The sequence below is a fragment of the Neolamprologus brichardi genome, chromosome 17, assembly GCF_056152115.1.
Source record: "Neolamprologus brichardi isolate AB-2024 chromosome 17, ASM5615211v1, whole genome shotgun sequence".
NCBI lineage: Eukaryota > Metazoa > Chordata > Actinopteri > Cichliformes > Cichlidae > Neolamprologus > Neolamprologus brichardi.
In genome coordinates, this window is record NC_142120.1 from 9,850,288 (window position 1) to 9,911,235 (window position 60,948).

At 40.4% G+C, this 60,948-nt stretch overlaps 3 protein-coding genes across 7 annotated transcripts in view; 1 reads left to right on the forward strand and 2 right to left on the reverse strand.

Annotated features, from left to right (window-relative positions):
- LOC102799824 (hyaluronidase PH-20-like) overlaps positions 1–2,122 on the reverse strand; it is a 5,285-nt gene extending 3,163 nt beyond the window's left edge. The window contains exons 1-5 of the mRNA XM_035907718.2: positions 1,116–2,122; positions 811–977; positions 555–723; positions 224–442; positions 1–145 (exon numbers count right to left, since the gene is read on the reverse strand). The exon at positions 1–145 is cut by the window's left edge and continues 14 nt beyond it. Coding sequence (XP_035763611.2) covers positions 1–145; positions 224–442; positions 555–723; positions 811–977; positions 1,116–2,087 — 1,672 coding nt within the window. The 5' untranslated portion in view covers positions 2,088–2,122. The remainder of the gene's footprint in view (positions 146–223; positions 443–554; positions 724–810; positions 978–1,115) is intronic.
- A 21,929-nt stretch (positions 2,123–24,051) lies between these two features.
- waslb (WASP like actin nucleation promoting factor b) lies at positions 24,052–49,192 on the forward strand. Of its 3 annotated transcripts, XM_035907162.2 has the most exons (12): positions 24,052–24,460; positions 32,323–32,457; positions 32,606–32,692; positions 33,622–33,718; positions 35,432–35,455; positions 40,888–41,074; positions 41,995–42,037; positions 43,143–43,296; positions 43,519–43,536; positions 44,307–44,848; positions 44,940–45,048; positions 46,416–49,192. In XM_035907162.2, the coding sequence occupies exons 1-12, from the start codon at positions 24,356–24,358 to the stop codon at positions 46,475–46,477; spliced, it is 1,563 nt and encodes a 520-aa protein (XP_035763055.2). In that variant the 5' UTR covers positions 24,052–24,355; the 3' UTR covers positions 46,478–49,192. The 3 variants fall into 3 exon arrangements, with proteins under 3 accessions (XP_035763055.2, XP_006780718.2, XP_035763062.2); XM_006780655.3 differs by lacking the exon at positions 43,519–43,536; XM_035907169.2 differs by lacking the exon at positions 35,432–35,455.
- A 4,023-nt stretch (positions 49,193–53,215) lies between these two features.
- lmod2b (leiomodin 2 (cardiac) b) lies at positions 53,216–60,215 on the reverse strand. Of its 3 annotated transcripts, none has more exons than XM_006780660.3 (6): positions 59,575–60,214; positions 58,614–59,084; positions 57,369–57,629; positions 57,066–57,281; positions 55,852–56,316; positions 53,216–54,259 (listed from the first exon to the last, which is right to left on the reverse strand). In XM_006780660.3, the coding sequence occupies exons 1-6, from the start codon at positions 59,848–59,850 to the stop codon at positions 54,233–54,235; spliced, it is 1,716 nt and encodes a 571-aa protein (XP_006780723.2). In that variant the 5' UTR covers positions 59,851–60,214; the 3' UTR covers positions 53,216–54,232. The 3 variants fall into 3 exon arrangements, with proteins under 3 accessions (XP_006780723.2, XP_035765016.2, XP_087686756.1); XM_035909123.2 differs by having other exon boundaries at positions 55,852–56,313; positions 59,575–60,213; XM_087830630.1 differs by lacking the exon at positions 53,216–54,259 and having other exon boundaries at positions 55,804–56,316; positions 59,575–60,215.
- Between the last annotated feature and the right edge of the window lie 733 nt (positions 60,216–60,948).

The window sequence follows — 60,948 nt, forward strand, 5'->3', positions numbered from 1 at the left end:
GTTTGTTGTCATCAACAAAAACAGGACGCATGTAAACGAACACGGGTGCAGTAGCACTCCATCCAGGAAGGGCAGACACCCTCAAAGCCTCCTGGACGCGGTTTCTCACCATCAGAGCGGCTTTTGGATTGTCTGCTAGAGAGGTCTGAAACAGATTCAGGGAAAATTACCGCTTAAAATAATAATATTAGAAGTATGTCATCCATATAGGAGAATCACCAACCTGCAAGTAAACAGAGGGGTAAAGGGCCGTGCTTGACTCCCATAGCCAGAGCAGCTCATCATTTTGCCTCCTCACCTCCTTGGAGCACTGGCCTGTGTAGTGCTGGTCCTTCCAGCCATAATTATAGCAGTTGGGGAACAAGTAGAAGCCCCATAGATAGTTGGGTCTCATAGCTCTGCCCAAGGCCAACATCCCTGACATAAGATTCCTTGCAGCCTCCTAAGAGGAAGGAAGCCAGGAGTGAAGGAACGATGGCATGAATAATTAATAGGTGCTCTGAGCTCTGTATTGTATATAATTTATCATTAAGCCTCAAGCAAAGCACTCTGACCTGAAACTGCTGTTTGGCTTTTACTGTGGCCTGTTGTACTGGGAGGGAGAGATTAGCCTGCATTACATGGGCCACTGACAAAGTCTGGTAGATTCTTTTGGTTCCCCAATTTCTGTCCCATAGGGGGCGCCATTCCTCCCAGTCTATCACAGCCAGGCCTCGGTTTGTCCTGGAAGGAATGAGGAGGGTGATGGAGGTCAATATCAGCATTTAATGTGTCACTAGGGGCAACGACAGTATACTCTGGCCTACTTACCTGGATGGGATGTAGTAGTTAATATCTGCTCTGGCCTTTTCCAAGCTGGCTTTCAGGTTAGCTCTCTGAGGGATGCCACCGTAGAATTCTTTCCTACTTTTGAGGTCTATGTGTGGATAAAGACCCAGTCGATCTGTGTAGAACAGAGACAGAAACTGCCCAGGAACCTGCAGCAGGTACAAGACCCAATAAACTTATCTCCACTACTCATAAATAAGTTTGCCTTTTAAGACAGTTTTATAACCTCCTTAAGGTTGTATAAAAACACAACAGCTGCTAATTATCCATCATCTTTTCACTCTTACCTTGGCAGGTGTGGCCACTCCTTTAAAGGCTGAGGTGTCCAGTGAGACGTTATACCTTTTACACACTAGATCAGGGATATTCCAAGTAACAATGAATGGCTGGTGTTTAAACAGCGGGCCTACGGTGTGGGGAAGATGGGCAGGTGCAAGGTGAGGGGTTGTTGCTTCCAGAGAAGATGACGTGGTGTTGTAGGGAAGGAGGGGTGATGTTTTAGAAAGGGCAGGCAGTGTTGTTTTGGTTAATGCTGCGGAAAGGGGTGACACTGGAAGAGGAGACAGACTTTGAGGTGAGGTTGAGTTGGAAAGGGGAGACAGTGAGGCTGGCAGCAAAGGAGATTGAGTTTTAGAAGTTTTCGCAAGTTGAAGATGAACTTTTCCAGTAGAAAGAGGATACAGGCAGCTCTTGGTGTGAGGTGATTGAGAGTGTTTGTGCGAAAAAGGTGCTGTAGCTTTGTGGGACAAATTCAGATGTTTGCAGGGGTTAGATGGCAACCATGAAATTTGTTTTAGGGGTTGAACAGGATAGAAAAATGTATGGCGACAATGGCCTGAATAAGGACTAGGAGAGACCTCTTTGCCAAACAGATGGATATTTTTAGAAGTTATAGGTGAGTTTGCAACATCTTTGTGGGGTCCTGGGTTGATGAGTTGAACTGATGTTTCAGAGGTAGAGGACTTGGCATTTGAGTCAGTCTTGAATGGGAGTTTTGACAAAGTTTGTGGGGTACGTGCAGGAGAAGAGAAGGTTGAGTAGGACAGTGATACGCTGGAAGATTTTTCCACTGAAAGAGTGGAAATGGTAGCAGGCAGGATTAAGATTGATTTGTTAATGTCAGCAGCAGGAAGTGCCACGTTTTTTGGCGCCGTCAGGGCTGCTAACGCTAATGTGAAGAAAGAGATGGGAAAGATTGACCGGGTACGAAAGAGAAGCAGCAGCACACATCTTCTGCTGCTTTGTGCAACCGAAACCATCCTTTAACCTGCCTTAAAAACAGAACATAAACAAAAGAAACACTCATACCCCACAATATTAATATATAATCAGTATAGTGCATATTTCACTAAGATGCCCAGAGCACAGTTCTGTGCATAATGTCTACTTTTTTCTGAGTGGCTACTACACTTTCTTTAGTTACTGTACTGTATTCGTGAATATGTCAAGGCTGTTTTTAATTCTGCACATCTATCAATGTCAGTTCTAGCATGGATCACATTTTTTCTCTAATAACTCCAGCATAGAAGTCTCCCAAATGTTAATCCAACCTGACAAACCTGGCCTGATTTTAATCCCCTTGCTTTGCTAAAAATAACCTCAAGCTGCAAAGCATGTTACTTCTATGCATGATGATTTCTGTTACATATATAAATAGACTAGTAATCACAAAATACAAGCTCAAGACTGACTTAGACTATGTAAAAAGAAGCACAGTACCTGGACATGCCTTTATCCAAATGTCCCAGCTTTGCATGTGTCTCACAGAGTGAGAACGTCCTTACAAGAAGGGCACCGATGTTATGAAGGTGGAAGAGATAAACAGAAGTATGAAGGAGGCGGCGTAACATGATGAGTATCACTGTGTACTGGGATAGACTCAGGAAAGACAAGAAAATGTGTTGATCGCCCAGTGCCAAGTTTGACCTGGAGCAGAAAGGGGGAACACCTGGGTGTGAGGTCATGGAGCGTGCCATGTTTCCTAGTGCACGCATAGTGTTTCAATGCACAGCTTAGGCTGCTTATGACCTTCAGTTAGTTATAATGAAACAATTAAAACAACAGAAACAAAGGTACATAACTCAAATATACATTTAAAACAAAAAAAAAGAAAATACGTTGTCATCTCGTTTGATTTGGGGGTTTCGTCATGTGTTTTTCAGTGTGAGCTTTGTTGGTTGCACACTGTAAAGATACAGTAAAAAACTGATCCAACGCTGAGAACAGAATTGAGGCAAAGTAAAAAAGTGTTTACTGGCTTTACTTTTATTTTTACTTGTAAATATATAAGCAAGCTTGTTTAAAAAAAAAAAACAACTAAAAAAGCATAACACACTAATGCTATCATGACCAGCAGCTCATTCTGTCCCTGCAGTGAGGAGACACAAAAGTTTGACACCCAAGTGCCAAGGGAAGAGTAATAAATAAATATTAAGACACATTTCTCCTAATAGGAAACACAGGCAAAAATATATATATATATATATATATATATATGGGCACAATCATTGAAGTTTACAGGAACAAATAACAAAAAATGTAACTGACGCCTGCACTGTTTTGCCTCCATGTTACAAATGTTAACTCTGTTTACTCTGTATGTGCTCTATGTATTTATGTGTCTAGACAGACATGTGCAATACACCATTTGGTGGTAGTTATTTCACACATTAGTGGCACAGTGTAAACACAGGTACTTCTTTGACACACATACAGATGCTATACACGCACAACGTGTGTTTTTGTTAAAGCTGTGACTTCCTTAGAGCCACGTAGAGCTGAATTTGATATGACGTGGGCCTGGTCATGTTATATATATATTAGGGGTGCAACAATACTCGTATCGATATTGAACCGTTCGATACAGTGCTTTCGGTTCGGTATGCATATGTATCGAACAATACAAAATGTTTTATTTATTTTATCAACTTTTCTTCTGACGATGCTGTCTGTGGTGAGCGCTCAGTGGATCTGCGTTCGACTACTCCGCCTAGGCTGCACTGTGGAGTGCAGATCCACTGAGAGCAGTGCAAGCTAGCAAGACAGAAGCTAAGCTCGTTGCAACATGGCAACTGCCTCAACGCTACCCGAAAATGAACCTCCCCCACCCTCATTCAGATCTGGCGTTTGGAACTATTTTGGTATTCATGTGAAGTATGACCCTGATGGTAAGCGCATCATGGACAAAACTAAAACAGTATGTTGGATGTGCCACACAATGCTCAATTGGTGGGAACTAGTGCGTTAGCGCAGTTAGCTTGTTAACGTGTTGACGCCGTGCAGCCCCACACACGGGGCAATCCACGGTAACTCGTTAACGGAGATTTGCCACCTTATGGCGTTAATGTCATTTTAATATCACATACACATATACACATGATGTCCCTCAAGAAGACACTGAGAAAAAATAAAGAATAACATTGAGACTGTAACTTTGCCTTAAGTCATTATTGATTTTGTTTCTTGACCTTGAGTCCATCCTCTGCCAAGCTGCACCTGTGATTCTGCGGCTGTTCAGTGATGAGCTGACAGATAAGTGAATCTTTTCTTGGATCTTATCCTCTGCATCCTTACCCTATCACCTCTGCCTCCCACAGGGCGCCAGCCTGCACTGTTGAAACACTATTTTTTTTCAGTGTTTCAACTGAAAAAATAGAATGCCATTGATCAAAACTAGAATGTCTTTGATCCAAAGTAGAATGCCTTTGATCCTTTGTGATGTCATCATCTTGCTGAGAGAAAAAGCCCTTAAGTAGGAGCTTTGCTCTGTTAAACTTTACTGCTTAACGGACCTTGACCTGACAGCAAGCAAATCCTTTTGTAGAGTTTTGAGAGAATTTCACGTTTCTCAGCAATTCACCGACCAAGCCGATACATTTCACCATGTCAGCTAACCCATCCTTCTGCTCAAATGAACTTGAAATAGTTGAAGGGAGCATTTTGGGAAACCACTACAAGGTAGAGGCTTTCCTCAGAGAAGGGGGCTTTGGTATTGTAGCCAAATGTCGTGATACCAAAACTAACCGAGCTGTGGCTATTAAAGTCAACAAGACCCGCCCTGATATTCTGCAACATGCAAAACTGGAAATTTTCATTCTGGAGCAGCTGCGAAGGTTGGATCCAGATGCTGCCAACATTGTTCAATGGAATGGCTTTTTCCACGACGGAGAGCGGGTTTGCCTAAAGTTTGAACTCCTTAATCAATGCCTGTGGGACTACATACGGAACCGGAAAAACCAGGGTCTCCCCATAAGCGAAGTCAGGCCAATTTTAGGTCAACTCACAAATGCTTTGTCCCACCTGGGTTCTGTGGGAATAGTGCACGCTGACCTCAAACCTGGAAACATCATGGTTGTGAACTGCCATGAGTCTCCCATCAAAGTCAAACTTATAGACTTTGGCCTCGCATGTCCTGCGTCTGCAGTGATGCCTGGTGACCGTGTGGGGACGGTTGGTTATAGTGCACCTGAGGTTATGCTTGGCCTTCCTTACAATGAAGCAAATGACATACAATACAATACAATACAATTTTATTTATATAGCACATTTAAAAAAACCACAGGTATGCCAAAGTGCTTCACAGAATGAGTTAAGAGCAATAATAAATACAAATATAAAGCACAAAATACAAATAAAATATACTGACAGGCGGGTGACATAACTAATCAATAATACACCAGGCATAGTAGGCACCAGTGAAGTCCACACACAATGCTGAAGGTTAAAACATTATAAACATTAACAAAATGATAAAGATAAGTTCCAGTACACTAAAAATGTGGGCTCTAGGAGGAGGGGAAAGCAAGGTTAAACAAATAAGTTTTTAATTGAGATTTAAAAGATTGAATTGAATCAGACGCCCGAATAGCTAGGGGGAGGTTATTCCAGAGGTAGGGTGCGACAGCAGCGAATGCGCGGTCACCTCTGGTCTTGAGCCGAGATCTAGGTCGCACCAGGAGCATTTGACCTGCTGATCTAAGTGCTGTCCCAGGGATATAAAAGCTGAGGAGATCCGTAAGATAGCTGGGCGCGGTGTTATTTATGATTTTAAAAGTGAGCAATAAGATTTTAAAATCAATACGAAATTTAATAGGGAGCCAGTGGAGGTCGGAAAGAACTGGAGTAATAGACTCAAACCTGCCAGTTCCAGTTAAAAGACGCGCAGCCGCATTTTGAACAAGTTGCAGTTTGTGAACAAGAGCAGATTGGAGACCAGTATAAAGGGAATTACAATAATCTAACCTTGATGTAAAAAGGCATGGATAAGTTTCTCCAGGTCCTTATGTGGTATGTAGGGTTTGGCTTTAGAGATTAGACGTAGTTGATTGAAACTCGATTTAACTACGGAGGACACATGTTTGTCCAACTTGAAGGAACTGTCCAAGACAACACCCAGGTTCCTCACAGTGTCAGAAAGGGAGTCAGCAAAGGGCCCAAAAATACCAGTTAGTTCAGACCGAGAGAAGGGAGTATCAAAGATTACAATTTCAGTCTTCTTATCATTTAGAATGAGAGAATTGCTCAGTAGCCAGTTTTTAACTTCATTCATACAATCAAAGAAGTGTTGCAATGATGACGTGACATCCTCAGCTAGTTCAAAATAGATTGGAATGTCATCCGCATAAAAGTGAAAAGAAAAGTTGTATTTATCAAAGATTCGGGCCAAGAGTAACAAGTATAAAGAGAATAGCATGGGACCCAGCACAGACCCCTGGGGGACACCAGAGGTAACGGGGCAATGGAGGAGGCATAGGTACCCATGGTGACAGAAAAGGACCTTTCTGATAGATAGGATTTAAACCAGCTAAGGGCACTGCCTGTGATGCCCACCAGATGCTCAAGCCTCATTAAAAGGACATTATGGTCCACCAAATCAAAAGCAGAGGACAAATCAAGCAAAATTAACACCACAGGGCGCCCTGAATCAGCAATTGAGAGAAGATCATTAAAGACTCTCAGTAATGCAGTTTCCGTGCTATGGCGTGGCTCAAACCCCGACTGAAATTTTCCCCCGATATTATTTGCATCCAAATAGGTTTGAAGTTGGGAATGAACAATCTTCTCTAGGATTTTAGACAGAAATGGGAGTTTGGAAATAGGTCTAAAGTTAGCGAGGTCATTCTGATCAAGGGAGCTCTTTTTGAGTATAGCTTGCACTACAGTGTGTTTAAAAGCAGCCGGAACACAACCCGATAACAATGACAGGTTAATTCATGATAAAATACAGGGCCCGATAATGTTAAACCCATCTTTAATAATGCGAGATGGAAGGATGTCATGAGCAGCGTTTGAGTTTTTTAGGTGATCAATTATACCCTTAAGAGTAGGGAGCGAAACTGGATCAAACTGATTGAGGTTAGTAGAGCATCGTAATGCTGGGGCCTGACTCATCACAGGGGGGTGTGAGACTCTTAGAGATAAGATTCTGCCTGTAAAATGAGTTAAAAAAATTTCACAAAGGGCTAAGGAAGCCAATCTAGGCGTTTCAGGACAAGGATTGATCAATGAGTTAAAAGTCTTAAATAAAATACGAGGGTGATGACTGTTATCCGCAATGACACACGACAGAAAAGCCGCTTTAGCCAACTTAACAGATTTCTGAAATTCCAGGCGGGTCCTACAAAGGATATCAAAAGACACCTGGAGCCTATCTTTTTTCCACCGCCTTTCAGCCTGCCGGCAAACGCATCGTAAAGTGCGTAAAGAGTCATTTAGCCACGGCTGAGAGCAGCTTCTAGGCCTTTTTACTTTCATAGGAGCCACAACGTCCAGTAAAGAGGAGCAGGTAGAGAGAAAGGAGTTGGCAAAATCATCAACTGAAGAGGGTGTAGAACGATCAATGTCAGGGAGAACAGATTTAGAGAAAGCAGCTGAAAATTCAGCCACAGTCCCAGGATTGATAATGCGCACAAGACGTCGAGGACCCTCAAAGCTCTGGTCCAATTTGCATAGCTCAGCATCAAAGATGACTGGGAAATGATCGGAAATTCCAATGTTGCTGATGTCCCTGATACAAATGTCCAGTCCATAAGAAAAAATCAAATCAAGGGTATGACCTTTAAGGTGGGTAGGTGCATTAACCCACTGGATAAGATTAAAAGAGTCAACTAAGGCTAGAAAATCCTTGGCAAACACATCATCTTTGCAACAAATGTGAATGTTAAAATCGCCAGTGATAAGAACACGATCATAATTTAGGTAAATGATGCTAAAAAGTCACCAAAGTCGTTAATGAAAGTCTTATTATATTTCGGGGGACAGTAAATCACAACACAGAGAGTCAAGGGGGTTACAGCAAGTTCCAGCAGCTGGGCTTCAAAGCTAGGGAACATAGGGGAAGGCAGGTGCCGTACTCAGAATTTATTCCTAAAGACCACTGCCAGTCCTCCACCCCTGCCCAAAGGTCTCGGTGAGCTAAAAAAGGCACAATTCGGAGGAAGGAGCTCTGAGAAAGGGAAGGACTCACCGGGACGAATCCAAGTTTCCGTCATGAATAGTAAATCCAGTCCTGTAGCAGTAAAAAAATCGCTCACAATAAAAGTCTTATTAGTCAGCGACCTAACATTTAATAGCGCCATCCGAGTCGAAGACGCCGAGTCGCAGTTGGAAGCACGTCTCGGGCGACATAGGTTGCCATAGCACACGCCCCCTTTCGGAGGCTTAATCCAACATCGAGCCGGCGAGTAAACCACTGGGGCGGCAGGGCGGGCCTGGAACTCAGCATAGCGAATCCATCGATGCCTAAACAATCTAAAGGTAAAGTGCTCCCATAAAGTCGGGGGAAGGCGGAGAGCATCCACATCGACGTCGAAGCCAGCCACATACCGTGCCTTTAGGTAAGCGTTAATGCGGACATGGACACCACTCCGTTTACCCCTTTTCCTGTTGCGTCTCCTGCGCGAAGGAAGCGGAGATTAGCGGTACGTTCCTGAGAGGTGATCCGTCCGCGGCAGACTGGTATCTCCTAAATTCCACCACGGGTCCGATCCATGGAAGTATGACCCGTAAATATAGGGTGGCCGGAGACTTAGAAGAGTAAGCCGGTCATAGGTTAGCAATGTAGAGCCACCCGAATAGCATATTAGCAGAAAGGTAAGAAGCAGCAGAGAGCAGTGGAGACGGCCTGCCGAACACACTGGCACCATCTTGCACAAGATGACATGTGGTCTCTGGGGCTGGTAGCTGTGGAGCTTGGTACAGGCGTGCCACTCTACCCTGGAAATGAAGACTATGATGTTTTGAAATTCATCATAGAGACTCAGGGTCAGCCACCAGATCATGTTCAAGACTCTGGCGTGTACACTGAAGACTATTTCATTGAAGACAACGACAACCGACAGCGCTGGACATTTAAGACTGACCAACAATTTCAGTATGAGACAGGATATGAGTCCCTGGAGACAAGATACATAAAACTGACGCGTCTCGATGACCTCGAACAAGTAATGATGTTTAGACGAGGACCTGAAAATGGCCAACGTTTGTTTGTCAGCTTAATTAAACAGATGTTGGCCTTGGATGCACACCAGCGCATAACACCCTCGGAGGTTCTCCGGCATCCCTTTTTCAACCCTAAGAGTTCCCCTTGCATTGACATGAGTGCTGAAAGATCACAAAACCCTGTGGTCTTTCAGCACCCTTCAAACTTGAAATGCAAGAGATCACAGAAAATCAACTGCAGTTTCCAAGACTCGGTTGAATTTATTCAGCAAGTATTCGTCCCCACGTCAGCTAACCCATCCTTCAGCTCAGATGAGCTCAAAATAGTTAAAGGGAGCATTTTGGGAAACCACTACAAGGTAGAGGCTTTCCTCGGAGAAGGGGGCTTTGGTATTGTAGCCAAATGCCGTAATACCAATACCAACCGAGCTGTGGCTGTTAAAGTTAATAAGAACCGCACCGATGTTCTGCAACAGGCAAAACTGGAAATTTTCATTCTGGAGCAGCTGCGAAGGTTGGATCCAGATGCGGCCAACATTGTTCAATGGAACGGCTTTTTCCACGACGGAGAGCGGGTTTGCCTAAAGTTTGAGCTCCTAGATCAATGCCTGTGGGACTACATACGGGACCCGAATAACCGGCGTCTCCCCATAAGCGAAGTCAGGCCAATTTTAGGTCAACTCACAAATGCTCTGTCCCACCTGGGTTCTTTGGGAATAGTGCACGCTGACCTCAAACCTGGAAACATCATGGTTGTAAACCGCTATGAGTCTCCAGTCAAAGTCAGACTTATAGACTTTGGCCTCGCATGTCCTGCGTCTGCAGTGATGCCTGGTGACCGTGTGGGGACAGTTGCTTATAGTGCACCTGAGGTTATGCTTGGCCTTCCTTACAATGAAGCAAGTGACATGTGATCTCTGGGGCTGGTGGCTGTTGAGCTTGTTACAAGGGTGCCACTCTACCCTGGAAATGAAGACTGTGATGTTTTGAAATTCATCATAGAGACTCAGGGTCAGCCACCAGATCATGTTCTAGACACTGGCGTGTACACTGAAGATTATTTCACAAAAGACAACTACAACTACAGCCAACAGCGCTGGACATTTAAGACCGCCCAACAATTTAAATACGAGACAGGATATGAATCTTTGGAGACAAGATACATAAAACTTACACGTCTGGATGACCTCGAACAAATAATGATGTTTAGACGAGGACCAGAAGATGGCCAACGCTTATTTGTCAGCCTAATTAAAGAGATGTTGGCCTTGGATGCACAACAACGGATAACACCCTCAGAGGTTCTCCAGCATCCCTTTTTCAGCCCTGCTCTCTCCGACAGGTTCCCATGTATCAACATTGAAAAACCATACAGAGTCAATCTCCAGCATTGCATCTTCCACCCTGGACAAAAGTGATAAAGACTCAGACTGGGGTTGGAAAAGGATATTAACAGCAAATTACACTGCAAAAGATAATTAACCTGCTCCAATAATGATCACTTTGGCTGCCGCGACCCCAACCAGTCGCGGCAGATGGCTGTCCCTTCCTGAGCCTGGTTCTGTCAAAGGTTTCTTCCTTTTTAAAGGGAGTTTTTCCTTCCCACTGTCGCTAAATGCTTGCTCATAGGGAATCGTCTGATTGTTGGGGTGGCCAAAACTCCAGGGGAACTAGCAATTCTTGTGAAAATTAAAATAAAGAAAAAGAAAAAAAAGCCTACCAATATTGAAAAGCAGAGCAGCGGACACCTTACTATCACATCAGTGATAATAAAATAAATTGCGTAATAATTGTTTTTGATTGTTTATAAATATATAGTGCTACCCTTCAGCCTCCTAGTAGACATACCTGTGCTATAAATGTGAAACTCCTCTGATTTTCAGAAAAGTTGACCTCTGACCTTGAAGTCAAGGTCACTGAGATTTAAGCTTCACAGAGATTTTCAGTAGATGCAACCATGGTATTGATTTGAAAAATCTACACAATCACAAACTTGGATGTCCACAGCGCTTCGCCATATACAAAAGATTAAGAGGTGTTTTTTCTAGGTTTTTATAAAGATTACAAAACACAAATAACAAAAATGCCAACGCTATTGTCATTTTTGACAACGCTATTTTGATGTTGTCTAATGTAGTGCAAAAAATGAAACAAACCCGAAATTTAATAAATAAAGTAAATAAGGTATATACTACATAGTATACAAAATTTTAGTGGTCCACAATGGGGTCAATGAACAGAATGAAGGAAGGAAGTAATTTTTATATGACAATGGTGTGAAAAGCGTTTTCCCATTTATTTGTATGTTTGTCACACTTAAACATTTCAGATCCTCAAACATTTTTTTCTTTTTTATGTAAAAAGAAAAATCCTTTAACTGTCCAGTTTTCTTGATGTTATGATGCTTCTACCACTGGTTTGTCATTAATAAATCAGACTTTGGCAGAAAAAGACAGAGAAAATTTAATCACACAAATCAGAGGTGCAGATTTACACTTTACCTGAAACAGAGCAAAAGTGCTTTTTAAATAGGTTAATGAATATTAAGTAATATAGGCCAGATGTCTGGACATTACTAGTTTCATTTGGGCCTTCTGAGCCATTAGTCCTCTGGCTTATTGCCAGTTACCAGCCAAATAGCTTTTGTATTTTATTATCTTAGTGCGTTAAAGATTCTAGTTCTTATTCTGGTCAAACTGTGCTTCATTTTACGTTTACAGCACAGCTACAGTTCCAGGTGACTTCAAGTCAAAAGGATACTACATGTCAATGGCCAGCAGCAGCCTGTATTCAGTTTGAATATTGCAGTAAATGTACCTGGAACTATTTCTATTGGGTTGTAAATTTGGTCTCACTGTTACATCCAACTTTAACAGTGGGATAAAGACAAAAAGAAACAAGAGAGAGTGGATTTGTAGTTATAAATCCAAAGTTGCTTCTATTTTGCCCACACACATTGATGATGATTTCACATCACTAAGCAGGTTATCAAATGTGGACAGAATGTTAGCAGAACCTTATAATTCTCATAAGATTCTGTTTTTGTGTCATTGAATACAATGTGTTTATGTGTGACATACTGATATGAATCATAGTATTTTATGGAATTAAAAAAGTGGCTGCCAGGACAGCTGCCACCACACTGATGTGACACACTACAAATCAACTCAAAATCAACTGCAGTGTTTTGTGTTGTTTCACTTTAAATTTGTAAAAGGAAAAAGCTGAAAATTTAAATAGTTAAAAATTGAAACGTGAATAGTTAATTTTTGTATTATATGATTTATTTATTACATTTTATGTGGAGTGAATAAATAAAAGTATATTTATGGTGGCCCCTACAGACAAAGCACATACAAACTTCAAATCACGTACGAACTCTGAAGCACGTACAAACCCTGAAGCACGTACAAACTCCAAAACACGTAAAAACACGTACAAACTCTGAAGCACGTACAAACTCCAAAACACGTAAAAACACGTAAAAACACGTACAAACTCCGAAGCACGTACAAACTCCAAAACACGTAAAAACTCCAAAACACGTAAAAACACATACAAACTCTGAAGCACGTACAAACTCCGAAGCACGTACAAACTCCAAAACACGTAAAAACACGTAAAAACACGTACAAACTCCGAAGCACGTACAAACTCCAAAACACGTACAAACTCCAAAACACGTAAAAACTCCAAAACACGTACAAACTCTGAAGCACGTACAAACTCCAAAACACGTAAAAACACGTACAAACTCCGAAGCACGTACAAACTCCAAAACACGTACAAACACGTTAGTGATGGGATTTCCGGCTCTTTTTAGAGAACCGGCTCTTCAGGTTGTTTTGTTGCTTTAATTAATTTATTATTAACAATAATATAAAATTATGCACAAAAGGAATTACTAATGTAAAAAAAAAGTGGTTTTATTTATATATGTTTATATATAAATATATGCGGTGGCCCCTAGAGACAAAACACGTACAAACTCCAAAAAGCACATACAAACTCCAAAACACATTTCTAGCATGAACTGAACTTCCAAAACAGAGCTACCTAGATCACTTAAATTACACAATTGAAAGCATGAAAGCATATGTGTATTGTTTGTGTATTTATACACAAGCATTCATATATAGTCAAATAATTTTTTTTAAAAAAGTTCATTTACCCTGTTATTACCACACACCAGATCCGGTCGTTACTTGCTGGCTTGTGTAGCCACTAGGTAACAAAAGTCAACACTGCCCCTAGCATCCTGGAGCACTCCTGTTGTCTTTTTTACGTGTTTTGGAGTTTGTACGTGCTTCGGAGTTTGTACGTCTTTTTACGTGTTTTGGAGTTTTTACGTGTTTTGGAGTTTGTACGTGTTTTTACGTGTTTTGGAGTTTGTACGTGCTTCAGGGTTTGTACGTGCTTCAGAGTTTGTACGTGATTTGAAGTTTGTATGTGCACAAACACACACAATTAAATATAAATTATAATATGAAAACAAAAAGAAGATGCATATTCTCTGTCATATGGACCTGCATGATTGAACTTTCTGAATCCTTTATCATCCGCAACTGAAAATACTTGTGGATGATTACTATACCTTTCTAATGTGACGTTGTTGTCCCTGGCTCTTTCTCTGTCTCTTCCCCCTGCTCTGTTCCTGTGCTACTGAGTGTAACTACCGCCCCTCCCCCCTCTTCCCAGCGTAAAGCACAAGGCTGCATGCTGAGTGAAGCGAAAAAAAGTGCAAGAGAGAGGGTGAGAGAAAGAAAAAAATAATAATAAGGAGCTGTCTCGCGTCGTTCACGTCAAAGACCCGGCTCTAAGAGCCATTTCATTCCCGACCGACCCATCACTAAAACACGTACAAACTCCAAAACACGTACAAACTCAGAAGCACACAAAAACTCAAAACACGTACAAAAGACAACAGGAGTGCTCCAGGATGCTAAGGGCAGTGTTGACTTTTGTTACCTAGTGGCTACACAAGCCAGCAAGCAGTGTTGCCAACTCCTCAGTAAGGAAAATCGCTATTGGCTGTCCTAAAAGTCGCTAGAAGTCGCTAAGTGACGTCATCGCCTAATTTGCATAATTGGTCATGCTAATGTAATTGTAATCTATGTTGTTGGAGAGAGAAATAACATCGTGGAAGAGACATAAAGTGACAAAAAAACGTCCTAAATGCATTTAGAATTTATTTAGAACTACAAATTCAATTTATTTTAGCAATTATTGTTTTTTTAATGTCACAATTCCAACCCTGCTTCTTTACCCGGGCTTGGACCGGCAAAAGTGACCCGAAATAGGCACTCTGGTGGAGTTACTGTGTGTGTGTGTTTATAAGTAGTTTTAAACCTTGTGATCCACAAAACAGCATAAGAGTAAAACGAGTCAGTGACTGCGTTACAGCACCCGCTGCTTGTTGAGAGTAAAAGCGATATGCGCTTTCACATCTTTTTTTAGCGACTTTTTTTAGAAAAAAAGTCGCTAGGGGGTCTGAAAACTCGCTAAATATAGCGACAAAGTCGCTAAGTTGGCAACACTGCCAGCAAGTAATGACCGGATTTGGTGTGTGGTAATAACAGGGTAAATGAACTTTTTTTTTAAATTATTTTACTGTATATGAATGCTTGTGTGTAAATACACAAACAATACACATATGCTTTCATGCTTTCAATTGTGTAATTTAAGTGATCTAGGTAGCTCTGTTTTGGAAGTTCAGTTCATGCTAGAAATGTGTTTTGGATTAATAAATTAATAAATTAATTAAAGCAACAAAACAACCTGAAGAGCCGGTTCAGAGCTGAAAGAGCCGGCTCTTTTTAGTGTGCCTAGCCGAAAGAGACGGTTCTCTAAAAAGAGCCGGAAATCCCATCGCTATTTGTTTTACAAAAAAAATGTTCGCGCCCCCACACACACACACACACACACGCACGCACAAACACATCCTCCAACCACACACACCCGTATTTTGCTCCATCGCGGTTTATTTCACACCTCAAACATTTAGTAAACAATTAAGCAAATACAAGTAATCTGCAATAAATTACAGGTAGTAAGGAAATACACTACTAACTCTTTTACACTACATGGGTATTTTTGAAAATGCAGCTGTTTCGTCCACACATAAACGGCGTTTCGAACCACCGAAAACTGAGATTTTTTAAAACTCCTTTTTTTGCGTTTACCTGTGGACAAGGAATACAGAGTTGATCAGGCAACGTCACGCTGTGCGCCATGTTATTGTTTACATGAGATGAATTGCAGAATGGCAGATTAACAGTATTTTGTCTCTATCTTCAGGTTTTACACGCTCTATTTAGAAAGGCAGAGGCGTCATGGTGTAATTATATGTAGTTGTTTTTTTCCTGTGTAATAATATTCAACATTGCTATCAATACATTTTTCAAAAAATGCCTCTGTTGAGCTCGAAGAGTTTTCTTCTTCTTCGGCCATGAGTACTTTCTCCTCACGTTCCCCTCTTTCCTCCTCTCTCTCTCTTTGGACTGACAATCATACACAAATATATTGTATTCAATTGGACGAAAAAATTACATTAATATGAAAAAAAAAATACTATTAAGATCACTAATAAAAAGTCCTCTCTCAGTGTACTTTCAAACAAAAGGCAAATAACCAAACCACATGTACATCTAATAAAAGATATAGATATTGAAACACTGATCCAACATTATCCTTTATTGACGGATCATTTCTTACACTTTTACCTAAATGTGGCTCCAGGGTTAAATATTGGCATATGCACATATGACAAAATAATCAGCTTCTCTCATTCCATTTCAAACAGGACAGTGGTAACAACAGCAGGCTACGGACAAATTTAAGTTTTAGATTTTAAATAGGCTGTATAAATGTCAATGGGAGCAACAGGAAGGTCAAATGTCGCTGATTTTACTACACAAGGACGAATTGCAGGGTAACAAACATCGTCGGAAAACACGTTTCCCACACTGCAGGTTACCTGGGTGTAATGTTTTTCAGCTAAAAAGAAACATGGTGTGACTCCTACCTAACTATATAAAGGGTAACTGAAGGTTAAATGCAGCTAATATGTCCTGTTTTAAACCAGGTACTCATACCACCGCTCAGCCACCATCGCTCTGGCAGAAAGGGAGCTAGAGCCAGAGCAGGGGAGAGGCGAGCTGGAATAAACCATTTTTAAAACCCTTGGTGTGGTGTGAAAAGCCAGGAGTGAAAAGGAGGCTGTAAAAGGCTGTGATCCATTAATAACTTGCAGCACAATGCTTCCTACAGTGAAATGGTCAAATATCATACTTTCCTTTTCTGTGATTTCTACTCTCTTTAAACCCATCCTGTGGGCCAGAAAGGATCTTTAGGAAAGCTATTTTATGTCCCACAGGCCACTTTCACATCCCCATTACATCATAACATTTTACTTGATAAATTATATTAAGGAAAATGGCATTACATGAATTTCTTCACAATAAGAAACCAGCTGGTCTATAGAAAGGTTGAACAGCATGAGTACATGCTTACCACTATTTTTATTTCACACTGTAATCCTTGAAGTGGATGCCGTGGGCAGTCAGCCAATAGGTTTACACAATGGCAGCTACAGGAGAGCTCCTTATTCCAAGGTATGTGCAGCTGGTCATTGTCAAGAACAGCCCAGCAGTTTAAAGGAGCTCCAAACCGTAAGATCGATGTCTACCAAAGGCTTTGAGCAGTTGCATAAGCTGCATTGTTTCCTTCCAGACAAAGCAACTGCATCACTGCATCTCATCCACTTGTCAGCCTCCCATGACGATGCATGTATGCAGAATAGCATGGAATGCATCCTGACATGCATGTTTGGTTAATGTACTGTGTCATGATTCAATAACCAATGTGCAGCTTAAGTAACATAATAGCTAGTTGAGTGCTGCCATCTTGTGGCGTAGCTGTAAAAGCTCTCATCTGTCTCTTAACAGTGTTAACAGTAATTATTGATGAGCACCAGTCCTCACTATATGGGTTAAAACAGACACGGTAGAGGTGGGCCATTGAGGAGACTACAGCTTTACCAAGTGCGTATTTGTTTTCATTTTTCATATTGATTTTTGCATACATAGCCGCAGAGACATGGAGTCTCAGACAGGTAACATGGGCTTTACACACAACAGTTTACATTCTTCTTGCCCAGTCTGGAAGTGATGAAGCTATGCATCCAATTTCATGCCAGAACTCTGGACAGTGGGGTCCATGCAGGCTGCAAAATAAACGATCTTCCATTTATTTCTATTCTTTAATTAAATTTCCTACTCAATTAAGTTGCCATGCGAAAGAGTCTTGGCTTTCACATTGACGTGGATTTCGTTTTGTTAAAAGCAGGCTGGCTTTATGGCGTCATTCTTGTAAATCAGTGTCTATGGAACACCAGTAATGTATAGCTGCATGAGTTCTTCTTTTGATTACTTAAAGATGAAAGCAGTTTGAGAGCTTGTTTGCATCATCTTGAGCATCCTGATGGCAGCAACTATTTGGTAGTTTTTTTTAGAGCATTGCTGCTACTGCTTAAAGATTCTTTGGCTTTACAAGAAGCTCCACCTCTATATCACTTTCACACAGCCCAACAAAGCTGCCTGCGGTTTGACATTCAAGTTTCTCCTTCAATGGATTGTTTGGATTCTGAGTGACTCATTAGTCGGTTTGCTTGGCACCACACCAGCATCTACCAAATTCTTCCAACAGATGACGCACTCATTACTTCCTAATTCCCACATCCAGACCTGTGTGAATGGAATGGCGTTTCCTTTGATGCTTGTTTTTAAAGGACTTCTTGGACAGAGTTTGGCCCAGTATAAGAAATGTATGACACAAAGTACTGACACAGTAAATTCTTTTGATTGGTCATGTTTTGTGCAGTTGTATTTTGTAATAAAAGTGCATGGTTTACCCAAAATCTCACAGTGTACTTGGTTAATAAACTATAAATGTCTGATTCTTAATGATTCTAATATTTACTAAAAGGTGGTGCAGTGGTTAGCAGTGTTGCCTCGAAGAAGGTCTTGGGTTTGAACTCACTGGCCAGGCTGGGCCTTTCTGTGTGGAGTCTGCACGATCCCCGAGTACTCATGCTTGACATAGATTGGTGACACATCCATGGTGTACCCTGCCTAACGCCCTGTTTCAGCAGGGATAGGCTCTGGCACCCTCGTTACCCTGAATTGGAGAAGTAGAAGAAAATAGATGGGCCTTACTAATGGTTAGGGCTGGTAACTAGAGATGCCACAACAATTTTCCAAACACAAAGTTGTTGTTTTGGGGGGGGGGGGGGGGTTATTGTTAATCTAGTAATAATTAAATTGTCAAATTGTTGTTTTTTAATAAGTTAAAAAACAACAATTTAGCTGCAGACAAAACAAGAAATTCTGAGAGTTTTCTAACATTTTATATGCAAATAATTCATTTATTAGGTCACTGCAGGACCTACAAACATGGGTAAGGCCAAGTATGATGAGTGCTTGGTTTGCATACGAGTTCTCACTTAACTTTGAGCACAGAGTACTGATGAATAACAGCTCTGCCTGCCAATTAACTGTGAGCATTTTAACATAATTGTTTTATTTAAATAGTTTTTATAGGCCTGGAGTCATATCAGACCCATAAAACTGCTCTAAGAGTGTGTGTATATATGTGTGTGCATGCATGAGTTTGTGTGTGTGCTGCCATGCCTAATTTGCGGAGCCCTGGGCAGAACACACCTGCCAGTTTGAATAAATATTTTTGTTTAGCTGACCCCGTTGTGATATTTCCAAACTAAAACTGCATTTTAAAGATTCTGTAGGGATGTTGAAAGGCCATCTCTGTTAAATATTCATAAAAAGGCCTGTGGGGAACGCCTTCCTCCAGAATCCAAAATATAATATTGATGCCGTCCTCTCCCCCTCTTTCTCTCATAACCTCGATTCCCAGCTTACTGTAAAAAGTGGGTCAAAAAAAATGTTGGGAGGGCAGCCCTAGAAGGTTTACTAGCAGTACTAGAAATACCCCTCAACAAAAAAAACCCAAAGCAAAATAAACAAAATAGAGCACTTTCAGCATAATAAAGTTGAACTGCACCTACGTAATGAAGGGTTTCTCTCTTTAAATTCAATTCAATTTAAATAGCGCCAAATCACAACAATAGTCGCGTTAAAATGATAACGTGAAAGCCCAATAATCAAACCATCCCCTTTGAGCAAGCACTTGGCAACACTGGGAAGGAAAAACTCACTTTAAACAGGAAGGAACCTTTGGCAGAAGCGGGCTCAGGAAAGGGAGCCATCTGCTACAATCGGTTGGGGGTGATGGGAGAAAATACACATTTAAATATAAGTCCACGTGAAACCCGCATATAAACCTGATTTCTTGTGCATTGCTCATGCTTGTGTTTCACACATTCCTGTTTGCATTGCTCAGAAATGTCCCAAAGGTGTCTCACACAAGCAGCAGCAGGATCTGCCCAATTCAATTGTCTTATTGAGCGAGTTCATACCAACCAATATTAGCTGTCAGTTTCTGTAAAATTAACTGGGCAGTGCATGTCTATTCATTCTGACGTGTTCATAGATGCAGAATGCACTTCCTTGTGTTTGACTGTACTGACTTATGTTATCTCTTACTCAGTCTTTAGATTTTAGATTATTTTTTTTGCACTTGACTGAAAGTGTAAAACACGAGTTTAAAAGCAGAAGTCTCACAAACCAAAAGGAACCGAAGAACTCTGAGTTCTCTTTTATTAACAATAAAGTAAGCAAGACTGCGGTTGCTTTTTATACTATTGAAGATTACCATATTGGCATATTGGCAAAAGCATCACACACATCTTCAAAGTGATTCCAGATAGCAATGTAATCAGTCATCTTGAAACACCTTGTGTCTTCCTGGAAGACACAAGGTGTTTGTTTAAGTCCGCTGTGTGGCCACATAGATAACATACCTCTTACTCAATGTATGAATTCATTCTCAAAACCTCAGCTTGAGCACACTCAACCTGTCCTGCATGGGCTCTGACCTGCATTTGCTTCTACATGGATAAAACAAACTCCTTGCTTTCCACCAGTCTCTTGTTGAACTTGAAAAACCTGACTGACAGCCACAGAAACACCTAAGGAAACTCAGCACTGCTCCACTTTGTCTCTGGTTAATGCGCAATAGAGGTGTTATATGTGACTCACCCTCAGTTGATAGGTCACTTATGCAGACACGTTTTTAAAAAATAGAGGGGAAAAAAGGATTTTGGAGCAGTGATTGAGAAAGAAGGGTGGGAAATGGAAACCAGGAGAAGCAGTTATACCTGAGGGTGTGTTTTATGCTGAGAAACAGCTCCTTCGCTGTTCTTATCATGTGGCGCTATATTACTGCAGTTTATGGTAAATGGACTGGTTCTTATATAGCGCTTTTCTACTCTTCTGAGCACTCAAAGCGCTTTATACAACTTGTGCATTCACCCATTCACACCCATTCGCATTTTTCCTGGGTGCTTTCTAACTGACTCCAATGGATGTGTGTGAATGAGCAATTTGGGGTTAGTATCTATATTTGGCATGCAGACTAGGGGAAGCCAGGAATAGAACCACCAACCTTCCGATCAGTAGATGACCTGCTCTACCACCTGAGCTACAGCCACCCCAAGTTTACTGGGACGCTATCACTTCTGCTTTATTTACAAAGTGAAATAACTGACGAAACATATTCTTTTAACTCTATAATATATAGTCGTACCTCAGACAGCAAGCCAAAGGCAGATTTTTGGTTTTTTGCTTTACAATGCAGATGTCAACAGTGATAATTGAGCCTGTCATTGACCCAGACAGAGGATGATTGATCTGAAAGGCATACTCGTTCACCTGTGCACACACACACACAGTCACATGTACGCACAAAGAATCACATGTTCTTGTATGCAGTAAAACAAGCAGACACAAACCAATAACATACACACACACACTCCTGTTCGGGAATCTCAGAGCAAAACCAGAACATTCTTCTTTGCAGAGAAGAACAAAACTAAGTGTTGTGTAATGTTGATGACAAGAATAGGCATGCAGAATGTGTCCAAACGAAAAAGCCTCTTTTGCAAACTGAGTACCAGGTTAGATACAGTTTTGTCAAGGTTTATGTTTAAGGAACTTAGTGTGAGGTTACATTTCATGCCACTCAGGCAGACTGCTTAAATTATTCTACAGCTGAAGGCATCTGCAGTGATTTAAATAAATGCAACAATTAGACAAGGACACGAGTATGAAGATGATAGGAGTTAAAGTTCTGTGCCACCTACGCATATATCAGAGTCAAACAGGATTTCTAATCCGAGTCAGCGAGATTATGGATGATCTTTATTTCCAGTGAATATGAAGTACTTGCATATGAATCAAAATGCAAATTGGAACAACTTTATTCATTAGTTATATGGAAAACACCAGAGAAAATTTTAACCAAAGGAAGTCTTTTCAAAGTGTAGGCTTTGTGGTGTACATCACCAGTAGTGGTGATGTAACTATTATTTTATATGCACAGCTCTAGTCAGAAGCTTGCCTAAATCTTGCCTCATCATGTCCGTGAATGTCATAGTAATTTGGGGCTTTTCCCTGGGTGGAATAATTACATAGAAGAACGAGAATAGGGTGTACAAGTTTGGATTTTGCATTGTTTTTTCTCTCTCATTGACACAGTTTACATAAAGGTTTACATACAGGCTCAAAGATAAACATACACCCACACTACTCTTTGTTTTTATGCACCTTAACAAGTTGCACCTTGGCCAGATGATTTGGTATCCATGAACAAGCTGGAACTGAACTGGACTTCTTTAAGTTACTTGAAGACATTTCACCTCTCATCCGAGAAGCTTAGACCAAGCTTCTGGGATAATTCCTGCTGGATAATTGACCGATCTTCTTGGCAGCACTGGGGAAGCTAATTTAAATTGGTTGGTGTTCTCATATGGACCTGGCTTTTAAGCATAACTGAGAAATTTTAAATAGGGTTGAGGTTGGGGCTTTTGAAAGCCATTCCAGAAGATTAATGTTAGCCTGCTTTATACATTCCAAAAGCAGTTTTGATGTGTGTTTGAGATCATTTTCCTGTTGGAATACCTAAGTGCATCCAAGTTTCAAACATCTAGCTGTAGATATGAAGGAGAAGTCCTCCTTCTTCTTTATTCCATCCACTTTGTGCAATGTATCAATATCACAATAACACACACCTTGTCATTGTAGCAAGTAGCTCCATATTTGTCTCATCTGACCATAAAACTTTACTCTAGAAAGCAGTTAGCTTGCCCATGTGGGCGCATGCAAATTTCAGTCAAGCTTGAAGATGTCAGTGTTAGAGCAGCTTCTTTCTTGGTCTGCATGATGGGACGATGTAAAACTGGCTTCACTGTGGATAGAGACGCTGGTGTTCCAGCCATTTCCATTTCATGGTTTTTGGGCTGTTCCTGAACTTCCTAACCAGTTTACTCTCATATGAGAGTTTGGGTCTCAAAAAGAAATCAGTTGTAGAACAATCATGATCACTAATGAGAAGTCAATAGGCCTTGGTCTTGTCAAGCTAAAAGCCGTTATAGAACCAGCACCAATTATTAAAAGATTAAAGTGAGCATACATATTTGGGCCTGTATATATAATTGTGACCCAGAGAAAATTAGTAATTAAAGCTGTACATTTATTCCACCCTGAAAAAAATTCAAAGAAATCATTAAAAGGTCAAAATGACCATGATATTCATGCCCACAATGAGTGTATGAAAACGTCTGACCACAACTATAGGTCTGTTGTGAATTGTTTAAGTAAATACATGATGTTCGCACAAGCGTCAGAAATGCAAAGTAGCGTCAGGAGTGCATTCCTGCATGACAGTGTAGTTCCCCCTTTTTTTATCCACTCACTAGGACTGCCATACTGCAGACAGACCTGTTTATGAGCCTGGCTGAACACGACTATAACAAATCCCCTTAGGTGCATTATTAAAATATGAACAAGTCATGCATGCTGTCAATGTTCAGAGCTAGTTACCGTGGTTTCAAACCGCCTGCTTATTGGGTGTGTGGCTTCTTTTATTGTGCCATACTCTGCCATACATGAAGGGCCATATGGCAGTCACTTGGCATGGGATGAAGAGAGAGAACAGACTTTGAGTTTACAGCATATGTAAGCACAATTTGGGCATTACCCCTGAGGGTATATATAGTAACTGGAGCAGTCTTAATTTTACCCTGTGTTATTTATAGGTCATTTGTAGTGTGATGAAACCAGCGTGCATTGCCTTTAAAAAGTTTCCGTTCAAGGGGGGGTCATCGTCTCCCATTGGATGTTTAACGTCTCTGACTTCAAGAATTTAGAAACATACATTAGACGGAATGCATTTTTTAAAAAAAAATAAAAACCTATTTAGCCTTATCAGTATCGGTTTAACGAGTAGGGTAAACCTTTGTATTAATTCTGAACTAAATAATTCCTCTGGTAAACAGCATTATGTCATTGTATTTGTGAAACTTGTACCTTGTTTCTTATCTCCTCCCATTCTGCACTCGCATTCCTGTCATGAAAACCAGGGGCGGACTGGACTAAACCATCTCTATGTAGACGGCTTGGATTTGTGATTTTATTAAATAGAATTTGATAACCGGGCTCTCACCAAAATGTGAATGATAAAAAAATTGGATATGTATAAATAAACTTTTACCTGTTTGTTGTTCTAAAGTTTTCTTTTAGTGGTTATGCGGCACACAGTTGGGATACGTCTGCACCTCATTCCCGGATAGTGGACTCATCCTAACACTGCCATGTTGGATGGAACTGGCGCTGGGCTCTCTGGCGGCCGGACTTCCCAGGAAAGTTTTTGCCGTTTTCCGTGTTCGCTCGGTTGCTCCAGTTTTGACCTTATTTTTTGGAGGAGGGGGACCTCGCACTACATTCCTGAGCGGCATATTTTTTTTGTTTCTGCAGTCTTGCCGACCCCTGGGATAAAGTGAACCGGTGTGCGGGGTCGGAGCCAGGCCACGGATGACCGAGGGATTGTTTATGTATCTTTTTGGATCTCTTAACGAGTTAGAGTCCGTATATACTTTATAAACTGATCGCCAATAATGAGTGGACATCCGCCGCCACGGCGGCAAACAAATGTCGGCTCGACACTACTGTCTTCGCAGGAGAATGAATGTCTTTTCAACCACCTCGGCAGGAAATGCATCGTAAGTTTTCCCATTAATTTGTTCTGTGATAGCGGGCTAAGAAAAAAAGGCTAATGCAGCTAACTTGCACCGTGTATCCCGTCCCGAGAAGGAAAATAAAGATTAGCTGTTAGGTGTAACAGTGCGTTTATGGCCTACAGTTTTTTGTTTTGATTTTAGGGTATGTGTTGACTGAGAAACATTTGGGATTTCTAACTTATAAGGTTTGTTTTGACAGTCCAGGCGGCCGGAGAGGGCAAGTAGGTGTAGCGATTGTGTCAAACGTCCCGTTTGCGACGGTGACATTTGGGAAACGACAAGTTTAATTTCACCCTCCGGCCTGAGCCGGTATGATTTTTATCTTGAAGGCTGGACACACCTGAAATCACTCAGGAAATCCTGAAATTCCGCTGTCATTAGCCTAACCGCATCGAGCTTAGCACTGGCAGAGTGTAGTTAATAGTCGGGGTATTGGAGCTGTTAAACCCATCAGCGAAAAACGGGGCAAAGGATGATTTTTCTTTTTTTGCACTGGCATTGCATAACGTGGCTGAACCTAGGTTATTTTCGGGAAGTGTGTCCCCCGAAAAGAATGTGCCGAGCAGGCTTGGCTGAGCTCTTGACAAAGCTGACGAGCCGAGAAGCCCTCTGGTAATGCAGGACTTGTCAGTCACAAAAAATCTGACGAGAATCTGTGGGAGTAGCCCGATGTACCGGTGGGACTGCAGTCAAGACCACTAGTGCAGTGTCACGACTCAATGTTGTAAAATAGCCTAATGTTACGTAACATGTTTAGCATTCAGCTGATTCATTTTTATCTCCTCATTAAGCACCGTGTCTTGGAGCGACCCACATCCAGTAGATCATAGTGTTATCTCAAGTAACAGATATGCAGCTGCACCTTCACTTCTCCACAGCAATGTCTGCATGTCTTCTAAAAGTTGCATGTCTCATTCTATTGACATTATGATTCCTCATTTCTTTGTGGGCTGACACAACAGAATGGCCATCAGCTGACCATAAAAGAAACTGGGGGCTTAGATCAGTAGATATTTGCTTTCCAAAGAGTCTGTGGCTTACCACAGCCCACATTTAGTTAATGTTCGATAGTGTCACACCCATATTGCTATCTGTTAAATTAATCTATTAGACCACTTATCACACTCCAGAGTTGGGTAATCTTGGCAAAGAGTATTTAGTTTACTTCCTAATTAAGGTCAACAAAATTGTTGAAAATTAAGCGTATGACAGGTTATTTTGAGTTTCAGTTTTACTGTTTGATTTATACTTTTTTTTTTTGTGTTGCTGTGGAGCAGTTTGTTCCCACTATGTTGCAAATGTTACCCTGTGGTTTCATCATGAAAGAATGGCACACCTTCACCTGTTATTGATTACCGTTGCAGAGGAGGCTGGTTTTAAAGTCCAGGTTTTCCAGTTCAATAAAGTGGTCTGTTTTTGTGCGCTCTACGGGAGGCGAGGTCAACAACAGGGATATTAAATTCTCCACTGCCCTTTCTTAGTGACTTGCATGTAATCTGTTCCTGGGTTACTTCCTCATAGTAATCATTGTTTCCTGTAATTGTGCATAGTAAAGGTGTTGTGCTTGATTGACACACAAATGTGTCTTCCTCTTTGCTGCACTAAACCAAACATGCTGTTTGAGATGCTTGTGTGTGCGTATGCACACATGTTTGCTTTGGAAAGGCCATACTTCCTGTCCCATGACACAGTATATCAAGCCTGTATGAGGTCACACGGTTGGATGTCCCGCCTCCTCCTTAGACACAGGTTTCTAAGGTGTGCCTGACAACTATGTAACCAGTTTTAAACCCCAGTGACAGCCTTCATCTGGCTTTCTGGCAATTGTGTCATACAGCATGTGACAGAGACGTGCACTGGGGAACATTCCTCACAGTCCTACGCTCTTGTGTGTTTCTACACGTCTTTTCATTGAAGAGTGAGTTTGGAAGAGACAAAGTGTGTGTGTGTGTGTGTGTGTGTGTGTGTTAGAGAGGCTCGGGGGAGAGGGAGGCTGGAAGAGACAGACATTGTGTGTGTCTCAATCTAATTAGAATATCCACCAAGTGATGTAGTGGCTGACCGAATGGTTGGCGCTCATGCAACACAATTGTTAATCAGAAAATGTAAAAACCACAATAACTGTTGTTTAACCTTTTTCAGCACCATCATCTTTCTAATCGAGACAGCTCTTACCTACCAGAGTTGCTGTATCTGTAACAGCCTTGTTTGTATACTATTCCTTGTTACAAACTAACAGACCTTTTTATATATAAAATATACCTAAAGCATGAAAATTTTCAAAAGTTTCCCTCAGATTTTTTCCCTAATAACACCTTTTAAAAATATGAATTTACCTGCTTCTATGAATGTTTAAAATGTAATATATGCCATAGGGCTGGGCGATATATCGATGGGTTTTTTTAAAAAATATCGATATATTTTTATACGAGATATAAGATTTGACAATATCCTTTATATTGATATAGTCTATGTTACGTTATAATTATAGTTGTGGAGCCACAAGTTTGCCTCTCTTTCGTCCACTTTTGTCTTTACGCAACCTTAATCGGCCTCGCCTCTGTCCTTCACTGAACACAACTCCCCCTCCTCCCCCATCGCTTCACCTGCAGGCAGAGACAAGATGGACACGGCAAATCTCCGTTAACGAGTTACTGCGCATCGCCCCGTGCGTGGGGCTGGACGGCGTCAACGTGTTAACGAGCTAACCACGCTAACAAGCTGACCACGCTAACGCCATGCAGCCCATGCCATTAGCGTGGTTAGCTCTATATTAACATGCTGTATGTTAATAAAAGTGCCTGTGTGACATCTGGGATGCAGCTTTGACTAAGAACTCTCTTTTTGTTCTTACTTTATGGCTTTAAAAAAATATCGAGATATATATCATATATCGCCATCCAGCTAAAAAATATCGAGATATGAATTTTGGGTCATATCGCCCAGCCCTAATATTGCCATATGTGTTAAGTGGTCTTGCAAAATAAGAATGGAAGTGGTGCACATACATATGGATTATCAACTGTAGAAATCCCTGGTTTAAAACTGTGAAACCACCTGAAGCATAACCTTGTGTATTAAACACATTTCATCCTCCAAAATCATGCATTGAGAAAAAGAGACACCTACAGGTTCCCACACAGTGGTCTCACTCATTAGTTTTACTCATTGGTATTCCTTGTGCTGTTTTACCATCAGCAACACTGACTTGGCAAAAGGTGGAAGGCGTCCAATTCACGCTGTGTGCGTGTGTGTGTGTGCATGTGCACGTGCACAGACTGCTTGATCAGCAGTCCTGTCCTACAGGAAGTCCCGTGGTCGGCCTCCTCTGGTGATTTGTGCTGGAGAAGGGGAACGTGACTCCTTTTTCACTCCAGGTCCAAAAAGACCTCTTTTTAGTCTCACCTTACCTCTTATGTCATCGGTTTCTTTCCCCTTTCCTTGGCTGTATTTTGTATTTCTTGTATTCTTCCTACTCCCTGTTAAACATAGTGTTGAATGTCCCAAGTTTAACAGATAAACATAAGCCTAGTGGTCTGAGGTGTGGACACAGGCCTCTCCATGTTGATTTTTTTTTTGTTTGTTTGGGTTTTTTTGTACTTTACCTTCATATCTTTACCAGCTTGAAGAAGACCTAGTAATGACAATAATGAAAAAGCTTTAACAAAATAATTACAGGAGCAGAGTCTCAGTGTTGTTGCTTCCTGCTGTTTTTAGAAGTCTTTCTGTTGTTTTTATTAGTCTACATTAGTACAGACTCACACAGCAGCAGAATCAATTTGTAGTAGTTGTACATGTGTTACACACATGGCACAAAAACAATGTAATTATTACTCCACACTTTTGAGGGCGGATCAGTCTAAAAGGAATACGCTGCATTTACTTTCGACAGGTGACCTGTCATACAGTTACAGTTGATACATTGTTGGTATCTTACTAATATGGATAGTTTATGACATGGCCTCTCTAATTATCACTATAGCTGACTACCAAAGCTGTAAAAAAAATTTTTTTTAAAGTCTGACTTTATGCATTACATATTAAAGTGCAGTCAGAGCTGGTTCAGAGTACATAATAGTGCCCAAATACTGTCACCTATTACATTACTGTTGTGGAAAATTCTAAATAAAACTGTAAGGTACATTAATTAACAATGGTGTAAAAGCAGCCCTATGTCTGAATGGCAGAAATATTAGACATCCAATGCCTGAAAAGGGCTAAACCCTTCCTCATCTTTTCTGCATTGCCTGCACTTTCTGCTTAAGCTACATATTTGGTCTTGTTTGTTCCCTCTATAGGATCTTCTTTAAAATTTTGCCTAAAGCCAAGTTCAAATATAAAGCAATTCAGTTGCTTTCATTGCTCCGTAGCTGATTGTTCGTCACTATAATGCAGATTCTAGGCTTCAGTTGTATTTACCATTCTGGTGTATACCTGTCAGTGTCCTTAACTCTCTTTGGGAGTTGTTGTAATCCCTCATCTCAAAGCTGAGATACGTTTAACTCATTATCTGCTCGTTTTGAATCACTAGCAGTTATTTTCACTGTCAAGGCTACTAATAGCAGAAATTCAATTCATAGAAATGTAGTTTTTCTCTGATTACCACAACAGTGCCATCCTTTTTCTGTGCAAACCTCCCATAATTTGTGCCATATGTCATGCTATGTAAAATGCTGATGACTGTTACATGTTGTGTAAAGCAAAAAGAACACGGCTAAGCTATATGTTCTGATAGAATCACCATAAAGAAAAAACGTCCATGTCCAACTTCTGAAACATTACACATGCTTTCTCTTTTCCTGTTGATTCATCTCAGCGGTCAGCGGTGGTCTGATTTTTCTATTAAATTTCTGTTAAATTTTTACATTTGATTCCTGCAATCACCAAGGGTGGAAGTGCTCTTTAACCATAAATTGCTTCTTGAGGAATTGAAAATGGAAAGCAAAATTGTAATGTGTTACTAATACAGGTAGTTCACTATGTTACTTGATCTTTTACTTGTTGTCATTACTTGTTTATATTAGCTTTCGTTTCTTCCTTTTAATCGACCCCATGTTTATAGTTATATTGCATTAGATTTTGTGCTGCCTGGGCAATTGCATGGTGAGGTCAGTGCACATGTAGAAACTAAGTGTTTGAGGATAAGTGCATAAGAGAGAAGAAGAGGGAATTAATTCACGAGAGAATGGTTTGGTGTGTAGGGTCCTTTTGGCCGGGGTTTGATGACGCCTTAGTCAGAGCCCCACTTCCTGCAGCCTTTGGCCCTGTCAGGAGCAATCAGCGCTCAATGGGAGGATGAATCCATAGAGCCTCAGACCTTAGATACCACACAGGCCCTGTTACTGTGAAAATGCATTACAAAACAGAATTTAAATGATTCTTTCAATCATGGCTATTTCTGATCAAAATCTAAACCACCAAGAGTTGTAGTGTTAAGAAATGTAATGATTACATAAATGCAGATAAATATGTTTTGCAGACGAGCTGAAAAAAACCCGCCTGTTTTCTGTTGTCTCATTTAATGCTGTGTTTTAGTCATGCAGTTAGTGTGGCTATCGTGGCCACTTCAGGAATGGGCTGATGCAGCTTTTTCCAGTTTGAACAATACAGACTTCTAAGCTAAGCTAGAGGTATCCAGTTAGAGAGGAGCTTTAATTTAATAAGCTGTGTTCTTCACTCTGAGTAAGAAACTGTGAATCATGTTTTATGTGTAAGGAAACCTCAGGCTCAATCCTTACTTTCCTCTATATATAGATAGATATAGATATTTATATTTTAAGTTAAACTGTATCAAATGAATGCAATCAGCAATATAGATGTACTAAATTGGCATTCATCACTAAAACAATAAATTACCACACGCTCAAAACAAGTGCTATGATAAATTAAGAATTTATTTACCTAATTTAATGTTGCATCTCATAATTTACACTTTGCTCATTTCAGCTAAGATTGAGTCATACTACAATACTGCATACTGCTGTGATACTGTTGCAACTGAGTGTATCAATAGCCTTACCTTTCCCTGCTGTTAGTCTATTAGTTGAGCTAATGGGAGACAGGTGAAGGGAAATGATGTCAATCAAATTGACACCACATTATGTTGCCATGATAGTACAGTAAAGGTTTGCTGACAAATATTTCTTGGTGCATGACAAAATTAAGAAAAGAAGCATAAAAAGAGATTTTAGTAAGAAGTAAGACAAAAGTAGTACAAACTCATTCTCATATAAAAGTGGGTTTTCCAACAGATTTTGAAAGTGTCTAAGAGTGACCAGAGTGAGAGTGAATAAGCAAGAAAGAGAGGCTCCAACACAAATTGCACTTAAGTTGATGCTTTATTGTAATGTTGTGTTGGCTCTCCCGCTACTAACCCAGTCACTGCTCCCGATCCGTGACATGATAAAGACAGACCAATATAGAATTGAATAGATTGTCAGATATCTGTTTTGTTTTTTTTTAAACCAGGATGGGATCAGTATCAGATCCTAACATGAGATCAGTTTGTCCCAGTATCGCAGCAGTTCCTCTGAAAGGCCAGGACTGCCATTTGTTTAGCTAAACTCAGCTTGTAGGAAGAGTGTGGTGTGTGGAGTCACTGACTGGAAGCCTTTTTCTTGCAGAGATATCAAAATTGGCATTATGAGGGCAATAAACAATACTCAATAGTACCCAGTGTTTTATTTTAGCGGTTAAACCCAGCACAGTGGGCTTTTTTTCATCTGCAGAAGAAAATGTATCTGCATTTTGACTGCAAAATCAAACTTTTAGTTTCAGTTCAATAGTAGAAGGAAGTGGAAGCTAATGAGGTGTGCATCCAGATATTCCAAGAATCATCATGATGACGTCTGCTGTACTGCAAAGACGAACCTTGTGGTGTGGTTGTTACCAGTTTCAGTATTACATGTAGAATAGGAATTTTTCTGATGATACTGATCTTGTACTGTGACTGACTTTCGAGGATCTGTCCAAAAAAAAGAAGAGATGGACAAAACCCCAAAAGCCAGAAAAATTCCCCCCTCCCAAAAAACCCCCACAACAAATGTTAGTATATTAGAAAAGGGTGATTTACTTGCCCTGTTTTGTTTTGTGTTTGTTTAGGTTTTTTTTGTTTGTTTGTTTTTTTTAACAAAACCTCTCATTCCCACTAAATTACAAAGAATAATCTAAGGGCTCCTCCGTATGTTGTCTTAATACCTGCAGTACATCCTGGAACTCATTTTAGATGAGAAGCTCACCGGGCATTTCCTGTCGTGATGGTATTGCTTTCATGTATGTGTTAATGGCTGTGAACGTGGACTCCCTCAGTGTTAGAAACACCCTGCAGCAACCTGTAAAAACTGCAGGTGTCGAACCCTGCCTTATGATCATGTCTCTGTGTGCACTACAGGTGTGTTTTTAGTGGGTTTGCACATAATATGATGCCTTTTTGTCTTAAACAAATGTTGGCTTCTTTGCCTTTTTCTATGCCTTTTATTGCGCGTGTATATGGGTTATGCGTTAATATAGTTGGAATTTCTTTGGAATATTTAATTTAAGGAGATGCTGAAATGTATGCAATATTCATAATACACAATTGGAGTAATTATGCTTCAAGTCTATATTGTACATATCATTAAAAACTAGTGAAACTATCAGGGGTTTTTTGTTGTTTTTTTACTTATTTTAAGGCAAGTGGGGTGTTTCTGTTCTCTATCTGTATTACATTTCTAATTTTGCTTTATTCCTTTAGGATCCAGCTTGTAAATCTCTGGCACATGGCTGTATAAAACATGCTTTGTATAGTACATTAACACAGATATTTGCGATTCTCACTCTCCTCCTCCCTCTGTCCTTTTTTCCAGACATTGTCTTCAGGCGTGGTCCAGGTATTCACAGCAGATAGGAGCTCCAGCTGGAACAAGAAATGCTGCGGGGTGGCCTGTTTGGTTAAAGACAACCCCCAACGATCCTACTTCATCAGGGTCTTTGACATCAGGGTAGGTATATGGGAAGCAAGGGGCAATTCTGCGTGTAAAAGATGGCTTCTTATTGAGTTATCGTGATAATAAATTTCAACTTTCTACTTGCTTTATTAGTTGGTTGTTTATTTATTGTGTATTCAGCCGTGCTTCTGTTTCTCCACAGGATGGGAAGGTGATGTATGAACAGGAGCTGTACAACAACTTTAGCATTAGTGGCACCAAACCATACTTCATCACATTTGCTGGAGATGTAAGTTTTTTCCCTCGGCAGTTACATTTGTCTTTTTACTTATCTTTCTCAACCTCAGGTTAGTTGATAATATTTAGACCCCTGCTTTAAATTTCTTTTGTGTTAACTGTTAGTGTTGCTGAAAAATATTGTCTCTTGCACAGCAAAGTCAGCATTTAGATTGTTCTGCAATGTGTGACCAAGAAAGGATATCAATAAGGTTTTAGCGATACCTACACTGGTATTGTTTCTAATCACTGTATTGATGCAGAGTAGGGGGGTGGCTCAAGACTTTAACACAGTAATGTACTAATGTGGGTTTTTGGTTTTTTGTTTGTTTTTTGGGGGGGATTGTTCAGCTGTGTGTGGCTTTGTTTTTGTGTACTGCTGAGTAAACATTACACCCATGCAGTCTCACATTTTAATGGAATTAGTAGGTACAAGTTGTACTTTCTGTAGCCAGTATGTGGCATTGAAAACCACATGCCTATGTTTTGGTTCCTTATTTTTTGTTCAAATGTTCCTGAAAGCATGTCTACATCCGTTAAAATTTACCACAGAGCATATTTCCTTCATCATAATCTTCATTCAGTCCAGAAATTCTGATGGAAACCTGCCATGGAATGCATGCATGTGTGACCAAACTTCCAGGTGTGCTTACCAAAAGGCACCACCATTAAAGTGACGGAACTAGAAATTTGAGCTTTGTGTCACTTCTAAAGCTTTTCATGTCACAAGACGTCTTTATTTAAAGAGCAAACAAACTGTTGGTTAGCACGGTGGGTTAGACGTAAGCAGACCGTAAGCTTTACGGCACTGTTGTTCAGTTGCAGTATACGCATAATGGAAGTGTGTTTGGAAACCCATAGACTATCCCATAGATATACAGAAGTACCAAAATTCTATTTATAACAGTTTTTTAATTTCTTTTCTGTTTTGTGTGTTCACAGACATGCCAAGTGGGTCTGAACTTTTCCAGTGAAGATGAGTGCAAGCGTTTCCGGATCACTGCGGGAGAGCTAATGGGGAGAAAACTGAGGAAAACTGGTACCCACTTATTGCTGTCACTGCTTCAACTTAGGTCCTAACTACTGATCTAACTTGCTGGGGGGAGAGAAAAATGACATGATTAGCAAAGTTTTGTCTTATGCTCAACAATCTGGTTTGTCTGATTATATTTCAAGCCAAATCATCACCATTCATCATTAAGTGGGAGCACAAGATCAAATACATTTCTAAACTTGTCATTTTTGAAACTGTTGGATGACAGAACTGGGCAAAAAAAGGTCTAAATTTCAATACATAGGCAATCTTAATCAGAGGTAGTCAATTGATGGAAAATGTGCCTTGGGGCCACATTTAGCTGTTCCTTATGTTTTTAATTTTTTCCTTTGTCTTTTTTTGCCTGGGTCTGTCTGCTGTTATCATCTGCTCTTCTCCTCATCTTATAAAGTTTTCAGAGCTGTTGGTAACACGTTCAGTGAGAGTACGATCAGAATACTTCCCTACTGTGACGTAGTCTTATTTAAAAAAAACCAGATCTTCAGTCATCTTAACAGAAACCTCATAAAGTTGGTGCTGCCAAAAAACTTTCAAACATGTTAACAGAAATTGAAAGCTTTTAGGGGTTTTCCCCACGTACTTCCAAATGGTTCTTCCAAATGGTTCTTTTGACACAAATACCATCACATGACTTTTCAACCAAAACAAATGCATCATAATATTGCACCCAGGCTTTTGGGGAAGAAATATGCTGACTGTCCCAAGGGGGGCACTGCAGTTTCAGAATGAAATGTGCAGAACCAATCAATGATTCCTGCTTCATCTCTCAGGAGTAGAGCATTTCCAGTGCTTTCTTGTAATTTACTGAACATGGCGATTGGTTTGAGAAACCAGTTTTTAAATATTGTACCCCTAAACTATTGTTTCAGTATTTACAGTAACACTTAAATAGCTCCAGATTAAAACAAAACAGGGTCAGGCAGTTTTTCCTTCAGTTCATTTCTTCATGCACCAACAACTCTAAAACTCTCCACCTAAAGACAAAGTCATCCACACAGACTCTCAGACTGAACATGAAACTGAAGAGATTCTTATCCACAGCCATCCAGATGCCTTCTCAGACTTGGCACTCAGTTCTTAACTTTGATTATCTTGTGCTTGATTAAAACCGAGCCGTCTCCACTCTGCTTGTTCTGCGGGTCATTTCCTGACCTTTGAATCGATCGTTCTCTTTCATATTTCCCCCTCAGCCCGCTGCATTCGGTGCTTAATCTTATCAACAAGGCTTCCTCTTTTTGATCTTCCACCTCAGGAAAACTCAAGCCATTAGTGTGTGTGTGTGTGTGTGTGTGTGTGTGTGTGTGTGTCCCATGTTAATTAACAACCTTTGAACTTCTAGAAACTAAATGTGTTGGTGTTAATATGAGATGCAACATCTCTTGTAAAGCCCTCTTGAGTTGTTGATAGTTTAAGTGTGGGCTCTAGCTGGTGTGTGTGTGTGTGTGTGCGCGTGTGTGTAAGAATGTGTGATTTACTCCTTCTAAACACACTAACTGAACTCTGCTTGGCAATTAATTTTTTTCTGAATAACCCTCCATTCAGTGCAATACACGCACAATCCCGCCGAAACCTACAAATCGGCTCTCTTCTCTTTTTAACGTCTGTACTCTGACGCGCTCACACTCATCCGCTTCACATTAACACAGCCCACTACTTAGCACAGGAGTGTAATGACTTAATTTGTCTGTGTGTTCACAGAGAAGAGACGCGACCCTGCAAATGGTATGTTTTCCACTGTTTCTTTCTGAAATGATCAGAAAAGAAGTGTAAAGCCAGAGTCAGACTTGTGTCTGATGGTGTTGGCAAACATTTGTGACAGTCTGCACACTGTGTCATACTGGCAGGGTTTCTGCGTAGCTCATGGTTTCAACGATAGTTCATTTCTTCTTATACTGTGGAGGAAACTACATAGCTACATTGCAGTTTAACTGATAATACCTACATGAAATGTAAAATGCTAACTACATATGCAAACTACATACACCTGTATAGTTTATTAAGACATAAGCTGTGCGATATGTCACATAGAAAGACTTAAGCATAGCATCTGTCTATTTTACTAAAATTCATGCTGACAAGAAATGCAAAAAGAGGCGACTTGGTCTGAAACAGACAAGGAAAACATCAGGCCTACAGACTGATTGGCAACCTTCTGGCAATTGGTGGTTGCTTGGGAAAAATGTGTATTCTCTTACCAGTTGATGAGTGGCTACTGGAGGTTGCCAGTAGTCACAAGGTGAAAACTGATCACAAAGAGGTATAGGCTGCCGCACCAAAAACCTCTTTGTGATTATGATCGGAGTGGGCAGTAGTTTGCATGGAAAATTCCAACTTGTTTTTAAAGACTCGCCATCTAATTTTATAAACCTGTTGGATGCAGATGAATGTTCTTTAATCCACTGTGTCCACCAGCAACTCAGCATCTTCCATCCAAACTATAGCTGAGTGGAAGGTTTGCTAACAGCAAAAGAAATCATTAGAAGGCTTTTGGTGCAGCATCCTCTTTGCGGCCAATGTCACACAGCAACCACTCAGGGATACTGGGGTTTTTTCCCTAGCAACCAGAGGTTGCCAGAAGGTTGTCAACTGGTCTCTGGGCCTGTGTGACTGAGGTCTAAGCTATCAGCTGGAATGACCTGCCAGTTGACAAGTCATAGGGCAAAACTTTCAACAACTTTCCCCCTTTCCTGATCTATGGCTTCTAACCATAGTTGGGCGATATCTCGTTTTAGTTTGGTTTAAGTGTCTTTAATTAGCCCAGCTCATAGCTGGGAACCAGAATTCACTTGGTACCAATTCTGTTGTGAAAGAAAGCGGTGAAGACAAATGCTGTCTTAGCAATATGTGACACTATGGATTCATACTTTGCTACGTTAGTTCTCAAACACTTGTGACAATGAGGGAGAGTTGCTTACTTCCCACACAAAAACAATAAACCTTTATCATGCACTGGTTACCCAAACAGATGACCTTCCTAAAAGGGGATGTACAGAAGCGCAAGACTACAGTTAACTTAATGAAAATGGCATGGAAAAAAACTAAACAAACCTGAAAAAACTTGAAATGTCACTAAAATTTTGTCAAAAGTCTCAACAAGTACAAATTCCAGAAACCCAAAGCTCCCCTACGAAACCCCTAAGTTCCTTGAAAAACATTTGTAATCCTTAATACTTTTAAGACTGAGTGGCTTCGCTGCTTGTATTATGACAGTGATAATAATATACAGTCAAAACAGCCAGTATGCATCCTGAGAACATTTTGCCAGCGTAGAGCTATTCCCCTTTGTGAAGTACAAAGTAAATAGAGAAGCTGCTCATAGTTGGAAAAACTAGTTGTGAAACAGCTCCAGGAGCAGCTCAAGAAGAAGTGAAGTGTTTGACATGAATCATCTCAAGGTTTTTGATGCTGCCTGTTTTGTTTTTTGGGGTGTCTTTTTTTTTTCATAAACAATGGTTGTCTGCTATTTGTTTTGATTTGGGGGTGTTTTTTGTTTGTTTTTGTTTTTTAATGAATAATAAATGATTTACTGTATAAACAGTACACAACACATTGCTGGGTGTTATCAAAAACACAGCAAAGAAACTACATGCTCTGTTTCCTATTATTTGTCTTACTCCTTTTAAATTAGCTTTAAAACAGCCTGAGAAACATCAACATTTTGTGAGGCGATTCAAGGAAGTTTCATAAATATTTTCTTTGAATGAAGGCTTGAGAACTTCTAAGAAATGTCTGATTTGGTATTTCTAATCCTGGTCGGTGTTGGAATGTAGAGCAAAAGAGACTTCAGCTTTGTAAAACCATAACATGACACGACATTGCCGCGTAGTGGAGTCATGCCCTCTGTGTAGCGTCATTCTGCCGCTTAGTATGGTCTGAGTAAACAGATGGAATACATTTGTGGATGTGCAGACGCTTGTGTTCTGGACATGTGTCACAAGACACACAGCCTAGTTTGAGACAGCAGTGATGAAGTTTTAGCCTGGAAGATTTGGCCCATATATTTGTGTGTGTGCCAGCATAAAGAGGTATTAACTTAGACAAGTATTTGGCTGATGCTTAGATTGGGGGTAGGTTAATGGAATTGGGCATGATGGTATTCTGATTGTATACATAAACATCATGTAAATAAGCTCAGGATTCATATTTTGGACTTTGAGTTGGTATTCATATGCAGCTTTTTCAAGGTCAAGTTGGAAATGACAATTTAAAAACTGGTTTCTAAAGGCAACTTGTTCTATATACCTGTGCCCAGTAAAGCAGCCACCTATAAATGGTTCTGCCAATTTCTATCTTGGATTTGCCGTGCATGGTCTCTTTTTGTGGAAAGGTACTTTTTGCATATGTAAGTTAGTCAATTTCCAAAGGAAATCCCTTTGGAATTTCCTCTTCATTCCTAACTATCTTTCTCTCATTTCCCATCACTGCATCATCACTCTGTTACTGTCATCTCTAGTCTGGTTTTTGCTGTCCTCTCCACTACTCCTGCTGCCTGGTTGAGCACTCGCCTGCTCATCAATTATCCTCATCTGCCCTCCCTCTCTCTTCATTTAATCAGACTGTTTTCTCTCTCATGTTTTCATCTATCGCCCTGCCCTTCTCCATCTTTCTTTCTCTCCACTGATTCATCATGTTTTAGAAACCCAAGAGATTATTGTGGGATTATGACATGGATGGGTTTTAATGGTTACGTAAAACAGAGGCACAAAATCCAGAATAACTTGCTGGGATTAGATATGTTTTGCAGGAAAAGGGAGGAGGTAGTGGACAGACTGGTGGTGAAATGATCACAGCCAGCCAATCCGGGCATTGCAATCTTGACAGCAGGGAGTCGAGGAGGATGAATAAGCTTTAGCCGCTGGCTGGCAAAGTTTTGGCTCTTTCCCCCTTTTTAAATGCATTGTTGGATGTTAGCTTTTTCAGCTGGGGAAGGAACCATATAATCATCACCAGATGCAGGAAATCTATTCAGTAAATGAAGACTCAGATCCATCACATCTTCTTGTATCGTTTTGGAACCAGAAACATCCTTCTGAACTGGATTCATATTTTTCTAAATTGAGAAAGAAGACCTGAGATCTTTTTGCTGCCTTTAAATCCGACCTCGTTCCCGCCTTATCTTTCATGCCAAGCCAACAACTACGATGATGTTCTGCACCACCTTTCTTTCTGCTCCTTCTGAGGAACTTAATTGTGAAGCTTCTGGAAGAGGAGCAACTATGGGAGGTGGAGGGCTGAGCCCAGGTAGCTGCCTGTCTTCCTTACATTGCCTGGTTCTCCCCCAGGATGAACTGTATCCATCTCTTTCTGACCCCACTGCTCGACTTTCCATCTGCTCCGAAGACCGAGCTTGCAACTTGGTGGACAAAGTGCTTGTAGACATCAGTGTGACCACCTGCAATGCAAGAAGCAGCAGGTGTATTTGGGATAACCTGAGAAGGCGACGCAGTCGGTCCGCATCGCCTTCACCCAGCAAAACGCCCAACAGTCCTTGTAGCAAGCGTGTCGGAGGTATGTCTTTCATTTGAGGTGCCAATTGAAAGTTGTACAATTCTATTGTAAAGGCTGGAGTTGTTTCGCACGGTGGGATCAGAGATGCTGACTGCTGGGTTAGGAATAGTGATTGTAGGTATTTTGCATTGTCCTGACTGTATGTTGTGGTTTCTTTGGTGGAGGATCCTTTAAAGGAGAGGCGATTTCTAAGGAACCTCTGAAAAGTCCACCACTGATGTAGCTGACTTGGGCTTAACTGTACCAGAGTGATTCAAATGGTTTTCAATGCCAGTTAAGCTATTAACAGTCCAAGCTACACAGCAGCAAGAGTGTTTTATTGCAGCCTAAGAGCAGTGAGTGATTGAATGACATGATGTGTCATCATATCAGAGAGAGTGTGTTGTCCCTACTTTAACCTGGGAGAGTAATGGAAACCGTTTTTTGCAGCTTTCAGTTACACAGCACAATATTAGCATTAATCGGTAAATGTTTTTACACACCTCTTAGCTTTGGGTTTCTAAATCCCCATTCTGAGAACCACTGCGGTTGAGACAGTAGTAGTGCTTGCTTGTTGTGTGACTGCTGATTTGCAGATAAAATTACCATGTGACTTATTGATTATATTGGTAATCTTGCATTGCCTGTGTCCATTCTGCTTCATTTTAATAGCTGGAAAACAAAAAACAAATGAACTTGTTCATTACTTTAGTATGTAAACAAACACTCTTCGTTGTTTGTGGTCAAATAAAGTGTGCTCTCTGTTCTGTGTATGCCTTCTCCACTTGGACCTGCCTGGTTATGTAATCCATAATAAGAGCAAATCTATTAACTGTCTAGACCAAGGATGTCAAACTCATTTTACCTCACAGGTCAAACACAGGCTGCTTTAATCTTATGTTGGCGGAAGCAGTGAAACTCCTTTTTCTGTGAGTGTACAGAGAATTAGCTACACATTTAATCAATGAGATATCTTACTGCATTAAAAAAGAACAGTATGTCTCATTTTTTTAATTATTTCAGTGTAGTATGAATTGCTATTAGGGATGTCTTTATTAACAGGAAAGGGTGTAACACTTGTGAAAATACAGTTAAAAGTCTAGAACTTATGTGCTCCTTCACATTTTCTAAAGTCATCCAGTGGGCCAGATTGGGGTCTTCCCCAGGCCTATTCTGGCCCCCGGGCCTTGTGTTTGAGACCCATTGTCTAGACAATTGATGAGGACCAAAACTGAAGAGAACAAGTTTTTGAACACGTTCTTTAAGTCTTTAGTCTTAATGATGTTTAGCTTCATCTCTCTGTCTTAACTAATGTGATTATTTAGTTTAAATACCCCAGGGAAGTATGAAAAATGCTATTATTTATCATATACTGAATATTCTGACATTGTTTTCTCACCAACAGATTTAAATAACGTGCAGATCTCCACACAGTCTGTAATAGTCATTAAAGGATGATTTACCCAAGTAAAAGCACAAACTCTTATTTCTATATAGAGCCAGGGTCACAGGTCATGTTTTATGGCTTGTTAAACACTTTTATGGCATTTTAATATGAAGACAGTTCATGCATTAGGCGTTTAAAGACACTTTTTTAGATGTAGGAGGAAAATCCTTTGTGGTTTTATATGAGCTGTAACTTTAGTACTGTCTTCTTCATTTTCCAGGACCCGCATTGCCCATGGCGACTGTCGATATCAAAAACCCAGAGATCAACAGTGTTCAGCGTTATCACAACAATTCTCAGATGAACAACATTGTGCACTCTTCCTTTCCTAAGAAGGAGAAAAAAGTCAAAGGGGGGAAGAAGAAGAGGTTGACAAAGGCAGACATCGGCACACCGAGCAACTTCCAGTGAGTCAGCCCAGGGTTGTTTGTTTAAGGTCAGAGGTAAACGCTGACCTTTGGTCTCCTTGGTAAACTGTTTTCCCTGGACTTTGTGCTTTTTCCAGTATTGTATTTTTTTGTAGGTCGTGCTTTCACCACTTACCATGAATTTCATATAAGATATGAAGTGCCATATTTTTCCTACACAAATGCCTGGAGTTTACATAAGTGCAACAAATTAGACTGCCATGCATAAATTAAATCAGAGCAGCGCTGCAGAGTTTGACAGCACTAGGTGGCGCTACAGCAGCACAAAAAGCTTAAAAGTTCAGCTGTAATCTTGGTTCCCGCTTTGACAATTTGCTCTTTACAAAACCTAATAATCCCACGTCACAGCCAGCATGAACTGCTGCACTATTACTTCATTTCCAAAATTTTAATAGCCATTAGTCAATCACCCAGTTACCCTTATAAATAATACATTTAGTTAATTATGCAGCACTTGGAGAAATTACACATGTTGTATTTTATAATGTGGTTTTTAAGACACACAGCAGGAATAATTAAATGAATTTTAAGCAGCGCTAACATTCAAGGTAGTCCTCTGAGAAAGTCAAAAGTAGCATTTAAAGCTATGCTATGAGTTCAGATGTCTTAAATTTTGATATAAAAGTTTGACACATTTGCACTGATTAACTTCTGCATCTGAAGAAGAGGTGAGGGGGTGGCAGAACTAATCCGTTTAGTGCCATCCTACAGAATAAATAAACACAAATATCTTTGCTTTTACCTGACAAACACAGATTGACTTTGCAGTTAACAGCTAATGGATCTTTATGTGTCTGCTTTTTATTTGAATATAGGAAGCATCATGTACTGTCTATGTATTCTGCCCCCTTCCTGAACACATCATGTCTCACATGCTCTCTCTTCTCCTTTTCTCACAGGCACATTGGACATGTAGGATGGGATCCAAACACAGGCTTTGATGTAAGCAGCATCCACAGAACCTAACACTAATATGTACATGTTTGTTGTGTATGTCTGCACATGTCAGCTATGTGACCTCTAGACATTTGTGTGTAGCTCATCCATATGTCAAGTAGGCATCCCTCTTCTTGACAGATAGTTTTTTAATACTGGCTCCCAAATATTAATCTGAGCTGTGTGGCTGAGCCATCGGGAGTGTTACACAAGGAGGTTTTTTTTTTTTTTTGGTGATGTAGGGAATCAACCCACATCTGCATAATCCATGGACTCGTTCCCAAAGAGCTTCATCAGTAACTCTGTTGGACTCTGGATGATAGCTATGAGATTATCCAGGTCAAAGAGACTCGGTCTGCCTGTAAATGAAAAAATGAATTTCAGATGATTTTGGTTTCATAAGTTAATGCTTTCAAGGAGATTTTTTTAATGAGTGACGTCAGGCAAACAAAACCTGCTGACCTCTTAAATCCTTTAAAGCCTAGGCACAAATTGGAGGATTCATAATAGGTTAAGGGATATATTTTATAATCTGTTCTTCAGGTACTTTTAGTAAAGTCAAAGTAAAGAACTTCCCTTTAAAGGGAAGGTCTTTTTTTTTAATAGTCTGCTTGAATCAACTTGTCAAACCTGTCATATTATTAGAAAGCCAGATTAAATGTCATATTGAGGTTTTCATCTCTTGCAACTTGATCTCGACTTGCAACAGAGCATTTTCTGCTTCCAGATTCCACTACTCCTGTAACAAGTCCCTACGCAGACCTTTGGTAGCTCAGAACTGAAACCACCAGGTGGCGCCATAACAGCTGATTTTTATTTAGAAATGTCTCCCCAAAACAACATGACAATGACAGAAAGTTACTCCTCACATTCAGCTTTTGATTTGGCTCAGAGTGCATCTCCTAAAATATTCTTTGATATTTCCTTGAAAATATTTCCTTATAATCTTATTTCCGTGAACGATAAAGGTATTTTTCTGGTTGATGTTTGTCTGAAATTCCTGTTTGTACATTTGCAGCTGCACATAATCTGATTACCTGTGGGATAACCTGAACGTAAAGTGTAGGTGCAGAGGCTAAATGTCATGTTTAAATCTCTGTTTATTCGTCAGCTGAATAACTTGGACCCAGAGCTGAAGAACCTGTTTGATATGTGTGGCATTTCTGAGGCTCAGCTAAAGGATAAAGAGACCTCTAAGGTCATCTATGATTTCATCGAGAAGAACGGAGGTGTAGATGCTGTCAAAGATGAGCTGCGGAAACAAGGTACGGCCACAGAAACAAATATGTAGCCCGAGTTTTCATATCTTGATATAAGAAATAGGAATTTAACTATACTGTTAAATTTGACGTATCAATCAATCAATCAGAACTTTATTTGTCTGTGTATGTGCGTGTTTGTGCAGGACACTCACCCTCTGAAAATGTGTTTAATGGGTTGATTGTCAATTAAAGACAATCTAACTAGTGTGGTGGTTTTATCCCCAGGTCCGCCCAGGTGGAGTGGTAGGTTTCTATGCATGACCTGCTGTGACTGTGCATGTAGAGTCAAACTATGAATCCGAGCTGTTTCAGGTCTTCAGTCTTTTTAGTAAGATGTTTGCTGTTTTGCACCTGATTGTTCTCGAGTTGGATGTGCTGTCGACTCTCTGGAGACATACCAGCTGTTTGTCACATTAGACAGGTTTCCTTTGTTTCACGGAAACATTGTCCTGCAATGACACTACTTTAAATACTTTGTTTCTATCTAACCTCTCACATGAACTTCAGCCACACTTGTAAATGTTTGGCCCGTCATGTTTTAAACACTTTGCACGTGGATTTACGTTTGTTTAACCAGGTTTTAGTCGTCAGTGAAGCAGAGCCAAACTAGCCTTTTGAGCTTTGGAAAGCATGTTTTTAAATGGTGTTCACATACTTGGAATGGGGATATGAAGTCCAGTTTGGGAGTATTAACATCTTTCTTTGAAAGTTTGTGGACATTTTTTTTCTCAATACAGATTTTGTGAACAAAAAAACCCCACCAGTTATTTGCAAGAAGGCTGCTCCTTCACTCAACTCTGTAATTGCATGGCTTTGCGCAAGAGGACCTGACGAGCACTTTTTGACTGAGATTCCTTAAAATCTTTAGGAATTGTCCAGATTTTCCTCTGCCCTTCATTAAAATTATATGTAGAGAATAAAAAGGAAAAAAACCTGTAGGGGATACAGTGTGAACTACAAATGGTTCAATCACAAGTTTCTGCTTTAACTTTTTTCTTCCTCCTTTTCTTCAGCACCTCCACCTCCACCTCCATCCAGAGGCGGCCCTCCTCCCCCACCCCCACATCACGGCTCCGCCCCTCCCCCACCACCACCTCCCGCACGGGGACGAGGTGCACCTCCACCTCCTCCCCCCTCCAGAGCTCCCGTCTCTGCACCCCCGCCTCCCCCTCCATCACGGCCAGGCATATCTGCTCCACCGCCGCCTCCTCCCAGCCGCGGCCCACTCCCGCCTCCCCCTCCACCAGTCCACGCATCCCTTCCGGTCGCACCTCCCCCACCACCCCCACCTCCCCCCTCATCCGGCGCTGGCGCACCACCTCCTCCTCCTCCCCCGCCACCTCCTCCTGGCCCTCCACCCCCAGCTCCTCCACTCGCCACAGAAGCTAACGGAGGGGACAGCAGCCTGCCGGCATCTGGAAACAAGTCGGCGCTGCTGAGTCAGATCAGAGAAGGAACCCAGCTCAAAAAGGTGGAGCAGAAAGAGAGGCCAGCATCCAACGTGGGCAGAGACGCGCTTCTGGACCAAATCCGACAAGGAATCCAACTTAAAACTGTGAGTATTTATCCATCCCACACGGCATCTCTCCATCCGCTGTGCTTTCTTTGCGTGCTTTAACCACCACGTTTATGTATCGTCTTTACAGAGGGACGATAATAATGACTCAGCACCTGCCACACCAGCCCCATCATCAGGCATCGTTGGGGCCCTCATGGAGGTGATGGAGAAAAGGAAAAGGGCTATTCACTCTTCAGGTACTTTCAAATATATCAGTCTTTATCACCTACTCAGCTATCGCTACAACATATATTATATGTTGTATGATCGGGGGCGATCGTGGCTCAAGAGTTGGGAATTCGCCTTGTAATCGGAAGGTTGCCGGTTCGAGCCCCGGCTCGGACAGTCTCGGTCGTTGTGTCCTTGGGCAAGACACTTCACCTACTGCTGTTAGCCAGAAGGGCCGATGGCGCGATATGGCAGCCTCGCTTCTGTCAGTCTGCCCCAGGGTAGCTGTGGCTACAACTGTAGCTGCCTCCACCAGTGTGTGAATGTGTGTGTGAATGGGTGGATGACTGAGTGTGTAAAGCGCTTTGGGGTCCCTAGGTGGGACTAGTAAAAGCGCTATACAAATACAGGCCATTTACCATATCTGTAGTTAAAACTAGGACTATCTTTGTTTCCTGTTGAATACCAATTTTTACCTCTCAGCCAGAAAAGGCCGATGGGGTATGACCCCGGCATTTGTGAATGCGATGACTGAAAAAAACCTGTCTGACTTACTATGAGGCAGTGTAGGATTTTCAAACTGATATCTTAGATGCATCTACTAAAAATCTCAGATGAGTTTCTATCTCGAGGTCAAGTTTTCCACTCGTATTGAACATGATTTTATTAGTAAAGCATTTAAATTCAAGCTTACCTGACACACTGTTAGCAGCCTATAATAAGTACTGATGTAAATCACCCTGCAAAAAAGGAATGGAAGTGATCTTTATCAGTTAATTTCATTGGCTGTTTTACATGGAACAAGGTAGGGCAGCCTTGAGTCTCTTAGTGTTTTTCCACTTTTAGTTGGCATTCACACAAATACAGTTCCACATATAGAAAAAAATTTCACATGAAGTCAATGCAAAGTAATGAAACAACTTTTTTTTTCTTAAGCTATTCTTGTGCTACGCAGTCATCAAACTGTTTTATACATGAAATACAACAAGGGGAAAAAAAGCTTGTCATCGATCTCGGAGCGTTTTCCCTTAGGAGTTCACTGAAGAGGCTTGTCAGCACCACCAAGTTTACACCAACTGCAGTCATTTGAACGTCATTTACTCTAAATCTGATGACATTTAAAGAATACAATGGAATAGAGTAGCCCTTTATTGTCATTGTACATGTACAACCAAATTGTGGAACCACTTCCTCATCAGTCGAACATCCTCATGATTTTTTGTTTTTCACTTTCTCATTTAAAAACAAAACAAAACATGAAAGTCACCCTCAGAGAATTTTGAACAACAGTATAATGCACCATACATAGCCTCTGTATAAATATTGCTGTTTTATTGCCTGCATTAAGAACTTTTCATCTCTTTCAGCCTAGATAACATGATTTTTCTTTCTACAGATGAGGATGATGATGATGAAGATGATGAAGACTTTGAGGAGGAGGATGAGTGGGATGACTAGTGTTTGTTTGTGTTTTTTCTTTTTCTCCCCTTCCCAAACCCCCCTTCCTCAATTCCCCAACCAAATGATCACAACACTAAAATTGTATTTGGAAAAAGAAATCGTTAATTTCAAAATTATTAATGTAAATGTTCTATTGATTTGCTGTATATTTTTTGTTGCCTTCATGCCTTTTTATTAATCTGTGCAATACCTCATTTAATCTGTAAATGTTTGTCATTGTCATCTTCGGTCGTCGGCCCTTCATCTTCTCCCTTTACGCCTTATTGGCTGGATCTGTCTCTTGATAGCAATATGTCTCATCTCTCATTTTAAGTGTCCCTACATCACTCCCTCATCTGTCACTCAGGCATCTTTCATATCTGCTGCCTCCCATTGCACACGTTCCCAGTCCTCAGTTTAACGTGCAATTTTATATCAATTTGTCTTTCAAACTTCAGAGTTAAATGTAGTTTTGGGGTGGTAACTTACAAAACAGGTCGCCACAGATCGTTTGATTAGTCGTATCATCGTTGTTCATTAGGAGGGAAAAGAATTAACTATTTTCATACCCTACTGCTCTGTAGTTTATTTTTACGTATTCAAATGATCCTAGTTTAGCACTCATATTTTCTTAAAACAAAGAGGATTTTTGGAATATTTCGCTTCATTTGTTGTGGACTGTAAATTTTCTCCAGAGTTTGAGTCTTGTTATATTTTTGCACAGATTAAAAAGAGGAGACTCGCTGCATGAATACAGGACATTTTTCAGGTCTGCTTCATTATGGAAATTACATACGCTTTAGGTAATGAGACAGAAATACACCTGAACATGAAGCTTTTTTATTTCATTTGTTTTTAAACACACAACACTACATAGAGTACATGAATGGAGGTAGCTCACAGTGTTATGGCAGGCTATCTGTTGTGATTTTTAGGGTTTTGGGGTCTGTTTTTTTTTTTTTTTTTTTTTTTTTTTCTTTTCAACAACACTAAAGATTCAGTTGAATCTGTGTTCTGTTTTTTTTTACAATAGCAAGCAGAGTATTAATAAATGCCTGTTTGTTGAAATCAGGTCATTCATCATGTAAAACTTGTGGAATAAAGACATTTTAGTTTTCATACCTGATGCTTATCATGGGTCCATATGCAAAGTTACTGTGCAGAAACACCAGGGCTAACATCATGTACTTCCTGCTATAGGAAGAAATGCATTCATGGCATTCTTCTAACAAGTATCATTATTTTAGCTAACTGTAAGTCATGAGGTGTAACATAGGAATTACTTCCATAAAGAACTCTGTGGTTAACAGTTCTCTACAAAGACTAAAGATTCAAGCTGTCCTTTGATCTGAACTAAAAAAAAAAAGGAAAACGGTTGTCAGCAAGTTTAACATTTTTTATTTAATGTTAAATAGGACAAAATACTTCAGTCACAACTAGTTAAAAATCTGCTTAATTGTTAGAGAACTGTAATTTCCATGGTTGTGCAAATTCCTTCTAACCCGTTTGTCTCTAAAGTGATATTGTATAACAACTTTTGCTAAACAGCAGTTGATAAGTTTTCCTTTAGTGCTTTCTGTCTGAAAGGTTCTGCAAGAATATGGTTAAAATTATCCGTCAGCACAAACCATCTTTTCCTGAATGTATGGAATAGCTTGCTTATTTCCTACAAATTTAGGTCTTAATTACAAATCAAGTTAATATTTCAACTTTGGAACGTTTCAAGTTGGGTCTGTCAAAATTTTGATTTAAATATATCTTAAAATTTCAAGTTTGTTTTTTTTGCATTGGCAGAAAATGGCTTTAAAAGCTAAACAAAATTATGACAGATAATGGAAAATAAAGAAGGCAAGTCACTTCTACTAGTGAGCATTGGTGACAAATGACAGTTATTGGTAAACCCTGTATTATAAAATGAGCTCTAACAGCAGCCATAAATGGAAAATGTTAACATTTATCATAAAGTAATATATTTTCTGTTATTGTTGGCTAACATTAGCCATTAGCATATGTTTATAGCACACATTAAACCCTTGGCCTCAAAAATAGAGAACCTGACTTCCAACCTGTACGTAATCAGTGAAGCATCATGAAGACTGATTGGTATGGTTTCAGGCTTCAAGTTTTAGCTAACCATATGCTAGCTGCTTATGCCAGAACAAAAAACGTGGCAGAGAAAACCGTGAACCAAACTAAGTAAGGGTGAGTAGTACCGCTCGCCAAGAAAGGGGGAAAAATCTAAAACCTGTTGCTGTGTCATCAAGCTAATGAGCTGTTATGTTTAGTAACTAAACCTTAAAAAAAAGCATATTAGCATTCCAGTCTGGGTAATTTTGCTAATACGTTTCTGGATAATTAAAAAAAAAAAAAAGACCAATACAACGTGAAGTTTCTTGAAAAATACTGTGATTGAAAACATTTAAAGCTTTTCAAACTATAATTTCTTTTCTTCTGTTTGCTGTTTAAGAAAACAAATATTTCCTTCAAATTATGTCTTTGAGAGACAAATTGCCACTTGCTTGATTTTCTAACTGACCTCTTTTCTTTTTTTCTTTTTTCTTTTTTTTTTTGTCAAATACTAAGATACTTCTTGGGAGAAAAACTAGCCATGTTTTGCTGATGTTAGCTTCTGTAGGTAACTCGGTTAATAAGACATTGTGAATGCCAAGTCTTACCAAAAAGGCTGGACGAATAATGACTCTTACAATGTACACTCCAATAAAAGGTTGATATATACGTACTTTGTTATTTGGGCTGGTTGTTATGTTTGTTGTTTGTTTTAACCTTCACATCTTGTCACAATGGATGTCTCCTCCAGTCTTTGCCTTTCGTACAAAACCACTGGTAAATATTTTGTTGTAGGTCTCACAGAACATGGTAACATTCCTTTTCTATAATGAAGAGGTAAAATGAAAGGAGATCAAAATCATGTCAGTCCAGCATGTAATGTGAGCAAGGAATGTAGGTCCCATCACCTACAGATCTGGAAACAGCTGGACAGAGGATTATCACAGCCTTTACTGACCCAGGTAGAAATAAAGGGCGAAACATGGGTGCAGTCCTGACTGTGAGTTTCAGCTGTTGACTCTTAAAGTAAAAAAAAAAAAAAAAGACTTTTTTTCCCCCCTTGTGATCAGAATGAGCTCATGTGAGGTAACAAGATAATAGTAGTCCAGTCCATTGAGGCTGTGTTACCTTATTTGACAGGAGTCTGTAAATCTAAGCATGCATTTCTTTGTATTTGGTGCCATTTGATGAATAACAAAATGCATTATACTCTAAGTAAATGAAGAAAGCTATATACACACACAAGACAGACACAAACACAAGAAAGAAAGACTGAGGAAATAATAATTGGCCTTTCCATGTTATTTATAGACAACTTTAATGACCACAACAGCTCTGTGCTTTGGTCATTTATTTTTAGTAAATAGCCACATCAGCTGGTCTGTTATCTTCCCTGTCTTCTGCTGAGCTTATGAAAGGGATTAGGGCAGGTATGGCACTTTCCATCAGTGTGTTCCTACTTTGATAGACTACATCCACAGAGACCAGCACACACAAAGAGAGAAAAAGCTTTTATATAAGCAGAAGCACTTCTGTGAAGTTTTTGTGTGTTTAATGGGAACGCTTTCAAAGATATTGTGTCATTTTCTTCCTTTGAATATGGAATTGTTAAGTTAGTGAATGCAGAGGACCACTAAATATGTCCTTGCCACTTTCACTGTAACTAATACTCCAATGACCCTGAGCCAGTTTATTGAAAAAACAAAAAGGATGTTGGGCAAGTTCATTGGCCAATGAGACAAACTGGATAAATTACTCAAAAATGTATTTATGCCGATATATTTCCTTTATCAAAGATTAAATGTGATACTCCCATCCATCAACCCACAGATTGTTGTACACAGTGACAGCACAGCTAAATGCAGTGTATCTGATATCCCCGTATTGGTGTTGTTTCTGTATAATAATAATGTTGGTTCAGCATTGAAAGCCAGATTAAAAGATTAAAAGCCACTGACCAATCACGTTCTTGTGATGTCATAAGTTTGAGATCTGGTGGAAAAAGCTAAAACCATTAGCTAATTTCTTGGTAAGTTGATCCTGGAGCGACACTGTTATGATGATATAGAACAAAACCAACACGGGGATATCAGAATTGGCACATAACACATAAAAGTGTTTTAAAAAGTGTTCCTTAAACAGTCAGCCTTTCTGCGATAGTAAATAGTCTATTGTAAAATAATCTACCATGTTAACATAATTCGGCACTACGTGTGTCAGCTTTTGACCCTACGAAAAATAAAATATTGCTCACCCCTGACTCACCACTGACATTTTATCAATGGAGTTCATCATTGTAATAGTTAACTGTACTCTTCTAACAGCAGTAGTAGCCGCCTATGTTAATAAGTCAAACAACCCGAATGTTGTGACTCAGAGGCCTAACAGCTCTGGGTTATGTGTGGCTTTGGCAAAATATGTGATACATGAAAACTTGCCTGCTTAACATTTTTTGTGGTTCAGAAAAGGGTTTTAAAATTCTCTGCAGAGCATTAAACCCAGTGTACATCCTTAAAATCATGGCAGGAATTCCATATGGGATAGTGTAGTGACCACCCTGAGTGCATCTACAAGCAGGAAGTCTCTGCTCTTTATCGATGATTTTTATGGAAGAATGCCTCTATTTACAGCTTGACAGACATGACAAAGTGCTGTGCTTGAGTAGAGGAAGTTGTTTCTTTTTTTTTAAACTGCAGGACACTTAGCTAGTATTGTGCATACTGAGCTGCTGTGCATCGGATGCCACTGATAGAATGGTTTCCAGTATAAATGGTCCTCTCCATAGGAGCCCAGTTTAACTATATTCAGACTTCCCACATCTAGATTATTGTTGCAACTTCTGCAGCTTTCATATATGCAAATTTGTGCAATGTAGTGAGCTTAAGAAGTCTTCAGACTCAGTGGCTATATGTGAAATAAAAAACATATTTTTTCAGCAAATTTGAATCTTGAATGTTGAAACCTAAGCCTTCTGATGCACAATAAACCCAATGATCAAGTGACTGGTGCTTTGGAGACTGTCGGTCCTGATCAAATCTGTAGTTTTCTGGCCGTTGCCACCTCTCAGGGCCTGACACTGCTGTCTTTGAACAGCTGTTCTGTGGATTTAGGAGTTGGGGAACTCTTCCAAGACATATAAACAAACACAAGACCAGGATTAGGATGGCTGACACTAATAGATCACAATTCTCAGTCTCTTACTTTCACTCTCTCAACTCTCATCCCCCACCTCATATGATCTTCTTCTTGACACGTCATTCCTTCTTTCCATCTCTGATTTGTCATCTCACTAGCACCTGACTATCATGTCAGTGTGACTGCTCTAACAGGGCATATCACAACCTGATAAAGTTCAAACTGAGGATCAGAATGGGGAAGAGAGGTAATATAAGTAACCCAAAAGAGGTCAAAACATCTAGTGAGTGGCAGTTCTCTGGATGAGAGAGCCTTCTTGTTAGAGGTCAGAGGAGAATAGTCAAACTGCTTTGAGGTCATAGGAAGGCAACAGTAACTCAAAAACCACTTGTTACAGCCAAATGCAAAAGAGCATCTCTGCATGCATTTAACTGAAACTTGGAGTACATTGGCTATAACAGCAGAAGCCACTCTAGGTACCATTCCTGTCAGCTAAAAGCAGGAAACTGATGCTCTCAAAATTTGATAATAGAATATTGGAAACCCATTGGCTGCTCTCATGAATCTCAATTTCTGCTCCACCATCCGGATGGTAGGATCAGACTCTGGTGTAAACAACATTAAAGAATGGATCCATTCTGCCCTTTGTTCATCCCTTTATGACCACAGTCTACCAATCTTGTGATGGCTGCTTCCAGCAGGATACTGTTGCCATGTCACAAAGCTCAGATAATCTGGTTTCTTGAACATGACAATGAGTTTATGTACTAAAACGGCCCCCACAGGCAGATAGAAGCCAATAGAGCACCTCTGGGGTCTGGTAGAGGAGATTGGCATCATGGATGTGTACTTGCAGCTGTGCGATGCTGACAGTTAATATGGACTATCTATATGGACTATAAATCTCTGAGGAATGTTTCCAGCAGGTTTTTAAATTTACGGAGGATTACAATAAATTCCTGCATTTAAAAATATTTATTGTTACTTTCATGATGCCACCTCTTGTTTTTATTAAAATGCTCTCCCGAGTCTTCAAATCAAGATAAACAGAAATCATCCTTTTTACGGTCGCAGCAGATGGCCGCCCCTGAGCCTGGTTCTGCTGGAGTTTTCTTCCTGTTAAAAGGGAATTTTTCCTTCCCACTGTCACCAAAGTGCTTGCTCATAGGGGGTCATTTGATTTGGGTGTTTTTTTCTCTGTATGTATTATTGTAGGGTCTACCTTACAATATAAAGCGCCTTGAGGCAACTGTTGTTGTGATTTGGCACTATATAAATTGAACTGAATTGAATTGAATTGAATTACAGACATGCGTCAAATCTATTCTGTTTCTTGTTCACATTTTTTTTTAAAAATCTATTCAACAGGGTTTATTGGGTAAGGTTTAGGTTATGATGACTTACACCTCAGAGGATTAAAACCTTCCAAAGTTAACTAAAGCTGCCCTATAACTTTATATCTCAAACATCTGCATGTTGGGTTGAAGTGATATCAGCTGAAGTTGAACTAGGGCTGGACATTTGTGCAATACCACTTTGTACCACAAAATGGTGTAGTGAGTCAACTGAACCTTTATTTAACCAGGCAAGTCATGAAGAGCACGTTCTTGTTTACAATGGCAGCCTATCCAAAAAGCAAAACCTCTGGAGAAACTCGGTGTAGCTTAAAAGAAACACCAACTGTTAGAAAGTAACACACATCCAAAAAATACATTTCAGCACACACTGCTAAAAAACAGCTGGTACTTACAAAAAGGTATTTAAAGGTGGCTAACATTAGCAAACATTAGTTGTCATTAGTCGTCCCAAGCTAGGCTACTGGTCATAGGCTGTGCCATTCACTGGCATTCACTGGGCTGAACAAATATGGGGCTCATCGGTTTTTATTTGATATTATAAAATTTTTAATCACGCTTGTTTGTGTAGTTTCTTCACTTGTCATGCACTGTGAATTGTTCAAAGAGCGCAAAAGCCTTGCTTTAATGCATGTTATCTTGAGTGGGTGTATTGTGAGTGTGTTGAAGTGGGAATATGCATCAGTGGCGCTTGACCAGTAAGCTGACTCACTGATAAACACAAAAACTGGCTCCGTGGGACTGACTGCATTCTTCCCTTTAACATCCTGACCCCTTTCTTTCAAATGGAGCTCATCCAGAAACCAAAGAGTCAGAAAAGAGTCTGCATCCTTCCACAAGTGGTATTGTAAACAGCAGGTGGCTATATTTAGAAATTAAATCAGTTCAACCACAACAAATCATATTTACAGTTAAGAAAACAGCGATTTAGAAAACTTGTCAGTAAACAAATTAGTTCACTCCTTCCACAAATTAAAATACAAATGCCATGTACCTAATTCCTATTGTGAATACTTAAAAAACAAAACAAATTCAACATTTTTAAAATGTAAAGCTGTCATTGCAGTGCAAATTTCCAGTGTATTTTTTATGAGTAAGAATTCACGTCGGCCTCCTTAGAAAACCCAAGTTTTCACCTGTCATCGTTCACCACCGTCGGTCAGTCCATCGTCATCAGTATCCAAATGATAACAAGATGATGTCTTTTATGACACTTTTATCGTAGGTGACGAGGGACTTCCACCTGGAAAAGACAATGATATAATCAAGCTAGGAGGTATTAATACACATTACTGCTCACCACATGACTTTCATTTGTCTGACATTTTGTTTGACCCAAATCAAGCAAGAAAGCACGGCAGTTGGATGCCTGGGCAAAAATGTTTATTCCCCAACCATTTGGCAAAAACCTCCTTGCAGTTGTTTTGGTCACTACCAGATTGCCCGTTTTCCATGGCAGATGCCACCTTGTCTGCAAACACTTGCCAATTACTCCATACTCCATAAGCAGTAGTGAAACTGTGAAGAGTTCCACGCAAACTGTAAACCACCTTTTATATCTGTTGGATGCACAACTTTTACTTTGAAGGCGAACGTTCTCTGTTTCCAGTTTGCGCTGCACTTTTTCAAGGTTTGCCACCACCCGGTAAGTAGTTAGCAAGTGTTTGCAGACAATTTGCTGTCTTTCACGCACTCTATAGGCTATGGCGGCAACCTGCTAGCATCTAAAGCAATCTAGGGGTCAACTCATGACGACAAGTAATTTTATCGGTTCACATATTTATGAAATTTTTGTTATTGTACATTAGCTAATGTTTTCTCCCTTCCCCAGTCTAATGCTAAGCTAGCTAGCTACATCTATTAGATTCATCACCCAGACGCATTGGCTACCACTGATGAACTCTTTTCCTAGTTGTAACAGATAGATAATAATATGTAATGTAATAGATAATACAGCATTTTCATTGTGTCATTATGATTTCTGACTAACACAAATTGGAGCATTGCATCAGTGATGTGCGTAATGTCCTCGCTGGTGTCAGTAGATGTGTTAAATGTGTGTTGCTGGTCCGTGTTGTGTTCTGGTAAGGTGTTGTGTCTGTCTTTATCTAAGTTTCAGTCAACAGTTTCTATAAATACCTGCATTAAGTGGCTGGAATTTCACAGCTACACTTGGAGACCCTGCAATCTGAGGGCAGAGCTAATTTTCCACTCTAACAATGTGAAGAGCTGTAATAAAGCTTCAAAAGCATCTCTTTTCTCGGAGGTAAAAATAGTTTAGCTCTCAGAATAATAACAGAAAAACAAAGTCCAGATGGGTTCATTTGCAGTTCCCTCTTGTTTGTCCTATTATATTTTCCTCCATATCAGTTAATCTGCCTCTTCAAGATAAAAATACTTGACTTGTTTGGCCGTCATTATTATTTACTGGCTGTAAAAGCGTTGTGATCACGCCAAAGTGCTGGATGGCAGCAAGTAGCCTTTTGCCTGCCTACCCTCTACAGACAGAACATAGCATGTCAGCCACAGAGATGACTCAGACACCGCTGACTCTGTGTCATACACATCTAAATTAAACTCCCCGCTTGTTCAGTTTGCTTTCGAGAGACTCTGCAATTTTGCTTCAAGAGCTCTGCTCGTCTGCTTGTGTTTCTGCTTGAGTGTTGAATTTTGAACTTTTCTCACACTGAAGCTCGAAGCACTCTAACCTCACACAACCTTTGGCTGAGTGCTTTTCTAAATAATCAAGTTTCAGTCTGATACAACTTTTAATGTGAATATTAGTAATTAGAAGCAAATTTGGGGCTGGAAAAACATCAATTTAACACCACTTACCCGTTTCAGATTGCGCATGCTGCTATTGCGGATGGACTCCATCAGCTGATCATGGGCTGACCTCATTGGCGTTGATGGCCTGCTGCCCTCCTCCCCTCTTCTCTCTACCGACACTGGCCTAAGGGCATTTTTGAGCTCCTTAAGGATGCTGTTTGTCTCATCATTGCCCGACACCTTCCCCTTCTTCCCCTTCTTCCCCTTCTTCCCTTTTGTTTTCACCATCTTTTTCTTGCCCGCTTCATGCGCCTTGATAACCTCTGCAATCATCCTCGTGGGCTTTTTCTTCTCCTGCTGCGGGAGAGGAGGTGGAGGAGGAGGTGGCGGAGGAGGCGGGGGTGGAGGTGGGGGAGGAGGTGGCGCAGGGGGTGTCTGTTTTTTAGCCAGGTCGTTTCGGGGCAGTTTAGGTGAGGACCAGGGAGAGGCCCTGGGTGAGCTGTAAGGTGATGAACTTGGTGTTCCTCTCTGCTGGCAGAGAAAGGCGGATAGACAAATAAATGGATAAACAGAAAAAGTAATATTTCTGGAAAAGCTGTGCAGGTGAAAGGGTGCGCATTAAAGTTTGAGCAGGTGTTCATTTATATGCAAGCAGTGCTAGCAGTTACAAAACTAAAGTTAAAGTAGAGGAACTGTGAAAAATAAAAATACGCATATAATAAATGGCCAACAAGACATTCACCGAGGGGTTAGTGACGTCCAACTTTTAAAAGTGAGTTGTTGTTTTTTTTTGTTTTTTTAACTAGGTGTCAAAAATGAGTAGTATCGGACTGACACATCACTGCAGACTAATGTGGTAGCAACTTATCAATAACAAGGCAGCTACACCCTCAGTCATACCCTGATTTATTGCTTATTTTACTCTAAAATTGGACATAATTTGCGAAATAAATACCATGACCTATTAAATATGACTTCTGATTGAAATCATAAACCCATCAGGGAACATTTTAATGAGGTTTCAGAAGATTTTTGTGTTCATTTAATTTTTGCATTCCCTTTTAAATTTCCTTATTATTCTAGCTTCCCCAGTTTTCCTTCTGTAGTTTAGTGTCAACAATAACCTTGAAGTGATCGTCAGCTCTGGAGTTAACAATTTATGATGAAGAGCTTACTCCTTTTCACAAAAATAAGAACTTTGAAAACAGTAATGCTAGTATGAATTTTAGTGTAAGTGGGGTGCGGGATGCTGTCCAGCTAGACAAAGTAAGGCCGCAAACCAGCGCAGTGGTTCTGGGGTTAACAGCTCCTTCTTGTGCCCCCTGCTGGTTCTGCTGCTGCTGCCTCTGCTCCTGCAGCCGTTTCTGCCTCTGGCGGTCTTGGTTCCTGGTGAGGATCCCTGTCATGCTCATTCTCGGCCCAGGTAGGTTGAACTGGTAACCCAGTTTGATCAAGGTGTAGTTTTCCCTCAAAATTTTCACCATCTCCATTTCCACCTGCAAGACGTGTTTGCACGTGATGATGTCATGATGTCATTAGCACAGCACAGACACAGAATAGGAATGAGAAGGAAGAAATCCAACCTGTCCTCCACACATGTGCCTCTGGTTATGAAACCTGAGCTCCGTCAAGGTGTTGTTTCCTGGTAGTGCTTGAACCAGAGCCATCACGCCTTTTCCAGACACATAGTTAGACTCTATATTCAGGCTGATGATGGAGGAGTTCTCCTTTAGCATCTTAGCAATGGCCAGAGCCACGGGGTCGTCAGCTCGGGTGTTTGCGAGGCTGAAGGTTCTCACATGTGTGTTTGACCTCAATGCTTCAGCAAATCGGATGAGAGTTTCCTGAGAAGTAAATTATTAGTATTTATATTCTTCAGAAATATCAGAACCTTGAAGCACAGAGCATTATAAAAAGTGAAAGATAATGTGATTCTGTTCCCTTCAGCACTGCCACCACCACATAGATGCCAGGACATTCCTGAAGTCATCTGACACTTCAGAAAGGCCAGTGTTTACCACACTGACACAAAGCCTTGGTCCCAAGCTGCTGTTACAACAATACTAAAATTAGCCGCAACTTGTATGAGTAACTTTCCTGCTTCTATTGTGCAACCCACCGGAATGGCTTTAGCATCAAACACAGATTTTAGAGCACATGAGAAACTGGGACTGTTTTGGAAAGCCCCACCACTCCAAGCCTTCCAACACATTCAGTTTTTCATGTGGTTCCTTAGGAAAATCGATTGCCGACCCCTGAATCTCATGGATGGTTTGGATTTGCCAGCCTCAGCCAGGGTGACAGCTGCAAGCCTCTATTTTAGTCAATGGGAAATAATTTGGAAACTAACGTGATCATCTCATGACTTCGTTTCTAGGATGCTAATGTGGATAAATTTTAAAAAGCTACTAAAATGTAGCTTTTGTTCAGTTCTTTCCTTTTTGGTAAAAAAGGCCTGCAAAGTTTCCTGTAAAGAACTTCCTGTATCTTCATCTGCCTGGTTGTGAAATTTAGCTAAAAGTTAAGCAAAACTGCTGGATTTGGAAACAAGGCTTATAGATTTAAATTTCACAAAGTCACAAATTTGTTTAACTCACGATAGAGCTGATTGCAAACCTGTTTTGTTTGATTGCCTTATGATAACACAAGTGAAGCAACACACAGAAGGATCAAAACCTAAATGAACGTAATGTGGTGATTCATGCAATTCTTAGTCAGCAGCTAATTGTAATTAATGTTATTATAACCATAGTTATCTACATTTCCTGTGACATGTTGGTGAAGATATTTTGTGAAATTAGTTTGTTATGAAAGAATTTTATTTGTACCTGTGAGATGTCATCTATATTATTGAGATTAACCTCAGTGAGTTCAGAGTCATTTCTAAGCACTTGCTGCAGAGCGTCATCGACGACAGTTGGGTTTCCAGTGGTGTTCAGGTCAGCAGGTGGTGGAGGAGGAGGAGGAGTCCGCCTAATAGGCTCCACCCTCTGGGGCTTGAGCAGGGTTAGGTTCTCGGCCCACGACGTCACCTGCCCTGAATTTTTTGACGGTTCAGGTTTTGATTTATTATTTTGTTCTTCTTCCTCCTCGTCCTCTTCTTCCTCCTCTTCTGTTACAGGTTCTTCTTCACTCTCCGTCTCTTCTTCCTCTTCTTCCTCTTCTTCATCACTGTTCTCGGCTTCCTCTTCTTCCTCACTTTGTTTTTCATTCTTTTTTTGCTCCTTCTCATTTTCATCATCTTTGTCCTCTTCTCCTTCACTGGTTTCTTCTGTCACACAGTCCTCCTGTTCTTCATCCTGTATTTTAATACAGTTAATGACTGTGAAGGTTCTCAGTCATCCAGACCATTGTAGTCTAAAGAGCTTGGAAAGAAAAGCGTCTGGATTCTTTAAGTTGCTTGAAGACGTTTCACCTCTCATCCGAGAAACTTCTTCAGTTCTAAGGTCAGATCTATGTAGAGGATCAACGGGGGTTCATGACCCTCTTGCGGGACACTCCCCTAGGACTTAAATCTGGGACTGTCCACCATTTGATGTTAGAACTGAAGAAGCTTCTTCTTGAGAGGTGAAACTTCAAGCAACTTAAAGAAGTCCAGATGCTTTTCTTTCCAATCTCTTTAGACTAATACAGTTAATAAAATCTTGAATGCTAGCAGGATCATGTGATATGGACAGCGTCTTACTAGAAGAATTTGTAATAAAGTTACTTTAAGTTACTCTGTTCTTTGGCAAAACTAATAGAACACCAGCACAAAAACATAAAAATAAAATAAATGTTAACACTAACCAGTTTTGGACTTGCTCCACCTAACTCATCCTCCAGCAGTCTACGTGTCTCATTCTCCCAGTACTTCATGAGGGCTTCTCTGCTGAAAGTGCCTGTCGGGGTCTTATCTGTCTGATCTCGCTGTCTGAGTCCTATGGGCACATTGGCATCAGGATCGATGTCCGACAGCTCCTTTTCCAACTCAGCCAGCTCCTCTGCGCTGAGAGAAGCCAAAAGCTCATCTTCATCAAGGTCTTCATACTTACTCAGCTCTCGACGATACCCAAAACAGCTCATGGCCAAAGTGTGATAAGCACAGAAGTGACAGAAATGCAGGCAGACCGGTTCTTGATTTGCTTATGATCTGGTGTAGACCCCAAAATGAAGACGCTTGGGATTGGAAATTCCAACAAAAGATACGGTCCACTATGAAACTAGTAGAAATTCAAAGTTAATTCAGGTCTTTAATGACAAAGAAAAAAAGTTGTCTGCACATTCTGGATCCAGTCTTCTGCCACTGAAGCTCACTCCAGTCTGAACCAGATCTGTCCTGGCCAACCGAGTTTATGTGACAGAGATCCTCCGTGTGTGTCCGTGGCCTCTCCTCTCTAATCTCCACAGCTGCTGTTCAGGCCTTAAGAGAGGGATCAGAGGGGAACGTACTAAAGTGTAGGCACCATGATGCAGCATCTTTTTTTGGGAGGTGCTGCTCTGAGAGGCAGAGACACAAAAAGCCTGTGAGCTCAGAGACCATGTGTCCTGTCAATGTAGTTGTCTGTCACCTTTGTTCATTTCACTGGGCTCAGCATATAGTCAACACAAGAAGTAAGACACATGACATATAGTTGAAAAAATGGCACAGGCTTGGCCGCTACATATCCTTCAGCAAAAAGTTCTCTTTCTCTTTTATGCCAGTTTTGATGATTCTATAAACACATAAAATAGTAGTTAAACATATTGAGTGAGGGACAAAAGCCTTATTTATAGTGAATTCTGCCAACTTTAGTTGGTTTACCCACCAAAGAAATGGGACCTAAAATGTTACATATATTTTATTAGCCACAAGTTTTGGGTAGTGGCCACTGAGATTCCTTCAAAAGGTGGCTGGGCTCTCCCTTGGGGACATGGGGAGGACCCTTGCAATGTGGAAGATGATGTTCTTAGACATCAATAGGAGCCAATTGAAGTGCTTTGGACAATTAGCTATGACTAGTGGGTGCCTTCTTGGTGAGCTGTTTCAGAGAGTCATGGCCCTGGATAAATGGGGAAAAAATGATGGGTGTATATCATCAATTTCTCTTTGCTATTTGGGCTGATTGGGATCTGATGAATGCAAAAACCAAGAAATATCTTTTTACCTGATTTGGCTTTACAAGGGCCTGATATCCACATATG

Bases quoted from the DNA above. Each gene is read 5' to 3' on its own strand.
- waslb (XM_035907162.2), top strand. From the start codon at position 24,356: ATGAGTGGACATCCGCCGCCACGGCGGCAAACAAATGTCGGCTCGACA. The intron at 24,461-32,322 runs GTAAGTTTTCCC...CCTTTTTTCCAG, and splicing joins ACCTCGGCAGGAAATGCATC to ACATTGTCTTCAGGCGTGGT. The intron at 45,049-46,415 runs GTACTTTCAAAT...TTCTTTCTACAG, and splicing joins AAGGGCTATTCACTCTTCAG to ATGAGGATGATGATGATGAA.
- lmod2b (XM_087830630.1), bottom strand. From the start codon at position 59,850: ATGAGCTGTTTTGGGTATCGTCGAGAGCTGAGTAAGTATGAAGACCTT. The intron at 57,282-57,368 runs GTTGGATTTCTT...CACGTCTTGCAG, and splicing joins GGCACATGTGTGGAGGACAG to GTGGAAATGGAGATGGTGAA. The intron at 56,317-57,065 runs GTTTGCGGCCTT...TTTCTCTGCCAG, and splicing joins ACCCCAGAACCACTGCGCTG to CAGAGAGGAACACCAAGTTC.